The sequence below is a fragment of the Euphorbia lathyris genome, chromosome 3 (genome assembly GCF_963576675.1).
Source record: "Euphorbia lathyris chromosome 3, ddEupLath1.1, whole genome shotgun sequence".
Classification (NCBI taxonomy): Eukaryota; Viridiplantae; Streptophyta; class Magnoliopsida; order Malpighiales; family Euphorbiaceae; genus Euphorbia; species Euphorbia lathyris.
This window is the reverse complement of record NC_088912.1, coordinates 33,564,261-33,636,349: the sequence shown is the minus strand read 5'-3', so window position 1 is coordinate 33,636,349 and position 72,089 is coordinate 33,564,261. Positions and strand designations below refer to the sequence as shown.

Below are 72,089 nucleotides of genomic sequence, written 5' to 3'. Positions count from 1 at the left end.
GTCTTCTATCGAGACAGAAAACTGATCTCACAAGCTTCATATATACAGATATCTGGACAGTTACATGGATCCAATGAAAAGAAGTTCATTAGGATTGGGGACCCGACTTGAGATAACAGGATGGCTAGATTCATCATTGTCACCTGTTCATCTCATTGGTATTAATAGGTATAAGTAATTCTCAGACTCAAAGGAATGTTAATTAGTGATTCTGGATTACGGAATGTGATGCTTTGATCCTGTTGTAACACGATCCATAACAGAGATGACTCTGGGGTGTGAACGGCAGACGTTGGGTATCACAGGAAGTAATTACAGGATAATTATACATTGGATTGAGCATTTGTCACTCCCGATGAATGAGAGATACGTCCAAGGATCGCTTGTGGAAGAATCGACTCTAAATCCTTGCAAGGTGATAGCTTAAGACTTTAAATACAGATTTCACTTAACCTATCTAATTGGAGTTGACTCGGCCTGTACAAGTAAAACGAACGTCTCGCTATATGTGACTTGACATTATCCATAGTCATAAGATTCAGTTCAAGGATGTAGTTGATAAATGATCGAATTATACTGTAACTAATATGAAAAGGTCAACGACAGAATCAACCTGTCTTCTTATAGCTCTGGGGGAATGTTTCGGATTTGCTAATCACATTTCGCGCACTCATTCCGTTATGCAAAGATTAAATATAATTCTGTGAAAATTAATTTAATAGTTTCATACGGCTAGAAGCAATAAGAACCTAATGGGTCACACATAAGACTTGGAGCCCAAAAGAGAAACAGATGTTAATTAATTAATGGAAGCCCAACTGAGTCCACTAAGGCCCAATATATAAGGGGGCGATTTTCATGTAAGAAATTACATGAATAATTATTTTGATTCTTAAACAATTCTAATTAGATTATAATTGTGAATTAAATTAATTAAAGGATAAATAAGTTAGGAGTTTTAATTAGATTAAATTGCTCCTATTATTATCCTGGTTACTATTATTATCTTTATATTTAAGATATAATTATAGATAATAAATAAGAATTATATTCCGAATTAAATTCTTATTCAGTAACCTAATTCTATCTAACTAGGGTTTAGATACAAGAGAATATAAATACCCCCCTACATGTGATTTTCGAAACACACACAAGTGCAACCGAGAGAGAGAATTTTGACCCCCCTGACCGAGGACGAAATAATCCACCGCTTCCTACCGATTCAATTGATTTCATCTCTTTCTCTTTATTCTTGATCTTGTGTTGATTTATTAGAGACAATCTATTCTTGATTGTTTTAATACGGTTGATATCTAACTTGATTTGGGTTGTGTTTTGTCTTGTGCTCGGGAACTCGGAGTAAGAGTTGTGGGCACTTCGATTGCAATGGTAGATAGAACTTCATAAATGTATTTCCTTCTATCCCTCTTTATATGAAATAACGATTAACGGATCTTGGGTTAATGGAAATAGGTTAAAATTTTTATATTTCCGCTGCCATATGTTAGCCTTATTTTTCTATCACCTGGAGGAGTCTATACTAAATGCACCTTCAAGTGGAGGGAGGCTTGCTATTGGTACATATAACTATAATTTAGGGGGCTGACACTTTTCGTTTGATCGAGCTTAAGAGGCTTCGGGGAGAAATATAAAGTAAGGACATGATTTTATTGAAGAGCATTGCTCGTTGTTTTATGGTTTTTATTCTTTTGACTTTACCTTTTAGGGCGAGCACTATTAGCGAATGGATTTTCCCTTACCATTATAAGATTGGTCACAACACTGCCAACTGTCCAGCTTAGAGATCATCTTATTAATGCTTTATTGACACTATGGTGTAATTAGACCTTGATGAGATGGCCCGAAGTCTGAAGGCAAGACATGGATGATGTTACCATAGTATGGACATTTTGTTTTAACTTCACATAGGGAGTAATTTTACGTAGCATCCTTGTGGGACATCTTGTTATAGATGCTTTTTGTGCAGGGGTGTTTATGATCTGAGCTTGGTTTTTGATATGTAAATGAGATGTTTATTTAATTTGTATCTATTCTTTTGTTTAGCATACTTTATACAATGTTGTTAATGTGTGCATGCTAAGTGTTGTTCCCATCCGTGGGGGAAGTTTTTTGAATAATGGGTGCTCGCATCTGCGAGGATATGTCTTTAGTGCCAATATCATTTGAGAAATGGGCTTCTATGTTGGGTTCTCACTTCTGCGAGGACAATACTTTGGTGCCAATTTCATTCTAGGAGTGGGCTTCTAGGAGTGGGTTATGGTTTCTATGTTGACACTTCTTTAGTCCCAATCTCATTTGAGAAGCGAGCTTCTAGGATCGGTATTCGCTTCTCCGAGGACACACCTGTAGTACCAATCTCATTTGAGAAGTGGGCTTCTAGGGTGGATGCTTGATTTTGTGAGGACACGCATGTGGTTCCAATCTCATTCAAGAAGTGGGCTTCTAGGGATGGGTGAACGTTTTTGTTTGTTAACATCTTACGTTACCATATATTAGGTAGGATTTTTCATCCATGTTAGTTAGCATGCATTCTCCTATTGATAACACTTGTGTGACCATGTATGGTCCCTCTTAATTTTTTTAGATTTTCCCTTCCCTAGGTATGAATGGGAAGTGATGGCATCTCGAAGGACCATATCGTTAACATGGAACTATTTAGCACGTACATGCATGTCGTAATGCTGAGCCATTCTCTACTTAAATGTTGCCATCAGAGCTTCAAGTTCATTTGGGCTTAGATCTTTATTTTAGAGGATCTGTAACACTAGATATCCATATCAATACATTTTTCTATATGTTTTCCCACATAATAAAAAATAACTTTGAAAAATTCAAATCTCTGTATTATGGAAAATTATAAATCGGTTCTGGATTCCTATATCAAATGGAAGACTTTTCATACATATTTTGATATATGTATTATGACCTAACATGTCATAGAAAATCCCACTACTACAAGGTCACAAAAGGCTCATCGATCGAGACACCAGAGAAAATGAAAAGAAAAAAAGAATGTGATATGACTCACAAAATATGGGATACAATGCATAGTCCCAAAAAAAATATATAGTTTTAACAATTTTTTGTTGGTATAAGATGAAAATTTGTTTAACATTTTTGGGAAGTGTAGATATACATCTAACGTGAAAAAAGTAACATTTCCTATTTGGAGCAAATTTGGGTCTAAATTACAATACATGGAATAATTTTATGCCTAGATAACAGAGCCTGTAAGCGAGACTCCTATCTAGACCTAGAGGCCGAGGCAGGAGTCCCAGCATACCCTCGGCTTTTTGGAACCACCCCTTCTAGGGATGGTTTTTCCGTACCCACCCCTCCATTGCATCTGCGGGGTGCTTATTGCATCCTAGCAGATGAAAGGATGTGCATCCTTTTATTTAGTCTAGACTAAAATGACAACATTTTTCCTCGGATAAGAGATTTTTTTAAAGTCCGGTTTATATTGGTTGGATTTATTTTTTGCACTTCAAAACATTTAAAAGTTAACTTTGCTACTGCTTAGGCCAAAATTTATCCACATTAGGAACTTTTGAAATCTATATATAATATAAAACAGTAACGATGGAGTTGAGGTGTCATTTTCTTATTTTTTACTAATAAAAAATATAATATAATATATCAATTTTAATTATATTATTATATTTATATATAAAAGGATTATTTAAAGTAAATGTAAAAATAAAATAATAAAATTTAATTTAGATAACACATTTATGTCATTAATTTCAATTATTAAATTATAATTTTTTAAATATTTATATGCTAAGATAAATCCATGCACACGGATAAAAAAACTAGTTTATTTTATATAATTTTATATGTTAGAGGTAATATCTGAACTTTTCTAAAAATGTTAGATACAAAATTTGATTTTATCAGCTTCTGCTTGCAACCTTGAGCATATATATAATAACACTTAACAAGCCTATAATTTTTTAATTTTTTTTAAACATCAAATCTAGAACCAGTGGTGGATCCAGGATTTTATATGGGGGGCTAACTTTAACCTTGCTACTGGTGGCAGAGTTAGATTTATAGAGATGGAAGAAAATTTCTAAACTCCAATCCGTTAGGGCTGAGTAAAATTTTTTTAGCCTCAAACATCCTAAATTTTTGCCGTTTCGGTGTGTTGAATAATAAAAAATTAAAAGTGATCGACCTAAAAGAAGTAGATATATTTAATATTTTATAAATCCAACACTAATTTCTTAACAATTATACAACTTTTATCTTTTTATTTTTAATTACAAATTTCTTATAATTTTTATAGAGTATAATTTAATTTAAAAATTAAGTTTTTTTAGTTTCAAAAGTGTAAAAATTTATTTAGAAAAAAAAACAGTACACAAAAGTTAAGAAGATATAAAGAGTGATTAATAAAAATAACAAAGTTATTTAGAAAAAAAAAAATTCAAATAAATAAATAAATAAATGCTTTATGGATAAGAGGTTTAAGGAATTTAAACTCAAGACCTCTTTTAATGAAAGATGTCTCTTTACCAACCCAGCTATCTTGAAATATTGAAATTATACTATAAAAACGCCAACATAAACTAAAATTAGGGGGAGGGGGTATTAAGTATCGAACCAATATTAGTCAAGGGTGAAGCCGGGAGCCGGAGTCCCCGAGCCCTCAGCTGGATCCGCCTCTGCCTAGAACTTACAAGTATGAAATAATTTGGGTAAATTACACCCATGGCCACTGAACTTTACCCATTTAACATTATGGCCATCGAACTTCAATTCTTAACAGTATGACCATTGAACTTTACATTTTTTAACACATGTGGCCACTCAACGCTTCAAAACAACTATTGACGGCCTAAAAATAAAAAAATCCGAAGTGTTAATGATATTCTAAAGAACTTTAATTCTTGAAAATTTTCGTTTTAAAGTCATTTATGTGTTGTTTGGTTAGGAGAGAGAAAACTCTAAAAAATGTGATTTTGGAAAATAAAAAATGTGGTTTCATGGTAAATATCGTTCTGAACAACTTTAATTATTGAATATTTTCATTTTGAGGTCGTTAACGGTCATTTTGAGAAGTTAGTTAAAATTGAGTAGCCACCAGTGTTAAAAAGTGTAAAGTTTAGTGGTCATACTGTTAAGAATTGAAGTTTAGTGATCACAATGTTAAAATAGGTAAAGTTCAGTGGTCATGGGTGTAATTTATCCGAAATAATTCGTATACATGATATTTTTTTTTTTTTGATAAAATTCGTATACATGATACTAATTATAAAAGGAGTACATGAAAGAAAAAAAAATGCAAAAATTCTTTCATAAAAACAATGTTAAATTTCAATAACGTTGTATTAGAGCATCTCCAACAGCCTTTTAAATTGACTCTTAAGTTAAAATTTGAGGAGGGAGAATAAAAAATCAGCTCCAACAGCCTCTTAGTGGCTCCTCAAATCACTAAGAGCCTCTTCATGCTCTCTATTAACAGAGAGCCCCTCTCCACCTCTTAGTGCCTCCTAACTTTATTTTTTATTAATAATTTATTATTGATATGTCTCTCTCCTCACACTATTGGTAATGTACCAATAAATAATAATCTTAATAATAAAATAATAAATAAGGAGTGAATATAAGGAGCATTGTTGAAGATAGATATATCTTAACCACTCTTAAATCACTAAGAGTCAATTGTTTATATTATTTTTAGAGAGTTCACGAAGAGTCTCTTGGAGATACTCTTAGCTAGAATTTAATTTGATTAAGTAGGGAGTTGGAAATTATATATTGTTGTGCTAATTAATCCTTCACATCGAAGGAAGCTGAATAATTATCAAATTAAAGTATATATTATATGGCTTCTACTTTTAGGAAAAGCACCATTTGCGCCCCTTAAGAGAAAGTTTATGATCAACTTTAACCATAAATCATTATTTATTTAATTATATTTCTAATCAATTTGTAATTCGTACCACATGTGACACTAAAAGCCAAAATCGAATCCATACAATGCTCCATAGTTTTTTCACATGCTTAAAATATCCTTTTAGGGACTTTAAATAGGAACAAATTATACTACACTTTTAAAATAATACATCCTTTCAATCAAATTGTATACTTTTATTTTTAACATTAAATGAGCCACTATACATCTCTTTTTTTAATTAATCTTTACTAAATTTTCTCCGAAGGAAAAAAAAGTCAAAAATATCTAAAATAATCATTAAAGTATTGGTAGGAACTGATTCAGAATTTATCGATAGAGGTGTTGAACTTCGGTAATCTAAAAGTTTTCAATTTATATTTTTAGATACTTTACTAAAAAAAATTAAAGGTTTATACACATTTTTCATGAATTTTTTTTGGCAACTAGTGGATGTTTATTAGACCTCGTCATGGACCGATGAGTCCGCCTACCCGGTCCAAGCCCAGGTCCATTTAGCCGGGTCTGGACACATAAAATTAGTGTCAGGCCCAGTCCGACCCAAGCCCGAATAAGCCAGTCTAAAAAAATGGGCGGTCTTGGGCTATATAAATACCCATCGGGTCCGGCCCGGCCCGTAAAATTAGTGTCAGGCCCGGCCCGACCCAAACCCGAATAAGCCCGTCTAGAAAATGGACGGTCTTGGGCTATATAAATACCCGTCGGGTCCGGCCCGACCCGTTGTCTATATATACATTTATAAATTTAATATTTATTTAAATGCCTCATATATATAATCTCTAACTCTATCTTTTTTTTTTTTATTGTTATGTTGTAATTTTATTTTGAATTTAACTATTAGTTTATTATAATTTTCTAAGATTTATTACTATTATGTTTATAATTTTTTATTAAAAAAAGTGAGTATTTTATTTTAATTGAATTTTTTTAATATAGATATGGGTTTGGGCGGGCGGGCTTGGGATTCCTTTTTTAGGCCCGAGCCCGAGCCTGACTCTAATTAGTGTGGGCTTGGGCTGGGCTTGGGCTTATCAGGTTTTATCACAAGCCCGACAAGCCCGGCCCGGCCCATGCCGAGATCTAATGCTTATCCACCTACCCTCTTTGGATCTGTTCCGGAGTATGGGATATTAACCGTTGGTGATTAATAACTCTAGTGTTAATAAAATCATTATGGTCGGGTTTGGCGAGAAGTCCAAGCGGAAAATTAACTTGACGAGTTAATTATAAGTCAAACTTGACATGTCAAATACCACATCAGATCTTGCTTATAATTTATGCCACATGTGGCAAGATAGAGAAAAATAAATATTGTTAGTTGCGGAACTTGAATACTCATGAAGTCATAGCAGTTGGATGACTAGGTGATGGATTTTATCTGCTTGACAAACAAAAATTTTCTCCAGTTATTATTCAAAGAATTTAAGTTTGTTGTTTTTTTAAAGTAGACAGTATAAAAGTATCACAAATATGTGGCATTACATATTAGGACATGCACCGTTTGTCAGGGACGGCTTCAGGGGAGGCTGCCTAGGCGGCGGCCTAGGGCCTCCGACTTACGGGGCCTCCGATCGGAATTTTTAAAATTTCATAATTATTAAAAAAAGTTATGGTTAAAAGGTATATAGATTTAGATATATAACAAGAAATAGTGCTAGCTTAAATGCTAAAGACATAGTGGATATGTTTATAAGGGTGAGAGTTCAATTCCTTGGATTAGCATTTTTTTGTTTACATTTTCTCTTATTTTTTCTTTTTTTGTTTGACAACACAAATGTATAAATTATTACTTTGTTATTATAGTTATTTTAAAATTTTTTATTTTTTTATAAATTACAAGATGAAATTCACTTATGAATTACCATTTGTAATTTGGTATAAAATGTTATTTAGACTCTGATTTATTTAAAATTTTAATATTTGACCATTAATTTATTATTTGGTCACATTTGGACCATAAACTATTCAAATTGATGAAATTCTACTTAATTATGATGAAGTCTTGATAAAATTGTTTCCTTGTAATATGTGGTGATATTTTGACATATGAGCTTGACATGTCGTACGTTTTAAAGTTGATTTACCCAAATAATTAATGAGATTAAAACAAGAAAACACATCTCTAAACTAAATTTTATCAAGTCTAGTTATCAAAATATCATTATATGTCAATAATTCTATTAAGTTTTCACCCAAATTGGATTGAAATTTCACCAATTGGGATAGTTTAGTGGCCAAATGATAAAATTTTAGATATATCAAGCGCCAAATGATAAGATTCCTTGGATCAATCGATGTCCAAATAGTGATTTAAGCATGTAATTCATAATAAATACGCGACTCAACCAATTTTTATTCTCGAAGATAAATTCTTCTCTTTCTTTCCATAGAATATTACGATTAGGTTCGAGTTCAGCCGTTCAAGATTAATTTCCAGAAATTAATACTTTGTCGTATGCTTGCTTCTCGCATGACTGGTGAGAAGAAACTTGATTTTAAATATATAAAAGAAAACTCGATTTTACATATACAAAAGCAAGAAGAATAATAATTTCTTAGCTTTATGTTATTATTATATGACTTGAATTGTAGTTAATAATATATTGGTTTTACTATTTAATATTTACAGTTTCTAAAATAATATTAGATTTAGATAGGAAAAACAGTGCGCAATGCGCCTAGGGCCTCCAAAATGCTGGAGACGGCCCTGCCGTTTGATGTTCTGAATCATGTACCTAATATAAACTTATTAGGTTCATTGTGTAAATGTGACATATCTCTTTGGAAAACAATACATATTCACGTTTGACATAAGTGATATAAAAACTACAAAAGCGTTGAATTGTTACATGTTGACATATGAGGTCCATATAATGTTGTTTATTTGAGTTAGATATTTCTTTTTTTAACTATAGTAGTTGATTTCACTCGAGTTACTTGGGTGTTCTTGTGAAAATTGAAGATTCAAGTTGTGCATGCTTTAGAAGTATTTCTAAATATGATAGAAACACAGTTTACTATCAAGATCAAAATACTCAGAACATATAATATAATAGAACTGAGTTTCTTAGTCGTAGTTTTGAGCATCTGTTATAGAAAAAAAAGGCATAATACATAAGAGAACTTGTGTTTATACTCCACAACATAATGGAGTTGCAAAAAGAAAATACAATCACACACCTCTTGAATAGAACCAAGTCCTTGTTGTTCCAAGCAGGTTTACGTACATAAATTTGGGGTGAAATTATTCAAATGGAAGAACAGATTATTAATGTTTTTCTTAGAAGATTATTTCAATGGAGAAGTTCTTATGACAGGTTGTAACACCACGTTATGAGAATTTCAGGATCTTTGGTTGTAAAAGTTTTTTTTTTTTTTGTGATTGGTTGTAAAAGTTTTTACACTAATGCATTACCATCCAAAGTCAAATTTGATGCAAGGGCTTTTCTTCAAATATTTCTAGGTTTTTCACCAAGATAGATTGGTTACAAGATTTATGACTCTACCACTCAGAAACTAGTGGCCTCAAGGGATGTTGAGTTTCATGAAACTATTTTTCCTTATAAGTTGACATTACATTTTAACTTTTTAGAACCAGTTTTTGTAGATGGTGATTCTCATTCGCAAATACCTTCCAGTTCTGCACAACTATTACGCAACATATCCACTACAGGTCAACCACTTACAATGGAGACAGCCTCCCCTAAAGGAATGTCTATATGGGGTCACCACTCTTATCTTATTATTTAGAAGATCACCAGACAAGGAAGAAGGCCAACTTGGTTGCAAGATTTCATTTCTTGTTGCCAATGTGTCTCCTCACCCTTACCTCCAACAGTTGGGTTTTCTGCTCAGCACAACACATTTCTTGCTAACATCATATAGCTTAAATAACATGTTCATTACCATCAAACCAAGAATGATGACAACGGGGTGAAAGTAATGCAGCTTGCGTTACAAGATTTAGAAGCCATCAATACTTGGTAACTTATTCCTATGCTTGTAGATACAATTCCACTAGCTATAAGGTGGATTTTCGTATCATGTACAAATCAACATGAGAGATTGACATACATAAGGCATGCTTAGTTGCCAATGGATTATGCACACCATTTGTTCCCACACATTCTCAATTTGCTGATATCTTCACCAAACCTTCAAGTCAGCAAATCATGTTACATGTTCTTCATAAGATATGACTCTTTGAATTGCAATCTGTTCCAGATTAACAAGTGTTGCAGAAGAATGAAGAAATGCATTATCATGCATTGATATATTTGAGCTCATTCTATTGGTAGCTAGAGCCAATTCTGTTAACAACAGAATTTATGTTATTCCTTCACTCTCCCTTTTACATACTCTCCATGGACCAAATATTATAGTTTAGCATTGTATATAATCGATTTTTGGTATCTTTGTAATTCATTCTGAAATAATGAAAGTATATCTTCTTCATTTGTTTCTCGGAAAATATACAAAATTAGCCCAATGAAGAGGTCCATTTATATTTTTAGACTCATTTAAACATACAATACCAAACTAGACTCTTCCAATATATTTTTTCAAAAATACCCTTACAAACCCTTCATCTTCTTCAACCCATCTAAGAACAATGAAGAAAACAGAAACCGGAACTAATAGAATTGAAACTCGATTTCCATGTTTAAATCTGAGAACAACAAATAAAACATAAACTAATAGAATCGAAACTCGATTTTCATATAATCTGAACGAAGAAGACGATGTGAAGAATTGTAATACACTAATTGGGAATACATATAGATACTTATAGATACACTAAGAAAAGTTGCATAATTTTGAATGTTTAGAATAAATTTAATGGTTCGCAAATTATCATTTTGCTTCAAATTTTATGATTTGTGAAGCTATGTTGAGTTATCGTTTTATGATTTTGGTTCGTACTTTACGAAATGGAAACCCAATATAGCCTCTAATTTCATAAAATGAGAACCAAAATGGTTTGCATTTTATGATTTTGGTTCGCATTCATAAAATGAGAAGCTATAGTGGGTTCTCATTTTATGATTTGCGAAGCTATATCACATGTAAATTACATTCACATTTGGTGATTTGTGAACCTAAATGTTAATTTGGGAACCAACAATCATGGTGGATGCTTCTTCAATAATCATTGGTGATTTTCCAATAATCATGGTGATTAACACTTGTAATGTTCATATTTCTATTGCCATAGACACGAATACATCTTATTGGTAATTAACTCTTGTAATGTTCATATTTCTATTGCTAGAAGGATTTGCTGAAGCGACATTAACACTTGTAATGTTCAACGATTTGCTCCATTAACACTTATAATGTTCATATTTCTATTAAAATTGAGGAGGAGCAAATTAGTTATTTGGTATTGAACAGGAAGCTGAAGAGTCAAAACTCTTGTAGAATTCAAGGTTTTAGAAAGTTGGGGAGATAAGAAGTTGAAGAGTCTATGGGTATTTTAGGTATATGGGTTGAAAATATCTAGTTTGATAGCATGTGTCGAAATAAGTTTAGAAATATAAATAAGCCTCACCAAATACCTAGTTTTGTAAATTGTCTAGTTTACCCCATTCTACAACCCAAATTATAGTTTAATGCGTACTAAAATGTGATATTTAAGAATTTAAACTCCAATGACTACATTTTTAACATTATATATATTAAATAAATTATACCCTAGCCAAGAAATCCTCTTCTGTATCTAGATTTTTGAGTTTCTTTCTGGTTTTTAGTCGAAAGATAAATCCATTCTTTACTTTGTTTTGCATTTTCTTTATTGAATATTTTTTTATTGATCTACTATGGTAGATTTAGTAGTTTCTTATTTATTTGCAGTTTTTAGTTTTTTGTTCTTTCTCCCTTTATGAGTGGTTGTGGTATGTCTCTATATATGAGTGTTATCACTTTATGAAAAAATAGAAGAGTTTTGTCTATCATTACATAGATCTGGCTCATTAAAGATCATGAAGTCATTCATGGAGAAAAAGACAATGAATTCGATTCCGATTGGAGTGTATTTCTCACCGTTGTACCAAAAATAGTTTCAAGCAAAGTTTACGCTCTATCACGATCTATGATATTGAAGATGTAGATTCAAGTTTCTCTGATGTACTTCTAGATTATAAATTTTTAATTATTTATATCGAGACGTATAATTTTTCCTATGCAACAATATATTTCTTCTAAACAATTTATACCATAACATGCTCAACCAATAATATATATATATAATTAAATAAATTATACCTAGTCAAGAAACTCTCCTATTCTTTAAACTTGGAAATTAAACATTACATATCTCATGTAGTTTGTATAAACTAATACCATTTACAACATAAGATTCAAGACGAGTTACTATCATTTATGTGTTAAAAAATTCTACATTGATGTAGATCTGTAAATTAGAATTTTGGATTTAGAAAGTATCTAACAGGATATGAGTCAATTTTGGGTGTGCTAATTCAGCACCCTATCAACATTTCTTGGAGATAAGGGCACCGGGACCACCACAACCTCAAATTTTATGGAGACAGTGGGTCGAAACTATCCTTGGTCATGGTGGTTTCGGCGGCCGGAGAGGCCCGGACCCCGAGTCCCTCATTGTATCTGCCCCTGCTACAACCTTCGTATTACCAGTCATGCTTCATTTATGTCGAGATTAATCAGGAGAGAAAACAATTCATCCACGAACTAAGAACGACTATATTTAAGAGACATGGAGAGATAAGGTGGCACATATGTTAAAGAGAAGCAGTTTTTCGTCGTTCTTAAGTTTAAAGAGCTGGTGAGATACTTGCAAAATAAGATCAGATAAGACGATGAGACAACCACTGACTTATTATATAAACCAGTAGCAGTGTCCCTCATATAAGGAGAAAAATCAAAACAAAAACCAAATTCTGATTTAAAACTAAAATGACCAACATATATCGTTTCCATCCTAACTTCTTAATACGGAGTCCGATTAAGGTGATTCAAAAACCCCTGAAAACGTGAGACAAGATGACAAGATGTGACAAGTTCTATTAGGCCAAAATCAAACAATATGAATAAGTAAAAGAAAGATGTCAAAACCTAGCTAGACATATAGGTTTATGAAGCCTTCATATTGTCATCAAAATGTAAAAACGTCAAAGCTTCTAGATCTTTAAATATTGGATAAGAAATTTGAACCTACATATCAGTAGTTAATAATGATGACCAATTCAATAGGCCATGTTATGATAAAGATGTTGGCTTAGTCTTATTATTACAAACAGTAGAAAACGACAATATTAATGGCTCCACCACATAATAATATAAACTTTCTTGGACTAGCCCCACCAATATTACCATGATTTTATTTACAATAATTACGTACATGTAAAGATTTAATTATTATTTTTTAAATTAATGTACATTTTGCATCAATTATGATTTAATAACTTTAAATTTAATAATTTTGAATCATTAATTCTGCCTATATTAATAATTTGAGCTGAGGTTAGAAGTTTTATGTGTATTTATTTAATTTTTTTTATTAGAATTGAAAAAAAAATTACTAATAGTTATATGGGAAAAATAAAAAATAGCTAACATACATCTATTATCAACAATAGTCAAAAAGTCATTATCTCTCATTTTCCAACTCAAACATTGCAGCTCTAACCCATTTTTCTCTTCACAACCATCTTTTCTATCTCAAATCAAACGAAATCAAACCGGTAAAAGACAATCAAAAGTAGAAATTCATCATCTCCACAAATTCGTGAACAAAGTGATCCATTTTTTACGAAAAACAAACTAGAACAACATCTTGTTTGAGTTCAGCAAAGGAGGACCGCAACGCAAGTATATGGTTGATTTCTAACCTATATATACATTTGTTGCCAAAGTAGTCACTAATAGATTAAAACCAATGATGGATGGTTTGAAATAGGAAGAATTACTAAACTAGCTCCTTTTAAGGGGTTAGTTTACATTTCTAGCTCCTTTCAAAAAAAAATTCCAAAACTAAAATATTTCAACAAATTCTTTCATCTTTGCCCTCATTATTCCTAAACAGAACTTCATCTCTCTAAAGTATCAAACGTTGCGATAGAAAGAGGAGGAAGAACGAGAAGCGACGGCGGCACACTCAAAGAGGTCGAGAAGTGAAAGGCGGCGATAGGAAGAGGAGGAGAAGCGAACGACGAGGAAAAAGAAAGAGAAGCGAATGGCGGCGATAGGAAGAGGAGGAGAAGAAGGCGAACGACGAACGGAAGAGGAGGAAGAAGGCGACCCTTTTTCCGGCAATCTCGTCCCAATATATATTGTTTCTCTTCCTTTTTCATATTTTTCCTGGTCGTACGAACCCCAAAAACAGTGGCATTGTTATCTGAAAATGCACTTTGGTTGGAATTTCAGTTTTAGATTTTTCCTCGACAGTGTCGATATCTGTAGATATTTGTCGATATCTATAGATATCTGTAGATTGACATGAGAAAAGCCTGTAACAGGTTAGAGTTGAGCTTTGTGTAAGCTATTCTTGGTTGTTTTGGGTCCTATGATAAATGGCTCAATTTATAATTCATTGCATGTCACATATGTGGGAGTCAAGAGCTTGGACTAATTATTTGTTTTCGGAGCGCACGTCAATAAGACCCATTGTCACCTTATTTATATTATGCGTGGAAGGGCTAAGCGCTTTGATTAGGGAAAAAAAACAAAATCAAAATATATGGCATAGTTGTGGAATGCAAGAGAGGCTCGTTCGATTAGTCATTTATTTTTCTCTGTTATGCTTTTTAGAGCTTCTGTTTCAGAATGTGAGATTGGTCAAGAAGTGATACAAGAATACGAAACAGCTTTAGATCATAGTGGTGAATATACAATGAAAAGTGAGTGTAGAACTCTTTGTGTAGCTAAGGGATATTACTTAGTTTGTGGATTAGTTTAGGAATTGTTTTGTCCAAACTTAATTCACAAAAGGCTATTACTTAGTGAGGAGGCTATTACTTAGTGAGGAGTTGGCTGAATTTTCTTTTCAGCTAGGACTAGCATTAGGGAGGCGCTTAATTGGATAAAAAAAAAAAAGGCTAGATAGGGTAATGGTGAATTCTGATATTGCTACAGTGGCAGATCATTTTAATCAAGGGTATTGTTAAATACCGCCCTAATTTTCTTCCCGACCCCTCGTCACAACGCCACGATCTATGGGGATAGTATCAGCACTAGGACGATGCATAGAAGCATCCCCGTCCATGTCTATATCAGCCGCCTCATCCCGTCCCTCAGCACGCTCCGCCTGTGCAGCATGTGCCCTCCGGGCGTCCGCCATGAACCGCTGCTCCTCCTCCCGGTCCCGCCGAGCAGATGCAGTAACAGGACGTGAAGACGTGCGTCTAGGGTCAGCTCCCTCCTGATCCTGTAATATTATTTATTTATAAGGTATATTCAATTTAACATAATTTTTTTTTCTATACGTTCGGGTCTGCCTACGCCCGGTCCGTGCAATTTTTTTAAAAAAAAATTCAAAATTTGCCCCTTTTTGGCCTGGGCGGGTGGTTTACACCACCTGCCCTATGGTCCAAACGGGTGCGGCGCACCAATCGGCCTTAGGGCCGACCAGTGCGCCGCAAACGTTTGGCCCTTAGGCCAAACGGGTGGCGCATGCGCTACACCATAAGGTGGAGCGCATGCGTTGTACGCGTTCCACCTTAAGTGGAACGCGTACGACGAGCGACCCACCCCATGGTGGAGCGCATGCGCCGCGCGTTCCACCTTACGATGGAGCGCGTGCGCCGTGCGATCCACCATAGGGTGGATCGCTCGACACGCTCCATCTCCACCTACGGTGGAACGCATAGTTCATGCGTTCCACCGTAGGTGGAGATGGAGCGTGTCGCCCGCCTAGGCCAAATTCTGGGATTTTAATCCCGAATTTCGGCCCGATTACTCACGATTTTGATAATTTTTTTTATGGAAATACTTACCGTAATACCCATGTATCCTTTGCCGATGCCTCCTCTTCGTGCCATCTCGTTTTTGGTCGGTTTTTTTTAGAATGGAAAATAAGTTGAGAGGATTTGGAATTTTCAAAACTTATATTTGAAATAATGAGAAGGGTAAAAAGATCAATACAGGGCGGTGAACCAGAATTTTAGTGCGGTATATAGTCGCCCACTTTAATCAATCCTCATTGAAGATTTTGCTCTACTTACGGACTGATTCTGGAAGATAGTAAAGTTTTATTGCGTTCTTTTACTACCGTTGCTGTTAAATTTATTTATCATTCTACGAATAAAGTAGCTCATATTCTAACCCGAGTTGCTTATTCTTTATCAGAGTGAGACCCTTTTTTTTATTATTAAAAATTAGTATGATTATTCTCTTTAATAAATTATCTTTCAAAAAAACAAAATAATAATTTAGCAAGTTTTCCTATAATTTTCAAAAATTGGAGTCACATCTAGGGGTGGGCACGGTTCGGTTAACCGATCCAGTAAGTAAAATAATTAACCGAACCGTTATCTTCGGTTTTTTAACCATGTAAACTGAAACCGGTCCACATAAATCGGTTAACCGTATAACCGGTTAACCATTAATTTCGGTTAGGTTTTTCAGTTAACGGTTTTTAACCAATTCACACTAGTTAACCAAAAATCAACGGTTAACCATAATTTATAGACTAATAAAATTGAAGTAACATAAACTAATTAGTAGACTAATAAAATTGAAGTAACATAAACAACTAATAAAGTTGAAGCAACATAAACTTGAGTACAGCCATAAGATGCATTTCTAAAACTATATATATATACAGAAAAATAAACTATTTATATACAGTACAGTAGCAAACAAACAGTTTATGCAAAGCAAACAAACAAACAAACAAACAGTACAATAATGAGCAGAAATAACTTAATCAACCACCAACAGTGAGAGATCGGAACGACGGTGCGAGATCGGAAGAGAGACGGCGGGCGGTGTGATGTGAGAGAGGAGGAGAGGAAGAGAGACGGCGAGATCCGAAGAGAGACGGCAGCCGATGTGAGAGAGGAGGAGAGGAAGAGAGACGGCGAGATCGGAAAGATAAACGGTGGGAGGGCGGTGTGAGAGAGGAGGAGAGGAAGAGATGCGGCGGGCAGCTGTTCTTTTGTTTACCAAACGAAAACGATGGTGGGTGGGTGAGAGTGAAGAATAGGAGAAATAGGGTTTGATAATTAGCTGTTTCTTTCCTTTACTTTCTTTAATTGTATAATATACTCTCCTTTTTAATCAATTGTATAATATACTGAGTATTTTTTTTGTTTTGTTTTTTTGAATCAATACTGAGTACTCTTATGTTATATATAAATAATATATGTTTTTGAATCATTAATAATACATGTTTTTTTTTTGTTAGAAAATCTTAATAATATTATGTTATATAACATATATTTTTTAAATTTATATTTATTAAACGGTTCGGTTAACCGTTAACCGCGGTTTTTCAACATGCGAAACCGAAACCGAAACCAGTGACCATTAATTTTTTTAACCATTAAGAAAACCACCGGTTCGGTTAACTGTTTTTTCCGGTTCGGTTTATCGGTTTCCGGTTCGGTTACCGGTTTGATCGGTTTTTTTGTCCACCCCTATCCACAAAATTGTCATCGCCACAATATAATTTAAAGTGATAGTCTTTACTTCCATGAAAGTAGTAATTATAATAGTCTATTATGCTCATCGCTATATTTTGAATATATTTTTCTTTATCATTCATGTGAATCGGTTAAATTTTCCTTGTTGCTCTTGGAGCATATATTGAGAATATTACCAAGTAAAAAGCAAAGGTAAAAGGAGATTCAACTTTCAATGTAGATATATACACTCTAGTCTCGTTGAATTATAGTTAACGTTAAGGTATAAATTCATCTTTTTTCTGGGAAATATTCAGTTCTGGGGTGAAGGGACATGGAGTAACCCTCAGATTCCGGAGAAAATAAAATAAAATAAAAATTACTGAAGGACATTCTATTCAGAATTTGTAACGGATTTGGATTTGACATCAGTTACGCAATCTCAGATTGAGTTATCCGCTGTGGACTGTAATTTTTAATATATTTTCATCCAATGACCCCAACTACTTATTTCTAACTCCGCCAGTGATTCAATTATTCTTTGAAGCTTCAACCATCAGCTTGTAGAGTGCAAATCCACCTTGATGGCACCCGGGCATTTTGGATAACATATTTTCTACTTCCATCTGATATACGTAAAAGAATCGGTGAGTAATGGTTCGTATACATTTGATCAGCATAGAAATTTAAAATATTGACTATGAATCGAAAATCTTCTCATATATAAGCATGTCACCGTTAAATAGATCTACTTTTGAAGGTCATTTAAACAATAAACAGTCTTACTGTTAGGTTATACTCATTAATATTTCCAAAATGCAGCATAGGAAAATTAATCAATATAACAATGCTGCTTTCTCTTGTCATTGCCAACCTCAATCTAATATGTAGAATGTGACCGGCCTCAGTGCCCTACACAATTGCTGCACCTCATGCCAGTAATAGTATCAATGTTTGATTTGTTCTATACTTAAATTCTCGATGCAGATGCTACAGAGTTGGTTCTTATCCTAGATAGACTAGGAGTGTATTAGGAGCATCCGTCAACAAAAGAATCACCGTAAGATGCTCATCTCATGGCTATTGTGGATCCAAGATAACAATACAAAGGTTTGAGTTGTTTAGTCTTTTATTTCGTCTACTACTGTACTATCAAGAGGATTAGCTGCTAAAGGTATCTATCCAGCAATAGATCCTTTAGATTCAAATGTTAACTGTGCAACTAACTCATCAACATTACAGTTACAATATCATTGACTTTATACTCGCAAATATCTCAATCATTTTTTACACCTAACTTAACTGGATAAGTTGGTTGAATATGTGTGAATAGCTGTCAATAGCATAGCTATCAATAGCTCAATTATAGGAATTCAATTTATTTGCTTTCCAAGTTTAGCTATATACTCTTTTATAATAGGGTAATTAATTTATTAGTCCCTATATTTTGACAAAACACATTGTTTAGTCCCTATATTTTCAAAAACACACGGTAAGGTCCCTAACGTTTTTCTCGGTGAACTGTTTAATCCCTGCCGTTAGACTCTCATGAAGATTATGTTAATCAATTTTGATTTGCGTTATTCTTTTCCTTTATTTTCCTTTCCTTTAAACTCTAATGCATCTGAAATTAACTTTGAATGTTCTTATTCTTGATTTTCTTCTTAATCGTTCAAATTCGTAAGAATTGGATATGTTCTTTTTCTTGTTCTCCATACAAATAGCTTCTTCTTCTAAATTGGATTTCATCTTCTAAAGTTTGAAGGTAAATAGTAAAGGGTAATTTAGTTATTTTTGAAGTCATAAACGGTAAAAAATCTAACAAACAGACCGAAGGACTAAACAGTTCACTGAGAAAAAGGTTAGGGACCTTACCATGTGTTTTTGAAAATACAGGGACTAAACAGTGTGTTTTGTCAAAATATAGGGACTAATAAATTAATTACCCTTTATAATATGTGTTGTTTGTTTCTAATAGATTATCATTTAGTTCCCGCTAATAATAGCTTCATGCTTCAAATTTGGCTGAGTTAGGCCTTTGGTTGGGAAACTGAACTTTCTTACCGTAACTAGACCTGATATAGCCTATTTTGTCATTGTTGTTAGCCTCACATGACTGCATTTGAAGAGATCTTATGTTACTTAAAAGGAACTATTGGATGATGAATACTGTACAGAAATCACTGAGATCGAATGTGTCTCCGATGCAGACTAGGCAGGATCCAAGGATGATAGGGAGATCTACAACTGGCTACTGTGTTTTCGTTGGAAGAATTTTAGTTTCTTGAAAGAGAAAAAAGCAACATGTATCTCGCTCCAGTGCAGAATCCGAATATCGAGCAATGTCTCAATCAATTTGTGAGATTACGTGGATTCGTCATCTCTTGTCCGAACTTAGATTCAAGATCACTACTCCACCAAAGTTATGGTGTGCTAATCAAATAGCTATTCATATTGCTTCCAACCCTTTGTGCCATGAATGCACCAAGCATATTAAAGTAAATTGTCATTTTGTTTATGAGAAGCCAGAAGAGAACATCATTTACTACCGATGAGCAACTTGAAGATATCCTTAAATGGAGTTCGGATAAACTATATTTGTAACAAGTTGGCCATGATAAATATCTACGCTCTATCTTAAGGGGTAGTGTTACAATTATAATGTGAATATGTGTGAATAGTTGTCAATAGCATAGTTGTGAATAGCTTAACCCATAGCAATTAGATTTGTTTTCTTTTCTAGTTTAGCTATACTCTTGTATAAATACTTGCGTTGTTTTCTAAAAACAGAGCAAATTGTTCAAGATAAATGAATATAGGGCAGCAGTAGGAAGTTATAAAATTTGGACTAACCATTGTAACTGTATAAAGTTGGGTTGATTCATAGTCATCTTGAGCATTACAATACAACTGTTGAATTTCTTCTGACTGAAGGCAGCATTTGATGAAGAAAAAGGCAGCAGGCCGAACATTCAACAACCGACAGGATACACCTATAAAGGTCGGATTACACTGCAAAAGTGTCAACAACTCAACATTATTACACACCTAGTAACCTGTTATGCACGGAAACAGAAATGACGAAATTTCTAAGAAACATAAGAAACCAAAACGTGTAAATATAGGTGCATATTTATAAATATAAAAATATAAACAAACACATAAAGTTGATAAAATTTATTCTATAATAGTTACTCCACATTAGAACCTCTTCCTTCAACATTTTCATCTTCATTAAAAAAGTACCTCCAACTCCAGTATATATTCAAATTGAGGTTAGCAACCTCAAGAATACCTACATCATCCATACTTCCAAATTCATGTCCACCAATATCCCAAATTTTTGTCTTCCCATCATTATATTTAAGGTTGCTCCTTGATAACAAAGTTGATCATAACAATCTAAAAATCTTTTATCAAGGAGCAACCTTAAATATAATGACGAGAGACAAAAATGTGGGATATTGGTGGAGATGAATTTGGAAATATGAATGATAAATGTATTCTTGAGGTTGCTAATGTGTTAGAGTTGGAGTTTTTAATGAAGATGGAAATGAAAATGTCGAAAGAAAAGGTTCTAACATGGAGTAACTATCATAGAATAAATTTTACCAACTTATTTAAGATTATTTGAATTATAATTATGAAACTTATGAATTATGCATTTTCATTGTTTTATTTTACCCATAATTACTTTTATGTGTTTATTATTATTATTTTTATGTTCATTATATTTTTTAATATTTATAAATATTTCCCTATATTTTTTATATTTAAACGTTTCCATTTCCTATGTTTTTTAGAAATTTCGTTTCCCTGTTTTCGTTTCTGAGATCCCAATACACCCAATGCCTTGTTAAGCCAGATATATAATATAGGGTAATTAATTTATTAGTCCCTATATTTTGACAAAACACATTGTTTAGTCCCTATATTTTCAAAAACACACGGTAAAGTCCGTAACGTTTTTCTCGATGAACTGTTTAGTCCCTAACGTTTTTTCCATGAACTGTTTAGTCCCTAACGTTTTTTTCGGTGAACTGTTTAGTCCATGCCGTTAGACTCTCATGAAGATTCTGTTAGTCAATTTGGATTTGCGTTCTTCTTTTCCTTTATTTTCCTTTCCTTTAAACTCTAATGCATCTGAAATCAACTTTGAGTGTTCTTCTTCTTGATTTTCTTCTTAATCCTTCAAATTCTTAAGCATTGGGTCTGTTCATTTTCTTGTTCTCTATACAAATAGTTTCTTCTTCTAAATTGGATTTCCTCTTCTGAAGTTTGAAGGTAAATATTAAAAGGTAATTTAGTCATTCCCGAAGTCATAAACGGTAAAAAATCTAACAAATAGACAGAAGGACTAAACATTTCACTGAGAAAAAGGTTAGGGACCTTACCATGTGTTTTTGAAAATACAGGGACTAAACAGTGTGTTTTATCAAAATATAGGGACTAATAAATTAATTACCCTATAATATAAATGGAAATAGGAAAAACATAAAATCTGCAACACTACTTGAAACCCTTGTTAGAAGAAGCCATGCTGATGACATAAAAGTAGACATTTTCAATTTATAAAATAAATGCAGCTTACTAGAGATGTTGCAGGTACTCCAATTTCTTCAACGACTTCACGAATAATACTGTCAAACATCTCTTGCGAGACCTTCTTGTTAATAATGTCAGAGTCCACAGTGTGGTCAGTGCTCTGATGAGATGTTATTCCAACTTCTTCAGGCTGTATTAGAGCAATTCAATTGCACCATTAAGTCAAGATAACCCATGTTAATTAATTGTAAGCAAAAAAATGATAGAAGCACAAAAGCTTGACCAGATCACATAAAATAGATTAGCTATTAGTCTTTATTTACAATAACCTTGGTTATCCAGATAATATAAAAGAATATTCAGTGAATGAATGAGATGCTCCTTGAAACAATAATATCCGAGAGAAAAGACACATCAACAAATTAATAACCTCAACAAATGATCACATTTCATATTCGTTACTGATAGAAACCGAATTGAAGTAATTATACTGATATATTGAAATATAAAGAGAAAACAAGATGAGCAAATGATAAAGATGGATAGAGTCAAGACTCTAACCCCACAGGAGAAACCCTCCCTCTGCTAAAGCAGCCACAAAACTATCAAAACACTATCTGCCCGGCTTCCTAAACTCTTTCCTCCTAAATACTAATGACTTATACCTAAAATGCCCTTTCCCCCTATACAGCTCACCCCTTCTAGAACATTCCAGCCACCAGTGGCGGATCCAGGATTTGAGGGAGGGGGCAAAACTCTATGTAAAAAAATTTTAGACAAAAATATACTTTAGTACATAATTGCTATTCGATACAAAATGTCTTAAAAAAAAACTTCTATTGCTAAGTAGATCGACGATTACGAGGTGGCAATTGACATCTATGATCTGTCATAGCTTGAAAACGATTCAGCATATCTTCATTATCAATGTTGATGAAGATATCCTTCGAGCTAAATACTACCAAACAGTCATTCAGCCAATCATCTGACATTTGATTTCTCAAATCGGTCTTTACAATATTCATTGCTGAAAATACTCTTTCAACATAAGCTGTTGCAACTGGTAAAAGCAATGCCAATTCAATTAGGCGATACACCAATGGAAAAGTTTGAGCTTTTCCAGTTGAAATCATCTTCTTTGAAAGACATCCTAAATCTTCAATAGAAGCAAAGTTTATATCTCTTTTAACATCATAAATATTCATTTCAAGCTAATTCGTAATCATCAGAACCTCAGTCCATGAGAAATCTTCCGTATATATTTCAGCTAGATGAACTAGCTTATCACCATTAAAGTTAGAAAAAGAATCTCCAGGATCAAGACATGCCATAGAAAGAAGCAAGTCTGTTGTCAATTCTGGGAAACGATCATGCATCTCAAGTACCTAGTATTTCAAAAGATAAAGCATTAAAATCAACAAAACAAAAATCTAAACAAAGTTATTTAAAATGAAAAGAAACACTTAATTAATTACCTCATGATAAACTTCATACCGATAATGTTGAAAGTAAGTAACAACATTTTCATCCGAGTACGTGCTGGAACTATATCATTCATATTAACAACATTGATAGAATGAGTCACACAAAAAGACTCAACTTCTAACAAAAATGTCTCCCATCTTTTATCCCGCAAGTCTAGCAATTGAGTCTTCACATTCTTAATCAAATGCATGGCTTGAACAATATTTTGATCTCTTTTTTGCAACAAATTAGACAAATCATTTGTGTATGCCAATATTTGTTTCATCAAATGCAAAATAAATACAAAGTCATAGCTCTCCATCGTCATCGTCAAGGTCCTAGCAAAGCCACTATCATCGCCATCCTCATAGACATTAAAAAGCACGTCTTTTACTGAGGGACACATTGAATATAAGCGTAGTAATGTTGTGTGATGTGATCCCCATCTAGTGTCACCTGGCCTAGCTAATCCAGTTTCTTGATTTTTTCCCCTACTACTAGTAATTTCTCCACTCTCAAGGCGTTCAACTATTCGATCATGTTGAAGTTGTCTAAGATTGTCGGCTCGTTTACAAGATGCTCCACTCGTGTTCATGATCATAGTAACTAGAGTAAAGAAATCACCAACAATTTTGTTTGATCCTTTGGCGACTGCAATAATCACCAATTGAAGCTGATGAGCAAAACAATGAACATAGAATGCATGAGGATTTTCTCTTAAAATCAAGGTTTTCAACCCTTTAAACTTTCCTCCCATATTTGAAGCGCCATCATATTCTTGACCTCTCAATCTAGGCCAGGTGACACTAGATGGGGATCACATCACACAACATTACTACGCTTATATTCAATGTGGCCCTCAGTAAAAGACGTGCTTTTTAATGTCTATGAGGATGACGATGATAGTGGCTTTGCTAGGACCTTGACGATGACGATGGAGAGCTATGACTTTGTATTTATTTTGCATTTGATGAAACAAATATTGGCATACACAAATGATTTGTCTAATTTGTTGCAAAAAAGAGATCAAAATATTGTTCAAGCCATGCATTTGATTAAGAATGTGAAGACTCAATTGCTAGACTTGCGGGATAAAAGATGGGAGACATTTTTGTTAGAAGTTGAGTCTTTTTGTGTGACTCATTCTATCAATGTTGTTAATATGAATGATATAGTTCCAGCACGTACTCGGATGAAGAGGGATGAAAATGTTGTTACTTACTTTCAACATTATCGGTATGAAGTTTATCATGAGGTAATTAATTAAGTGTTTCTTTTCATTTTAAATAACTTTCTTTACATTTTCGTTTTTTGTTGATTTTAATGCTTTATCTTTTGAAATACTAGGTACTTGATAAGATCGGACTTGAGATGCATGATCGTTTCCCATAATTAACAACAGACTTGCTTCTTTATGTGGCATGTCTTGATCCTAGAGATTCTTTTTCTAACTTTAATGATGATAAGTTAGTTCATCTAGCTGAAATATATACAGAAGATTTCTCATGGACTGAGGTTCTGATGATTAAGAATCAGCTTGAAATGTATATTTATGATGTTAAAAGAGATATAAACTTTGCTGCTATTGAAGATTTAGGATGTTTTTCAAAGAAGATGATTTCAACTGGAAAAGCTCAAACTTTTCCATTGGTGTATCGCCTAATTGAATTGACATTGCTTTTACCAGTTGCAACAGCTTCTGTTGAAAGAGTATTTTCAGCAATGAATATTGTATAGACCGATTTGAGAAATCGAATGTCAGATGATTGGCTGAATGATTGTTTGGTAGTATTTTGCTCAAAGGATATCTTCATCAACATTGATAATTAAGATATTTTGGATCGTTTTCAAGTTATGACAGATCGTAGATGTCAATTGCCACCTCGTAATCGTCGATCTACTTAGCATTAGAAGTTTATTTTTTTATTTTATGACATTTTGTATCGAATAGCAATTATGTACTAAAGTATATTTTTTTCAATTAATGTTATTTTGTCTAATTTTTTTTTATATAGAGTTTTGCCCTCCCTCCCTCAAATCCTGGATCCGTCACTGCCTATTAGAGAAAAACACATGACCAATGGTCCCCACAGGTACAACACCGTTGTTGTAGAGTGGTGAGAACGACAAAACTCTTCCACGGCGTAGTACTATATCCTGACATGCTTCAGCCAAGCAACCATCCGATGATGATTGATCCACGCAAACTGCGATTTCGAGCCAAAGAACCCTAACCTGGAAATCGCCGTGTTTCACCTGGTCTACTACGTGTCGAGTTTCTTCTTCGAAGTTCTCTACCCCATCTCTTTGCTGTTGTGAAGGGCACGTCCATTGTGGTAGGAGTTCTCTTGCAACCTCTTGTTGCTGATTGGTGAATGACAGAACAGCAATGGATGAACTATCCACATCAACAAAAGAAGCATTATCATGCTGCTTCATCCCGTCACCTACATCTTCCCCTTCCTTAGATTCTGAAGCCATAACTTCAACCACGGCACTTTCGACTTCTTCGTTCACCTGTATTTCTGAACTTCCAAATCTTTCCAAAAAGAGCACCTTAAATTCGGACCAGTTTAAAGAAGGACTGATTTCAGAAATGAGATTGAACCAGTATTTACCAGGAACCTCCAAAATTGCCGAACTACGGAGAGTAGTTGATTCTCCGGCGTTCGATTGAACTTGAAATATCTTTCAATGCGCTCTAACCATTCCCTTGGATCCTTACCAGAAAAACTAGGTGGTTCCATCAAATCTCTTAGCATCTATGTCATCTCCCTCAAAGTCTCAGTCATTTTCTAACAATTCCTCACAAATCTATCAGTAGCTTCTGTAATTTCCATGGCGCCACTCAAATACATCCGGCAGGTGGGACCAATGATAGAAACCGAATACAGAACTGAAGTAATTATACTGATATATTGAAATATAAAGAGAATACAAGATGAGCAAATGATAAAGATGGATAGAATCAAGACTCTAACCCCACAAGAGAAAACCCTCCCTCTGCTAAAGCAGCCACAAAACTATCAAAACACTATCTGTCGGGCTTCCTAAATTCTTTCCTCCTAAATACTAATGACTTATACCTAAAATGCCCTTTGCCCTAGACAGCTCATCCTTCTAGAACATTCCTGGCACTAAGCTAGACCATTCTCTATCAGTTACCTCTCTCTATCAGTTACCTCTGGGTGGCCTCCTGGGAAAACAAAGTGTCCTGGAAATTCACCAACATTATGACTTCTTTGCAACACAACAATTTTCTTGTCAGATGTCTCTACAATGGCTCCATTACCCAGTGGACTTGACATATGTTGACACTGTATAAAATCATCTGCAAAAAGAAAAAAGTATAATGCACAAAAGTTATGCCAGCTAAACTCAACAGACAGTTAGAAAAGAGAGATGATTGCAACAGGGAAACTTCATCAAATTCCTACTTTACAATCAGGTGGATTGGGCTACAATGTATAGCCGGAACACAACTATGAACATTAGGGTTTACATTTACAATATAACGAGGAGTTGGTAAGATGGAAAAAAAAATCATGAACTGGATGGCCAGGAAATATAACTCTGGTGAGAGGAGCATATCTTGAAGACAAGAAAACAGAAAACAAATCTGACAAAAGATGAGAACCTGTGCAAGCTACAATTTATGAATGTATGACACCTTATGAGCTGGTCATTCACGGATGCATCATATAGAAATGATGTAAGAGCGTAAAAAAACTTGCTTTGTTTGTCAAAAAGACAAAAGTGGTGATATCAAAATCTGCAGGTTTGCTACAACCATTGGGCAACCACTAAAAAGTTCCCTTGGAGCTCATCACAAACTGCCAAGAGTGGGGGGGAAGCAGAGCACTTGCATGGTTGTCATTGGGCAATTCTCCAAGTGTAGCAATTTCATTTGATGCCAAAGTACTACTCTGCCAAGCTAAGGCATTCTTCAAACATGTGGTCAAGACTGAGGTGACCTAAGATTATCGTTAACGACAATGATGAGTTGTTTCCTGGATATTTTCATTGAAGCTATTTTGTTTCTTGGGATCTAAATTGTACGTCAACTAATTATCATCCTCAAAACAAAGAGCATATGAAAAGATTTAAATCTTTATTAATGTCCCTCAGCCAAAAAAAGTTGTTTTAGTAGCAAACGATAGAAGAGCAGGAATCAGAAGTTGTATTTATTTCACTAAGGAGCAAAAGACAAACAAATAGATTGGACAGACACATTTGGAGAAGGATTTCTAATCAAATGAAAAATTGGTGTTGACAGAAAGTGGAGACCTCAACAGTTCCAAGTGGGAGACACAGAACACAGTAATAGTGATTTCCTCACGACAGAGATGAGTGCTTGATTTGTATTGAAGACATGTTCTGATTGTTGCCAAGATGGAGCCTATAACATACAAGATCAACAAATAAATTGGGCGCAAGTTACTCTACCTTCCAAATTAGCAACTTAAAACCATATGATCAAAATGTAGATAATGCGAGAGAACTAGGCCACAAGATCACTAACCACCAAAATAGTGGTAGCTAACTAAGAAGTTGAGAAAATCCTTACTGACGAATAGCATCATCATACAGGTGCAAAAACGAAGAATATAGTCAACTATAAGTGTCTAAGGCTATAAAGAGACATGTTGAGATAATATGAATTAAAAAAAATAAGCTTATATTCTTCAATATTTGATTCCTTATTTTATATGGATTCTGCTAATTGCTCATCCTTATTTTATACAGGTTGGGAAAAGAATAGAAATGATGCTGGTATCATCGTGGATAAGAATTTGAAGGATAATGTAGCAGCAGTTAAGACTTAAGAAAAATAGAAAATAGAACTATACAGAAAAAATTGATCTTTCATTCAGAGATTGCAAATCGCATCAGTGATTATTATGCTCAACAAGCACCAAAAACGGGAGAGGTATAAGAGGGAAAGGAGACATAATAATATAAGAGTTTACACAAATATCAGGTTACATATGAGTATGAAAACTATGATAAAGTGCAAACAAGGCAAAGAAAGTTGCAAGTGAAGCTAAAAGTATATCTTTAGAAGGCTTCTATAATAAATTGGGAACTAAAGAAAGAGAAAAATAGATCTACCAATTAAAAGGGGGAAAAGTCGAACTCTAAATCAAATCAAATGTACAAAGGATAGTGATGGTATGGTCTTAATGAATGATATTGATATCAAGGAGATATGAAGAAGTTATATTGATCAGCTCCTTAGTGAAATCATTCAAGTAGTTCTAGAGATCTACAAGTCACAATTGAGGAAACAAATGTAAAGTACATCAGGAAAATCCTAGCTGTTGAGATGAATTAGAGCATCTCCAAGAACCTCTTAGTCCACTCTCTAAAAATAGTATAAATAATTGACTCTTAGTGATTTAAAAGTGACTAATACATATAATCTCCAACGATACTCCTCATATTCACTCTTTATTTATTATTTATCATTAAAAATATTAATTATTATTATATTTATCAATAGTGAGAGGATAGAAACTCCTCAGTAATAAATTATTAATAAAAAATAAAATAAGGAGACACTAAGAGTGGAGAGAGGCTCTCTACCAATAGACAGGATGGAGAGGCGTGATTTGAGGAGTCACTAAGAGGCTGTTGGAGCTGAGTTTTAATTCTTCTCCCTCCTCAAATTTTAACTTAAAGTCAAACTAAAAAAGCTGTTGGAGATACTCTTAGGGATTACAATTTGGCTTGGTGTATGTGTCAGATTTATGTCGTGTTGAGACAAAGTTGACACAACTGAACGCAACAATATTAAGGAATGACACAATTAGGGTTTTACTTATTAATCATGTATCACAAAAAAAAAAAAAATTGTTTGTGGTTTGCTCTATTTGCAAATAGAGGTCTGTAATTTAAAAGTTTACAAATAGAGGTACGTGATATGTTTTTTTTACAAAACAAAGTATTTGAAATTACATTGTTAAGTTCTAATAACAATCAAGAGCATTTTTAAATTTTTAAAATTACATTTATATATTGACAAAATCAAATTGCAACGGTGTAAAATGAACTTAAAGATCAATTTATGTCAAATTAGTAAAAAACATACAATGTCCACCATATGATTTATTGTTTCGATTTACAGAGTTGTTCTTTGGGAGATTATGTTTTATTGATGTGTACGAATAATTTTTTTTCAAGATAAAAATATTTTTGGTTGTAATCAGAACCTAACTGTTTAATTGTAATACTTTGTTTTGTAAATAAAACATAACGCATACCTCCGTTTGCAAATTGTGCAAACCACGAACATTTTTGTTTCGTAATTCTCCCTAAAAATAAACACAACTTAATTCTAAATATTAATGAACACGGTAACATCATTTCTAACACAAATATTTTTTAACATTCCAAATACTAACACAAATAAATAAAATGTATTATTATCATTTACATTGGACTATGTTAAATTACAACTAAATTTATATAATATTTTGTTGTGGGATGCTACATAGTATATAGATATCACCACTGACGAATACAGAACTGCTCGGTTAGGGAGGGGCAATTTGACACCAAGCGGAAAAGTTCCAAAAAATAATCAACAATATAAAAAGTAGTAGCTACCAATAAAAGATAGTTAAAAAAATACACCGATAATTAGTTCCTACTAATAGAAGGTAACAAACTACTAATAACTTTAGAACTACCAATAAGTAGCAAAAATATCCTTCGAGATATCACATTTTGAAAATTGGTTCACGTTCAATATTCATGAAAATTCTTTTCTCAATGTAACACATCAAACAATTTCCAAGCAAACCATCTCTAATTTGGTTGTGCAGATTGGTCTTGATAATGTTCATTGCAGAAAAACATTTACAACTGTAGTTGTAGCAACAGGTAAGACCAATGCTAACTAGATACACCAAACAATAAGTGATGTGATATTTATTGCAAGCTCACTATATGCTTAATTTTCACCACTTCAATCATACGGATATCATTTCCTAAATTTTGATACTTTATTTGTAGAACTTGTGATAATTCATTCCGAAAAGATTCAACATCAGTTTTGTAACAAACGCAAATTCAAATGTCACCAAGCACATTCTCAGCACTGCCTCGACTTTTCTGATCATAGTCATCCAGATATATATTTCTAAGCACTTCTTCTATTGAATCCCACATGTAAAAAAGACGGACTAACGTTTTATAATGGGAACCCCAATGTGTATCACCAGAGAGAGCTAAATTAATTTCTTGATTCTTTCCCTTTCCTGTAGATATTTCATGGTTCTGTATTTTGTTTACTACTTTCTCATGATGTAGTTTCAAAAGAGAATCCTTCCTTTTACACGAAGCTCCAACAATATTCACAATCATAGGAATGTAATCAAAACATGTACTCACCGATCAGCTTTGTGATGCGGCAGCCACAACAACTAATTGAAGTTGATGAACAAAACAATGAATATAAAATGTATTCTTATTTTCATTTAAAATAAGTGTTTTTAGACCATGAAGCTCACCACGCATATTAGAATCCTCATCATAACCTTGACCATTTAACCTCGATAGTGATAATCAATTCTTCACAAAGAAATCATCAATAGCTTGTTTTAAACAAGCTTAAGTTGTTTCACTAATATGTACTACCACAATAAACTTTTCGGTCACCTCTCCAAGATTATTCACATTTCTCAAAACCACAACCATTTGCTTTTACCGAACAATCTCGGGTCTTATCAATCAAAAGAGAAGAATTTATCCCCAATCTCATTGAGAATAACGTTTCTCGTCTCAGTTGCATGAGCTTCTATAATTTCCTTTTGAATTGTGAGAGAAGTCAATTGATTATTTCCTACAGCATTTAAATCCACTAACTTCCTTACCTTTTCACTAGTGTCACTAGTATATTTGAGAAGTCCAAAAAAATGACCTCGACGTGTTGTTAACTGAGTACAAATGCTGTTAACCAACCTCTATTTCCAAACATTTGATGATAACACATAATCGACATTCTCCCTTTAAATTTGATATTGTAACCACTTTTGTTTAGCATAAAAGTGTGTACTGTTCTGACCTCCTCCATGACCAATAAAATTTTCAAAAGCTTTTTTCCAATTAGTATAACCTGTCTGTGTGAGAGAGGTATCCCCAGATTTTTTACATGTTACGAATCTTGAAGATGATGAAATATTTTTCTACATTAGTAGCTAATAAAAATCTGATTGAGTCATCCTCTTCCAATATTAATTTGAGACCTATTGAGCAAGAAAATGATAAAAGAGCCCCTATTGAATTTGAAGTTACCGATGATGATATAATTGGTGATCCGGGATTGCGTAAATCAATTGATACTTACCATAGTGACATTCGAGATACATTAAGGAGACGGTATATGGCTAAAGGACCTTTGTCAACCATTCGAGCACAATTTTCCATCAACTCTCATTGGTGGGCATAATAAGAAGTTTCAAAGTAAATGGTTTGAAAAATATAAATGGTTAGAATGTAGAGTATCGAAGGATGTTGGATATTGTTTACGTTGATATTTGTTTGCCAGTGGTAAAAAATATGGGGGTAGTGCCTTTACACAGACCGGTTGTACTAATTGGAAAAAAGCTTTAGAAAATTTTATTGCACATGATGGAGGTCAGAACAGTACATACGGTTATGCTAAACAAAAGTGATTGCAATATCAAAATCAAAAGGAGAATGTCGATTATGTGTTATAATCAAAATGTTCGGAAATAGAGGTTGATTATCGTACTCGGTTAACAGAAGTTGTACGTGGCATTCGACATCCTTTTGAGAAAGAATTGACTTTTCGAGGACATGATCAGTCTGCAAACTCAATACATCGAGGTCATTGTCTTGGACTTCTCAAATATACTAGTGATTTTAGTGAAGAGGCAAGGAAGGTAGTGGATTTAAATGCTCCAGGAAATAATCAATTGACTTTACCCTCAATTCAAAAGGAAATTATAGAAGCCCGTGCAGCTGAGACGAGAAAAGTTATTCTCAATGAGATTGGGGATAAATTCTTCTCTTTTGATTGATAAGACCCGAGATTGTTTAGTAAAAGCAAATAGTTGTGGTTTTGAGAAATGTGAATAATCTTGGAGAAGTGATCGAAAGGTTTATTGTGGTACTATGAAGCACCGATACTTCCCGGAGGTCACCGTACGCGTATCCGATACTCCGGGTGCGGGGATTCGCCGGGGATTCGGCGGGATACGTACGGGATTCGCCTGGGAAGTATCCCCTTTTTTCTTTTTCTTTTTAAATGAGGGGATACGTGGGGACACGCCGGGGATACTTCGGGGACACGTCGGGGATACTTCGGGGATACTTTAGGGGTTTTTTTAAAAAAACTTAGAAAGTATAAGTTTTTTTTTATAAACAAAACTCAGTAAATGGAAGGATTAAAATGAAATAATCCAAGATACTTGTATATACAGGGTTATCGCGATTGAATTGAACCCTAAACTAAATTGAAAATCTCTCCTGTCGATTGAACCCTAATCGTATCGAGTTCTTCTGTTCAGTCGATCCCATATATATTATTAATTATATATAAAATTTTCCGTATCCCCGCCGTACCCGTATCTCATATTTTTTAGACATGCCGTTTGCCGTACCCGTAAGCGTACCCGCACCCGTATGCGTACCCGTATCGGTGCTTCATAGTTGTGGTAGTACATATTAGTGAAACAACTGAAGCTTGTTTAAAACAAGTTATTGATGATTTCTTTGTGAAGAATGGATTATCACTATTGAGGCTAAATGGTCAAGGTTATGATGGAGATTCTAATATGCGTGGTGGGCTTCATGGCCTAAAAACACTTATTTTAAATGAAAATAAGCATACATTTTATATTCATTGTTTTGCTCATCAACTTCAATTAGTTGTTGTGGCTACCACATCACAAAGTTGATCGGTGAGTACATGTTTTGATTACATTCCTATGATTGTGAATATTGTTGGAGCTTCGTGTAAAAGGAAGGATTCTCTTTTGAAACTACATCATGAGAAAGTAGTAAACAAAATACATAACCATAAAATATCTACAGGAAAGGGAAAGAATCAAGAAATTAATTTAGCTCTCAGAATCAAGAAATTAATTTAGCTCTCTCTGGTGATACACATTGGGGTTCCCATTATAAAACGTTAGTCCGTCTTTTTTACATGTGGGATTCAATAGAAGAAGTGCTTAGAAATATACATCTGGATGACTATGATCAGAAAAGTCGAGGCAGTGCTGAGAATGTGCTTGGTGACATTTGAATTTGCGTTTGTTACAAAACTGATGTTGAATCTTTTCGGAATGACAAATGAATTATCACAAGTTCTACAAATAAAGTATCAAAATTTAGGAAATGATATTCGTATGATTGAAGTGGTGAAAATTAAGCATATAGTGAAAATGGTTGGGATAATTTGTTAAAAGAAGTCACTGATTTTTTTGTAATGCACAAGAATACACGTAACTCCGCCTGTGAGGGTCACTTGGTGGCCTTTACAGCCGGTCCCAAGCCCGGACAAAGGAGGAGGGTTGCGGTAGGTTTGTGGCGGCCAGCGTAAAACTTAGTCACATCTTATGACATGAACCATAATATAAATACCGTTGGGGCGTTCCCTACTCAGCGACGCGCTGCACTTCCTAGACCCGGGTGTAGTGATAAATGTGCAAGGGTTGCTAGGTCGTCGCCCCGAAGCGGCGCGCCACCCCAGGACCCGGGGGTGGTGTCAAATATGCAAGGGTTGCGGGTAAATAAGCTAGTCCACGGTAATGGTAGGGGTAGGGGTAAGGGTAGTAGGTTACGCTTTGGGACATGGAACATAGGTTCTTTGACAGGAAGATTAGCTGAAATTGTAGATGTTATGAAGAGGAGAATAAATATATTATGCCTACAAGAAACCAAGTGGGTTGGAGCTAAGGCTAGAGAGATAGCTCCTTGGGGTTATAAGCTTTGGTACTCAGGAAAGGATAAGGGTAGAAATGGAGTAGGTATTCTTATTGATAGGGAGTATATTGATGAGGTAGTAGCGGTGTCTAGGAAGAGCGATAGAATTATGAGTGTTAAGCTAGTGATAGGGGATGAGGTTGTGAATGTCATTAGTGCATATGCGCCACAAATAGGATTAGATGTGTCTATAAGACAAGCTTTTTGGGATGACTTAGAGGAAGTGGTGCAACAGGTTCCTAGGGATGAAAAAATGGTACTAGGGGGTGATCTCAATGGACACGTGGGTTCTAGGCGAGATGGGTTTGAGAGTGGATGAGATGACCAAAAAAGATATTTGGACTTGCAATATGGATTCAGATATAAATTCGATATGGAATAAGATGGAGCATAGTATAAGGGAAGTAGCGAAGGAAGTTCTAGGGGAATCTAAAGGTAGCATGCCACCGGGTAAGGACACATCTTGGTGGACAGAAGAAGTACGACAAGCAGTAAAGAGTAAGAGAGAATCCTATAAACTATCGGGGAAATGTAGGAGTGACGAGAACTACGAAAAATACAAAGAGGCTAAAAGGGAAGTAAAGAAGGTCATACGAGATGCTAGAGCAAAGGTGAATCGGGATCTGTATACAAGATTGGATACGAAAGAAGGGGAAAGAGACATATATAGAATTGCTCGGATGAGAGATAGGAAGACGCGAGATCTCGGAAAAGTTAAATGTGTGAAGGATGTGGACCAGAAAGTCCTAGTTGGAGATAAGGATATCAAGGAACGATGGAGGTCCTATTTTGATGACTTATTTAATGGAGATCGCCAACAAGATGTTGGAGATATAAGTATCCATCACGATATGATAAATCATGAATGCCTGCGGAGAATTCAAAAGGGTGAAGTCAAAATGGCATTAAGAGATGAAGTTGAAGAAAGCAGTAGGACCTGATGGCATCCCTATTGAGATTTGGAGATGTTTGGGAGAAAGAGGAATCGAATGGTTGACGACGTTCTTCAACAAAATTTGGAGAAACAATAAGATGCCATCAGAATGGAGGAAAAGTACCTTAATCCCTTTGTATAAGAACAAAGGCGATGTCCAAGATTGTGCCAACTATCGGGGAATCAAATTAATGAGTCACACTATGAAACTTTGGGAGCGAGTGATTGAACAAAGGCTAAGGAGGACGGTGAAGATCTCGGAAAACCAGTTTGGCTTTATGCCGGGAAGATCAACTATGGAAGCCATCCATCTAATGAGACAATTAATGGAGCACTATCGAAATAAGAAGAAAGACTTGCATATGGTTTTCATTGACTTGGAGAAAGCATATGATAAGGTACCAAGGGAAGTACTTTGGTGGGCCTTGATAAGGAAAGGCATTTCGCGGAAATATATTGACATCATAAAGGACATGTATGAGGGAGTATGCACGAGTGTACGTACTAGTGTTGGGAAGACTGAAGAGTTTCCTATTACGATTGGAGTGCATCAAGGTTCCGCACTAAGCCCATTTCTTTTTGCCATCGTTATGGATGAACTAACAAGTTCACTTCAAGATGGTATACCATGGTGCATGCTGTTTGCAGATGATATTGCGTTGGTTGAGGAGACGAAAGAAGGAGTGGAGATGAAGTTGGAACTATGGAGGCAAACTCTAGAATCTAGAGGCTTTAAGTTGAGTCGAAGTAAGATAGAATATTTGGAGTGTAAGTTTAGCGGCCGTAGGAGTAGGGAGGCAGGGACAATCATCCTAGATGGGAGAGTTGTTCAGGCCTCGGATTGCTTCCGGTATTTAGGATCTATTATCCAAACGGATGGAGAAGTAGATGAAGATGTTGCTCATAGGATTAAAGCTGGTTGGTCGAAGTGGAAGAGTGCTACGGGTTTCCTTTGTGATCCCGGCATGCCTAATAGATTGAAGGGAAAATTCTACCGGACGGCAATTAGACCAGCATTGTTATATGGTACGGAGTGTTGGGCAGTGAAACACTGTCACATCCATAAGATGTCGGTGGCGGAGATGCGTATGTTGAGATGGATGTGTGGTCACACGAGAAAGGACCGTGTGCGTAATGAAATAATTAGGACAAAAGTAGGGGTCACATCTATTGAGAATAAAATGAGAGAAAACCGACTAAGGTGGTTTGGCCATGTGAGACGTAGAGCGCTTGATGCGCCGGTTAGGAGAACCGAAGAGTGGCAAAGGGATGTAGTGGTGAGGGGTAGGGGAAGACCTAAGCAAACTTGGAGGAGGGTGATCGAGAGTGATATGAGTTTATTAGGAATTGAGGAAAATATGGTAGTGGATAGGACGGAGTGGAGGGAGCGAATCTGTGTCGCTGACACGACTTGATTTTCACGGTTTTATATGATGGTTCATGTTAGCCGACCCCGAATCATTTCGGGACTAAGGCTTTGTTGTTGTTGTTGTTGTTGCACAAGAATACACGTATATAATAAGAATGATGTTATTCAATGTCGTGCAAGATGTCTTATTGATGAAGTACGATCGACGTCTTATTGATGTAGTACAGACTAATGAGAAAAGATAAGGTTTATCTTCAGTAATTCAAAAATGGAAAAAGATTATGGAACCGCAACAGCAGAGGAATATGACATCTGATGCGTATGAAGAATACAATGAGAAGGCAACCTCAGGTTGTCTCTTATACTGAGGGGACATGGTTAGTTCATAAAGAGAAGTTCGTTGTTGCATGGACGAAGAATGTCCTACAATTTGGCAACAGAACTACCTGTGGAGTAGAGAGTGAACACACCCGATTAAAGCAATTGCTTAATTCTTGCACTGGAACCCTAGATACAGTATGGACGGAGGTTCACAAGGAAATTGAGTCTCAATTAACTATGATTAGGTATACATTTATTACCAAAAAAAAAAATCCTCATATAATTATTTTTTCAGTTATTAGTGTATATTTTGACTCTTATTATTTATTGGCATAAATCATACGTAGCCCCCTGAACTTGTCACTTTTGGTCATTTTGCCCCATGGACTTACAGGACGATCCATTTGCCCCTTTAACTATTTAAAAGTGGTATTAGCAACCCCTGTTTTTATTATAACGTAAACAATTATGACATATTCTCATTGCAAGCACCAAAGTCATAATAACAAGGATTGTGCACTACTAAAACAAGCTGCAAATGAGTTTAGTATAGACAATACACAAATTTTCTCGTACAAATTGCATATAGGGTCGTGCACTACTAAAACAAGCTGCAAATGAGGTTACATATATGCAAGATGGTTCTAATTCTTCCATGAGCACTTGTACTAATGTTGGAACTTCATTTTGTTTCCGTTATAATGAAAATAGAGGGTTGTTAATACCACTTTTAAATAGTTGATGAGGCAAATAGGTCGTCATGTAAGTTCAGGAGGTAAAATGACCAAAATTGACAAGTTTAGGGGGCTGTGTATGGTTTAGGCCTTATTTATTTCATCAGGCATCATCTTGAGAAGTCAAGACATCGTAGAGGAGTCTTTTACTCCGGATTTCCATCCAACTACCAGATGTGTAAAGTGTCCCACTACTGTATGAAGTTGCTTAATGATGAGCACGATAGCATGAAAGGTTTGAGTTTGGAAGTGTATGAACGTGGTGGTTTGTTGAGAACCACTCATCAGCTTCTTTGTGCATGCGAGATTAGAGCAGCAATAGATTCGGCTACCCCGATCATTATTTACAGTATCCACATATTTTGGAAGACACTTGTCATTGGTCATGTTGACGCTACTAACAACATCGGACATGATGATAGATCAGAGGATCACCGGTACTTTCACTCTAGTTGAGGAGGTTGATAAAAGCTGACAAAACCTTTATGCGCAACATATCTCTTAAAATCAACTTCACCCGGACCAAGCAAATTACTGTGAATCGGATGTGAAAACCAAATGTCTGCCGAGTGTATGGGAGTATCGTGATAGGGGTCGTGGACGTGCTCAGTCATTCAGTTCATCTCAGAGTCATGGATGTAGCTCTTCATCACCCGTCCAGAATGCTAATACAACTGGTAATATGTCGTTCACAATTTTTTTGGAAGCGGAACTAAGTCCACTCATCTCTCGATATCCCTCTGGATAAACAACCAATGTATGGTTGTGCATACCCTTAATTCCTTCTGAAACCAGGATCCTCCAACCGGTATGGCCTAGCAATTGTACGACTTTAAGCTATAATTTACAATTGCATGCTTTAGTCTTACTTTTCCTTCTTAAAGCCTCATCCAAAGTATTCAAAACTCCTCTATATCGTTCACTACGAGAACATCTCAAAAGCTTCTGTTTTCTTCTGTGTTTGTGCAAAGCAATAATCAGCTCGAAACCATGTTGAATTGCAACGTTTTTTGCCCACTCAATAGCTTCAGAACTTGTCTGAAAAATTATGTCCGTAATGAAACGGCTACTGTAATAGATCCCGTCACCAATCCAATCTTCTAATGGCATCTGAAAATAAATGAAAATCATAATAATTGTTAAAAATGTACTTCAAACGCGTTTTATAGTCAAATAATGGAAAAAAGGGTCGTAAATACCACTTGGCCAGTGGACAGGCGGTCACAAAACGCGAAATCACGGGAAAATTTTGTGAGGCCAGGCGGTTTATAGCTAGGAAACGATAATGTAAACAGATATGAAACGAGGAAATACTAAGGAAGAAGAGTTTCGGCGCAACATAGTTGAAAGGTGAACTACGAAAGTTGTATTCCAAGTATGAAGTAACAGAAAAGTACAAACACTCGAGAAAGGACCTACATATAGTTGTAACTCACCTTGAGAAAGCTTACATGAAGTACCAAAGAGAGGTTCTTTTGTAGGACAGGAGAAGAAGATCATTCTTGTCAACATGTATAATGGAATATGAATCAGTGTTAACCTAAGACACTGACACGAATACTCATATAGGTATGGAAGACATTTTTAAAAAATATGAGATACATGTGCAGTTAGGGCACACCAAATTTTATATAAATATATATTACATTAGTAATGAAACTTTAAAAGACTCTGAGTTGAAACTTGAAATCGGAAGAAAGAGTGATGAACGTGTCAGGATTAGAATTTCTGACTCTAGAGATTAGAGAAGAAATAGGGTTTAAGGAAGCAGAAGAATAGAAAATAAGGTAGAACAGAGAATTAGGGAAGAAGAAGAGAGAAAGAAGGAAGGAAGATAAACTTCATTGATAATTTTCTGATAATGCCGTACATAACAAAAGGATGACTCTATATAGGAATAACCACTGCTGATGTGGCAGCAGTTACAAATCCCTACAGCTGGAATAGTACAGCTTTTACAGCTGTAAAACCATTCTAAAATAACAACTATTTGAGCAATCAAACACTAATTAACAAGATAATTAACAACCTAAATAATACCTAAAGTACTCCCCTTAATTACTCTAATAATCGTGACAATACCCCCTCCTTAAGAACATTCTTGTCCCCAAGAATGTAGAAAGTTTGGAGACCAGTCCTTCCAAGTGACATCGAGGATTCGACACACCAACAAAGGCAGGATTTCCATAACAACCATGATGATTTGTTATAAATCTTCTTCCCATAGGAGAGCCATATAATGATCTCTGAGATGAGAAAGAGCCCAAAACAAGTAGTATGAAACACAAGCAAAGGAACGTGTTTGTCTCCATTGGTCGTTATGCATCTCTTGCACGTTTTACTACAGCTTGAAGAGCCAGACTTCCCTGCCAAAATCTTTGCCCCTTGACAACAGACGCTAGCAACAATACGAGGAAGATCATCTTCTTGACTCAGAATTGGCATGTCACTGCAACATGAATTTGCTAAAGACAGAAATCCAGCTGCATGTTTAAAAAGTCTAGCTTCTTGCACCTGTTTTAACATTTGTTCCTTGATAGCAAGCTTTCCCCTTTCCTCTTGGCTTACACTTATACCACTATCTTCTTGTCTCCGAATTTCTGCAACCCTCGTAATAAATTCTCCAAAATATGATGGGAGAGATGTAAAAACTACATAGAACAAGTTGGAGATGTCTTTCACGTCTCCTAACTTTAAGAGAAGAGGACCCTCATCCACTAAATACTTTGCAACACTAGCCCAACTCTCATGTCCGCAGCTCATGGTATTAAGCACCCCGGCTCAACGTGAGGTCTTGATATAAGCATAAGTCCTCTGTGTTGCATAGTTGTCTCATCAACTTTATGCATAGCTTGCCAAAAAAGTTGTACAAGAACACAATGTGGAGGGTACTTGAACCGTGCAACATTCAAAGTCAATGTCATGTCTCTTCCAGCATGGTAACCACTAATAGGTGAAAAATGACTCAATCCTGTTTGTTTTAATGTCCCTCCGTGATAAAATGACAACAAATGACAGTCATCAGATGTAGAACATTTAAGGACATGTTGACAGAAGTCATCAATAGTGCTCTGATCTGTTGGGAATGCTCCAGCACAGTGAGTTAAACAAACAAGCTTCCCAATGGTGATACCTAAGTAAGTCCTATCCATTGAAGAACCATTAAGTGCAACGAGCAAGGCAACGATATAATCAAGACTCCATATGTATTGGAGATACAACGGATCAGCAAAAGGTTCCCGAAGAGCATTTCCAACACTCCTCATTGTCATGTCAAAAACCCAATAAGGAAGCATTGCATCATTCCATCGTCTACGCAGCTCAACTTTTAGGAGTGCACAACCTCCACTACCTTCACCATAATCAACGCCCAAAAGGGTATATGCAAGCACACCACCACTAATCACTTGATTCTCAAAGTGCATGGCCAGCTCTCTACATTTTTTAGAAAGCTCAGCTCCTAATCTTGCATTTATGATCTTGGAAGTCAAACCAACAAAATAAGGGTCTTTATCCCCTATCTCCATTAGTGCTTGATGTATTTCCCTGTGAAAAAAAACTTCAATAAAGATATAGTGTTGAAGTATGAACCATGGAATCACTAAGATGCTAACGGCTCCTGAGACCTCATCCATTAGCTTCACCAATGGAATTGCTCCGCCCTTTAAGCCATTCTTGTCCCCAAGAATGTAACAGTTAACTGGGATGTCACATAATCCAGACTTGGAATGTAAAATTGATTGTGCATAGATGCATGAAGAATCCATATGTGAACTCTTCTGAGATGGGTCCAAGTTGGTCTTCCTTTTGATGTCCTTAGGATCCCTTGTATTGATAGACCCAGTAAGAGGTAGGGTCCCTTCGTTGCAACTGCTGCATTTGTAGCTGTTGTTGCGGCTCTCTTGTCTTAATTTGTTGGGGCTGAAACTCATACCTCCCAATCACAATAGCACCCTTTACACGGGATGGAATAGCTTGATTTCTTTTGCGATACTTCTCTGTTGGCAGACGTCGATTTTTTTCATGAATAACACCATTTATTGCTGAATTCATGCCAGAAACAGTTGAGGAATATGTAGTCATTGGATTTCTAAGGATTTGGTTAGGTTTCAGATTGTTTGGGGTGTTTTGGGTCCAAGGTGAAGTGATGATTGGTGATATGAAACTGGGGTGAGGTTCTAGGTTGTTTGGGGTCTTTTGGGTTGAGGTTTTGTGGTAGGAATGGTTAGTTTGGGGCCATTGCTTTGGAACAAGGGGAGATATGAATGTAGGATTGGGCTTAGGAGTCTCACTCACATCCTTGAGATGAATGTTCTGAAACGTAGCAGGCTTATAGAAATCTATGGTTTGATATAATCTTGATTCATATCGGTTTTTAGGTTTCCACTGGTTAATGAAATAAGAGTCAGTAAGATTGTCAAACTGACCTTGATTTGCATCTATAGTAGTGTGCTCCACCATTTTCTTTGTTTTATCTTGCAAATAGGAACCTGCCAACTCCAAATTCCTCTCAGGAATTTCATCAAACAGTTGGGGTGCATCTGTTTTATCTTGCAAATAGGAATCTGCCACCTCCAATTTCCTCTCAGGAATTTCATCAAACAGTTGGGGTGCAACTGAAGAAGGATCTGTAACTCTTCGAAATTCTCGAATCGATTGAACCAAGTTTGATAATGATTTGCAGACTTGTTCATCTTTCTCTTGTTGCTTCTTGCGAAGCAGTTCCCATTGTTCATCAAACCGTTGTTGCCGCTCGTGAAACTCCAAGCGGTAACGTTCTATTTGATGTTCAAAGTCTTCCATGGGCGGAGGAAAGCTTTCTCTGATGCCAATGTCAGGATTAGAATTTCTGACTCTAGAGATTAGAGAAGAAATAGGGTTTAAGGAAGCAGAAGAATAGAAAATAAGGTAGAACAGAGAATTAGGGAAGAAGAAGAGAGAAAGAAGGAAGGAAGATAAACTTCATTGATAATTTTCTGATAATGCCGTACATAACAAAAGGATGACTCTATATAGGAATAACCACTGCTGATGTGGCAGCAGTTACAAATCCCTACAGCTGGAATAGTACAGCTTTTACAGCTGTAAAACCATTCTAAAATAACAACTATTTGAGCAATCAAACACTAATTAACAAGATAATTAACAACCTAAATAATACCTAAAGTACTCCCCTTAATTACTCTAATAATCGTGACAGAACGGTAATGATATTATCGATCTAATGTGCTTGGTAAGGAGTTTTTAACATGTGAAACTAAAATTGTCAATCAAAGGGGCTGATTTGATCAAGGGGTAAGCAAGAGTTTTCCTATCTAAATTGGAAGACGGTAGTTAAGGCTTTAACTTTTAGTTTCTTTTTTTCACATAGTAAAAGGGTTGGTAGTTGCTAAGTTAATTTAGGGTTTTATTTTATTTCTTTCACATATCAACCCTATATTTTACATAATTCACTCAGAATCCGTGTCCACAAAGTGCACCCGAAGTGTCCCATATTCTTTTTTCCAAAAACAAAAAGAAGGGGACACTTATTTGGCATGTCCTGCGCGTGTCCATGTCCTCGAAGTGTCCGACACTCGTACGTCAATCACTTAGAATTACCGATGCTTCATACGTGTTAACCGCAAGTGAGGAATCAAGAAAGTCTCTATAACCATTAGATTACATAAAGGATTTCCTTTGAGTCCTTACCTTTTTACCATAGTAAAAAATGAGTTTACCAAGCACATACTAGATATGGTACCTTGCTGCATGCTATTCACAAATGATATATTCCTATAGGTGAGACTAAGGAGAAATTGAATAGGAAACTGGAATTCCGGTGAGGTACCACAGAAGAGAAAGGTTAAAGTTGAGTAGAACAGATACTATACATATAAAGTTTAAATTGAGAACTACTAAGCTTAGTATAGATGCTCATTCTCAAAAAAAAAAAAAAAAAATGCTTAATATAGATGCTCAACAACTCAAGTACGTACTTAGGAGATATTGAAGAGGATATTAGTCATAAGATTAAAGTAGAATGGTTGAAATGGAGAGAGCATTACTGAGTGTTAGGAGACAAAAAAAAAATGTCAAAAGAACTAAAAGGAAAATTTTATGGAACAACTATTCGATTAGTAATGCTTCATGGAAGTGAATGTCAGAAGTAAGAAGAAAAAATATTAACAAAATGAGAGTAGCAATGGCGACGATTGCTGAGATGGATATGTAGGTACACATGGATGGATAAGATGAAGAATGAGAGTGTATGTGAGGTAATTTGGACGTGTTCAATGCCGGCCTACGAATGCTCACGTGTTGTAAATGTGAGAAATCAAAGTTCAATTTAGCCACGAAGGGTAGAGGAAGAGAAAGATTAATAGGATGTTGAAAATGAAAAGATTATTTTAGATCTCAAGTAAACAAGAATGAATGGAAAAGAAAATTCCATATACGGAAAACACCAATTAGTTGGAAATAAGGCTTGAATATTCTTGTTCTTATTGTAAGAATCCTGACCAACTAAGTGTCTATGGCCCTTGAGGCCTTGCATCAACTGATGGCTTGTGTGACTTGTAAATTTCGTGAGTCAATCCTTGGTTAGCTTGCTTGAACGTGCCCCACGTAACCAAATAATCCTATATGTCGGTCCCATGACATTTGGTATTATCTTAAATAGATATTCATCAAACCATAAATGTACAAATTTCAACTAGCAGTTTTCATCATGATCCTCTACGAATCCACTAACAAAAATATCTCCAAAAAAATCCTTCATGTACTCTGGTCATTTCAGAAAACAAAAACCTAAAATTCTGAACATGGAAGACACATATGTTTAGCATGGTTATAGAAGCAAAAATGAAGTATGAGATAATAGAGAGACAAGCAAACAAATAAAAAATTTGCTTATGATATTAACATGTGGAATATGTCAAAAATACCTTCTGATGGAGCAATAAACTTTTCCCACATAGGATTTAGGTTTGTCCCCACAAAAGTCCTGGATAAAAGATAAAATCTTCTTCAATCCTTTATTTCACAGGCACACTAGATTAATTTAGAAGAAAACAGAGAAGAAGCTTCAAATCAAACAGAGTGAATGGAAATATTGATAATGACATCCACTGTTGACGTTAATATATGAAAATATTCTACCTATTAAAATTGATAAAATGATGCAAAAATCTAGCTAAAATTATGGTGAATCAAAGACTTCTTTAACAATCTTGCATTTAGCATCCTCTTACTATGTAACCGTGAAGCATAATATGTAGTGACCTTCATAGGCATACAGTTCAATTTCGAATTGTAAAAATGCAAGGCAGAGGTCAGAATATCCAGCAATAATTAAGAAGTAACTTGAGCGAGACAAAGTAAAAGATATTGAAAACATTTAACTAGTTCTAATCTCATTCAATCTATATTCAATTTAGTTTTCTCAAAAAAGCCAGTATTTACAAATTCCTTAGATGACACCAACGAACAGGCATCATCATTAATGAGAGAAAAGGAGAGACCTATAATCCGTCAAACCAAGCTGAAGGCATACATGACAATCTTGGTTAGCTCCAACTCCACCAGGCAAATTATACCCTCCATACTGTCAAATTATTGGACAAGACAACTGATAAGCAATTTCAATTCATAAGAAAAATGTGCATAATTGTTTGGAGGATAAGCTTTTGGACATCAAAAGATAAAATATTAATTCACTCACGTCTCTTGCATCAAATGCCTCAACTGAATAGGTAGATTTACTTGTGTAGAAGCACTCTAGTGATTAAATGCTCAATATCATCAATTTTTAATCTCTGTACAATCTTAACCATTGAGGACAATGCAGACCTTTTAAAGATCTGTGGGACTAGTATAATGAAGATTATACCACATGCACCTAATTTGAGTACGCGCATTGATAGCGGCAATCATGTTACATGAAAACTAAGACTAGGCATTGCAATCTGAAAGTTTCTTTGCTCTAGCAAAATGAAAATAACTGCACAGATTAAATGAAGTACTTGCACAGATTTAATGCTCATATTCTTGGCCAAATGAAGTAATTGCAAAGCGGGTCATAACGTAAATAAGAAAGAAAAAAAAATCAAACAAACGAACAAAAAGAAGAAACACAAAATCTCCAACCTTAAGAATTTTAGGATTGAAGGTAGTCCAATATGTACTTTGTCAAAATAAATATTTGAAACAAAATTGAAAGCCAACGAGGTCAACATACCCGGAACTTTCTTCCATTGTACAATGATGTATTCTTCCGAGCTCTTTGTTCCCAAATCTACTTCAATATTTATGAAACCAAAAGAGCACCAAACCATTGTTAATTACAGACTGAAAACGCACGATTCTAATACTCACTTCACTTGATGTTAAACCCAGAAAATTGAACCTAATCAACATAATAAACTACTTTAACAGGGCCATGGCGTCAATTTTCAAAATTCCATTTCTTTAAAATCTAATAACTAAAAGGGAAAAAAAAGGCAATTGAAATGCAAATGATATCAAATTGTGCTAATTGTATTGAAATTAGAAATATATATTAAAGCAGCGCTAATTCAATAACGATTTAGTATCCAGCGGAGATAATTTACTCACCGTGGAAATTGCGTTTTCTAATTCAATGTCAGAATGCGGAATTCTATCGTATGATCGATCAAAAACAACGGATACCTTAATTCCACAATAAAGAATGCAAATCAGAATAATCAACAGCATACTGTGTGCATACGAATGAGTTTGTGATGGAAGGAGGCAAAAGGTGAACCTGAGAAGGTGAGAGAGCAGCTGGGCAGGAGAGAAGGAGCTTGTAATCAGCTTTGCCCATTGAAGTAGGAAACGCAGACCAAGTTTTTGGTGAAAGTGCTCAATAGCAGCAGTCTTATGTTGGCATCAGATTTTTGGCCAAATGCCTAACGGGATGAAACAGACTAGCACCGTTTGAAAGTTCCTCCTCCCATCGGTGATAATGATATGTATTTAGGTACACTTAGCAATGGCAACAGAGCAGGGAGCTGCACGTCATTCCCCCGATTCGAGGGTGAATTAAATTGTCATTACTGTCAGGGCTAACACTGCAAAATAAATAGTGACAAAATCAAAACAAGAGCATGATTGTTAACCATTATAAAAGGGATAAAGTAGGTCTGTCCTTCAAGTGACAATTTAGACTTAACTGCATCAATATAGCTTAAATATTTAAAAAATATCAATTTAGACCTCAATAATGGAAAGTAACATGTCATATATATTATTCCGTTAATTGATAGAACTTAACGGATTAATATGTGTCATGTTCCGTTAACAATACCTAAATTGGTACTCCCTACTAGTACATGTGTTTTTTAATTTACACAATGCTTATTTTCCACTAGTGATATGAGAGAGAATTTTTTAGTTAACCAATATATTTATTAATTTATGTGAAATATGCTAGAATGACTTATATAAGGGAATGAAGGGAGTATCATTTTTTAAACGTTAAGCCTATATTGGTGCTATTTTGTACGTGTAGCCTAATAATTTATACCGTTAGCATGTTCATGCATTGCAAACTTATTTTGGGATGTATTTGCGTGATTTAATGTGTTAGAAATCCTCTTATTGCAACAGCGTAATAGTTTCGCAGTCATTTGAATTTCCTTCAATGTTGCTTCCACTGCAGAAGGTTTTCATGACTGTGAAAGCAATTAAATGGAGGAATACCTTCGCAGTCTCATACACTGCGAAGACAATTGTTTTCACAGTTTTATCATCTGTTTCGCAGTTACTTCAACTGCGAGGTATTTTATTTTCTTTTTCCTTTACACTAAATGCCAATTTTTTTTATAATGCGAAGGTTTCAACCAATGATTCTTCTAAGAATGATTCCAATAAGAGAAAGAAAAGGGTACCCTTGATGATAGTGTGAAAGGCATAAAAGAATTCAAGCATCCCTTTAGTTTTTCATGCATTTAGACAAACTGTTTGTAACTGTATTAACATTTGACATGTTTGTAACCAGTGAGAATGTTAATCATTCAGATTTTGTGGAGCGAATATACTATTAAATTTAGCTCTTCATTCTGATTTGAACGATGATATTTACTTCAACATGAGTTCATATGAACATGCAATTCCACAATATCCATGCTAAAAAAATTTACAATATTCAGAAAGCAGCCCTTGAACGACAAACGTTTACAATATTCAGAAAGCATACACAAGCATAGCAACAACGCAATGAATTTATCCAAGCGGAAAGAAGCAAATATAAATAGAGGAAGAAAATTCTTTTTTTAAAAAGAGAGGAAGAAAGTAGAAATTAAATATTTCCATACGAAAATTGGTATGTACATGTATATAAGTTAGTAAGTTAAGAGTGTGTAATATAACAATTCGAAGCCCTCTCCCTCCCTCGGTCGCCCAATTTCCTTAACATTAACAATCCGAAGCTCCATCCTAACTAAGAGAGAGATATTTTTGTTGTCCTTATCTGCTAAAGTCCTAACATTAACAATCTAAAGCCTCTATTTCCTTCTATGCATCACTGTGGTGGTGGTGGCCGCGGTGGCGGCCAATCAAACCCGAATTGATTGCTATAGCTTTGAGCAAAGCAATCAAAGTTAGCGTAAAATGCTTGGGCATTAGCACGATCTTGTGCTTGATTATCGAGTAGTTGTTGGAGCATGAGTGTATTTCGATTTGCCGCCTCGTCGTTCCGTTGGGCCATCTCGTAGCTTTGTTGTGCCAAGTCATAGCCCCTTTGTATCAATTGACGGGACTCCGCATTGTGGGCCTCAATCGTGTCGAGGTGAGCCAAAATTTGGAGGAAGCCCGGATGTTGGTTGAAATCTGCCTCTTGGTACATGCCTTGGGGTGCTCCCCCAACACTACCTCCGGCGGCCTCCTCCTCTCTATGCTCCTCACCGTTTTCCTCGTGTTGTGGTTCGGGTGCTTGGCTAGATGAACCCGCTTCTCCCAATTTCAACCCCTTTAGCAATGATGCACCAATGGGTTTCGGGCTGAGAGATGCCAAACCTACAAAAGAAACATTTGGCAACAATTTTTCCGCAAAAATAGTTACCCAATGGCCTGAACCAAGTCCCGACCTCTTCTTTTTATTCATTGCTTTCATTGATTCCTCCACAATGAACACAATATCACACTCAATGTCGTTTTCGCTACAAAAGAGGGCGTGGAGTTCCCTCTCGTTCACCTTATTTGTCTCGGCCTTGCCACAAAACATATAAGCAACAAATTTGTACAAAAGGTAAAGGATTGGATCCCGAATCATACTAGACCTCAAATTAGAGAGGTTGAAGTTGTCACTCCCGGTGATTTGTTTCCAAAACTGCTCCGGTGTATGACCCGGGGGCCATTTGCATTCCCCATTCGTCTTTTGACATTTTAATGTGTCCTTCACCCATTTGGAGTCTTTGGAGAAAGGTCTCCCCGCCAATCTAAAGTGTAACCACCGTTCATTATCTTCATCCGTACCCGTTAAGGATGTGTAAAATTCTTCTACAAGTGATGGGTAGACCAGGGTACGGGCATTGGCCATGTCTTTCCAACCGAGACTCTCAAGTTTCGCCATGAATGGAACCAACAAATCTTTTTCAATTAAGAACTCCTTGTCAAAGTAGCAAAAAGGTTGGCATGGGGAACGTGAAACGTCTTCGAACCGCTTCGCCTCGTCTTCGTTGAGGATAGCAAATGGCGCTCCCACCTTCCTAGAGATGGCAGTGGCACGCAAAGTTTGTGGTTGGACGTTTGATTCGGCTTGCTCTCGTGCTAAGCGTGTCGCTTCCTTTCGGTCGGTTTTCTTGGTCGGAACCTTGGCACTCTTTCCTTCCCTTTCCATATTCTATCACGATAATTGTTAAACAAAAGAAAAAAAAAAAAGTTAGAAGGATATTGGTAACAGTTAAAATGGTGTAGAGTGTGAGACATGTGGATGTTAATGGTGTTAAATATGAAAAGTTTGAATGAAGAAGAAAGTGTAATTAATTTTATTTATTGGGTAGGTTTATGGAAAAGTGAAAAGGATGTATGCAGAAGTTGAGAGCTTGTGTATGGAAGTGAAAACGATGTATGAAGAAGTGAAGAGTTTGTGCGGGGGAGGGGGAGTGGAAAAGATTGTGTTAGAAAATTAAAAAGGTGATTTGAAAGGATTGATCTCTAGAAATGGGGTAAATTACATATGTGGTGTATAACCTTTATCCGTAATCACACTTTGGTGTATACAACCTTTTAGTGACCACCCACTAAAGTGTACAACAGGTAAAAATGACGGTCAATGCTCAGTCAGCGCGCCACCTCAGCTTTGACCGGTCAAAAAATAAAAAAAAAATTCAACCACTTAATATAAAATTACTTCTATACCCCTATCTCTCCATATCTTCATCTTCTTCCCTCTATTTCTTTCTCTCTCTAACCTCTCTCTCTCTTTGAATTCTCTCTCCATAAAATCAATACCATCAAATCTTTGTAGGAAACTTCAAATTTCTTTCTCTCTCTAACCTCTCTCTCCATAATATAGCTTTCCTAAGTCAGTTCGAGAGTGCATGAGTGAATAAGAATAAAACTTTACTGATGTTAAAGTAAATTTGGACCTTTATCCCTATTTTTAATCAATCCGATCTACGTTTGGATGATTCAACATTTAATTTTTCTTGTGTAGAAGGAAGATTTTCTTTTAGATACTGAGATGAAGGATGTTAGGTTGTTCGATGCAGACTGAGCTGAGGTTGATTTAACGCATGGGATAGGAAACAAACCTTTTCTCCCAATTTTTAAGAAAAACGATGTACAGTAGTAGCTGTAATTAATGTTCCAATAATGACAAGTTATAGAATTTTAATAGACATGTCAAATGTAAATATTCTTTTTAGAGAGAGAGAAGAGTTAGAGAGAGAAATGGAGTGGGTTCTATTTTTTTCAATTTGGAAGGGATGAGGGTATTTTAATAATTCCATATTAGGGATGTGAATTTTTGACTTTTAAAGTGGTCAAAATGCTGATGTAGCAACGTTGACTTGCGTTGACCGGTCATTTTTACCGGCTGTACACTTTAGTGGGAGGTCACTAGAAGGTTGTATAGTTTAGTGTAACAAAATTTTGGTTGTACACCAAAGTGTGATTATGGGTAAAGGTTGTACACCACGTATGTAATTTACCCGTAAAAATGGTGAGAAATTGAATTCAATGTATTTATACCGAAATAAAGAACTATTCCACACCGCGTGTAACTCTATTAGTTGAGGCAAATATTGAAACCATAAATCCAAATAAAACAAACGGAATAGATCACATCAAATTAAAAAAAAACATCAGCGGGGTGTTTTGAATTGGTGGTTCATGATTGTTTTGGTTTGGTCTCATTATCGGGCGGTCTACCAATTAATTCTACAATTCAGCTATACATGCATAATTATTGGCGATTCTTTATTCTTTACCTATTATTCGTGATTGTGGATTCCATACTTGGTTGCATCTGATGTAGAAACATCTGACTCAGTTTCTACGATACAATTGATTAAAGGTAATCTTGCTTTAACAAACTAGTTAGGGATAATTATTGAAGACATTTTAGAGGTTCCATGTGTTTTTCTCTCAATTGAATTCATACAGAGATGTCAAGCAAATATAGTAGCACATGATTAGCTGTTTGAATGCCCTCACTTTCTCATTTGGCATATCGAAGATTTCCCTGTTTATATTTCAGCTTGTATTCAAAATGATATTATTTTTTCTGCTTTATAATACAAGGTTTGGTGTTATAAAAAAAATTAAGAAAAGGAACTAAATCAAGATAAAATGAAGACCCCTTTAATTGATTAGTTTAAGCTTTAAACAAAAAAAAATAAATCAGTCATAAAACAAAAATAGATCTAAATGAAAATCAAGGACATGTATATAGAGTTAGAAGAAAACGAACCACTGCGACGGAGCTGGCGGAAGGCAATGACGACGAGTCGGTGGCAGGTGAGCGGACGACGACGAAGACGGCGGCTGACAGGCAGATCGGCGACGGACCGGTGGTTCGAGGGACGACGCGACACTGCTAAGTCCGACGGCGGTTTAAAGGGGTCGGCACAAGGTAGTCTCAGCTTTGAATCCTTCTCTTACAGAAGAGAAAGAAAAACTGGGGGTACTAGGCAGGGTTTTAGTTTAGGTTAGGGAGAAAAGTTATCTTTCTTTTTTTTTTTTTTTTGAAACTCATCTATATCATGGGTTTGGACTTTTCATTAATTCGGGCCAAATTTTTAGGGTTTTGCTATTCGTCGCACCCTTTTCGTTTATTGTCGCACCCTTTTGGACAATATCGCCCTTCTCATTTTTCATTGGAAAATCTCAAATTCTCTCTAGCTCGTGGCTTCTCGTGGCTAGTCGCTGATTTCAGGAAAAATGGATTCCAAAACTCCGGAGAAGGACGATTTCGAAGACGAGGTAAGCAACTAATCCTAAAACAATTGAAATTAAACGAATTGAAATAAAAAACGAAATATTTTTTTTGTTGAATTTTGCGAAAACGGGTGGTGTACCCGTTTTTTCCTAGAAAAAACGGTTGTCAGAACCGTTTTTTCTAGGGAAAAACGGGTCCAGAACCCGTTTTCCCCCTAGGGAAAACGGGTCCGACACTCGTTTTCCCTAGGGGAAAACTTGTGGCCTACCCGTTTTCCTCTAGGGAAAACGGGTCTGGTTTTATCCCAGGTGAAACCTGGGTCCGGACCCGTTTTCCCTTGGGGAAAACGGGCAGGCCACTCGTTTTCCTCTAGGGAAAACGAGTGAGGAACCCGTTTTCCCTAGAGGAAAACGGGTTCTGGACCCGTTTTCCCTAGAGAAAAACGGGTCCACCACCCGTTTTCCCTAGGGAAAAACGGGTGCACCACCCGTTTTTCTTTATCAAAAAACGGGTGGTATTAATTATATTTTTTTTATAAATAATATTATTAAAAATTATACTTAAATTATATAAATTATGAATTTAAAATATACTTTATAAAATTTTGAATTGTCAATCTCAGAATATATACGGAACAATATTTAATGTTTTGATACACTATAATTTATTAATTTGCATAGCTTAGTATGTAAATCATAATTATTATAAATGATACGTTAATAATTATCATTTACGTAAATTTATCTAGTTTTCATTCATAAATTATAATTTTCAATTGTCAATTTCAGAATATATACGGGACAATATTTAATGTTTTGATACACTATAATTTATTAATTTGCATAGCTTAGTATGTAAATCATAATTATTATAAATGATACGTTAATAATTATCATTTACGTAAATTTATCTAGTTTTCATTCATAAATTATAATATAGCATTTAATGAATTTATATCCGCAATGTATATATTTATTGAAGTGCTAACAATGTTTAAGATTATTATAAATTAGAAATAGTATGTTAACGGGTTTTGTATCATAACAACTGATTTTTAGAATGTTAATATTAATTGTATTTCACTTGGAATTTACGTGCTTTGTACGTGTTAAAATATTTACAGCTAATATAATATGCATTTAATTTCAGGTGCCATTAGAAAATGAATATGGCGACGGGATTGATTACAGTGTCCATTTCCAAACGGATACTATGTTTCCTACAAGCTCTGACGCTATTGTATAGGCTAAAAGCATTGCAATTGCGAATGGATTCGAGCTAGTAATTTCATCCTTCAAACATGGCGGAAAGCAGAAGCTCTTGAAATGTTCACGAGGTCAACGTTATAGAGGAGTTATGCAAATTGCTGAAGATTGTTTAAAAAGGAGAACTAAAACAAAAGCGTGTAGATGCAGATTTCAGATTAAAGCCATACAATACTCAGACGGTTCTGGTTGGAGAATATCGGCTAAGTCTGGGCTAACAGGTATGCACAATCATGGAATGATTGTTTATCCAGAGGGACACAGACAAACAAGCGGACTCAGCCCCGCCTCAAAAAAAATTGTTCGTGATATGAGTTCGGCTCAAGCAAAGCCGTGTGCTATATTGGCATCAATACAGGAAAAGAATCCAGGGGACCATCCAACAATTAAACATGTATACCATTACAGGGAAAGATTGAGGAAGGAAGGGTTTCAGGGCAGAGACGTGGCTAGTCAATTCTTTCATCTAGCATATGAAAATGGGTACGTTCATTCGACATTATCTGATCCCAATTCTGGTGTGTTGACGCATTTGTTTATGGCACATCCAGAATCAGTATCATTATTTCGGACGTATTACTGGTACGTTGGCATTGATTCAACCTATAAAACTAACAAGTATAAAATGCCATTTGTTGAGATGGTTGGGATGAGTCCATGTAACACCAACTTTAAGATAGCTTATGCGATTATTAAGGATGAGACTGAGTTCAGCTATCATTGGGTCTTGAAGAATCTGAGGTCTTTGATTGGGGTTGATGTTAACCCGACTGCTATCGTGACTGATCGGGAGTTGGGGCTGATGAGTCCGATCAGAGAGGTTTTCCCACAAACAGCACACTTGCTGTGTACGTGGCATATTAATAATGATGTAGAAGATAAAGTTTACAGATTACTAAATAAAAATAAGCAATATGCCAGTTCATTCAAGAACGGAAAATGGAGAAAGATAATGCAATCCCAAACTATAGATGAATATGAGAAGAATGTGAGATTGATGACGGATACGATGTCGAGGCTATACCCACGTGTTGTCTCCTACGTCCAGGATATGTGGCTAGTGCACAAGGAGAAGTTCGTGGTTGCATGGACGAAGAATGTACTACATTTTGGAAACACAACATCTTGTAGGGTGGAGAGTGAACATGCAGGTTTGAAGCAATGGCTAAATTCATCTACTAGCGCCCTCGACACGATCTGGATGAAAGTGCACAAGGAAATTGAATCGCAAGTGACTAATATCAAGTATAGTACAATCAATTTGTAAAATGTTTTTATTTATTTTGCATTCACTAGTACATCTTTTACTGATAGTATGTTTTATTTCTTATCAGGTTCGGTATTGAGCAGTCAAGAGAGCGTTCAAGCATCGTGTTTTCAAGATATCCGATGAACTACCTGTCGTGCAGAGTATCCTACCACTGTTTGCAGCTGATTAGTGATGAGTACGGACGTATGTGTGGTTTGAGTGATGAAGTGAACGAGCGTTGCGGTTGTATGGTGAGAACATCCCATCAAATCCCATGTGCATGTGAGATTAGGAAATGTATGGATTCTGGTGACGCGATCAGTGTTGACAGTGTCCACGTCTTCTGGAAGACACTTGTATACGGATGTGGTAATTCTGATGCCAACGTCGAATCAGACCATTTGACAGAGGAACGATGATACTTTCACTCACTAGTTGCTGAAGTTGGAAAATGCGATCCGAGCTTTATGCGGAACATTTCTATCATCATTCACAATCAACTACACCCAGAGCAAGCCAAATACAGTGAACCGGAGGTCAAAATAAACGTTCGAGGACGACCTAAGAGTAGTTCATCAACGAAAAGGATGCCGAGTGCCTGGGAGTATCGTGACAGGGGTCGTGGACGTGCTCGGTCTTCAAGTTCATCTTGGAGTCATGGGAGAAGCACATCATCATCCCTATATAATGCTGGAACCACTGGTATGTTTCATACACTTACTTATCTTTACTGTAATTATTTATGCAATTATATGTTTGATAATGTTGTAATATATAATAACAACAATGCAGATGGCAGTCAAGCTGGTATTAGTGATTATGCACATTCAGATAAAATACCCGGAATAATTAAACCATATGTGGAATCATATCTAGATGTTATGGCTGATGGAAATTGTGGCTTCCGTGTTGTTTCGTCGTTTGTTTTTGGAACTGAACACAGTTGGCGAGTAGTTAGACATTGCCTAAGAAATGAACTGATTGCTAATCGTGATTTGTACAGTCCTTTATGCATTGACGGGGTTGATAGTGCAATCAATCGAATTAGGTGGGATGGTTCTAATTGTACAGAAGCACATTGGATGCATGTTTGGGATGACTTGTACATTATTGCAACGTTATATAATGCTGCTGTCTTTTACTTCGGGTACGGGATTGGGCAAAGCTTAATGGAGTGTTGTACCGTTTTACCGTTGTATGCACCCCCTACTGCTAGGCGACCAGATCAGGAGATTGTTATAGCACATTTAGGGACTCACTTCAAACACTTTATCCGCTTAGATTTGACGTCTGGTTTTCCGGCACCCTCTATACTACAATACTGGTTTACGTATCGTCTGCGTAGTGTAGAAGGTTGGGAAAACTTGTATACTGAATGGAGAGCATGAAGGAAATTAAGGCTAAGGTATAGCAGCGGAAATATAAAATTTTTAGCCTATTTCCTTTTAACCATAGGATCCGTTAATCGTTATTTCATATAAAGAGGGATAAGAAGGAATACCTTTCGATGAACAATCTACCGTTGTTAAAGAAGCGCCCACAATTCTTCTCCGAGATTCCAACCACAAAGTATAACACGGTGAGGTTAAGATGAAATCAACCCTTATGAGATGCAACCAAAATAGATTGCCTCTAATTAACCAACACAAGATCAAAGAGAAAAGGAGATGAATGAGACTAATCAATTGACGGAAGCTTTATGAATTCTTGTCCACGAACTAGGGGATGCGAATTCACTCTCTCTCTTTTAATGTAGGTTTCGAAAATCACATAAAGGGGAGTTAGGAGGCTTAGTCGAAATTCTCATAAGGAGGGGGTATATATAGTCGCTTGTATCTAAACCCTAGTTAGATAGGAATAGGTTACTTAATAGGAATTCCATTCGGAATAGGATTCCTAATTATTATCTTATAATATATCAAATACATTTAGGATAATAATAAATAACCTAATTGGATAATAATAGGAGTATATTAGTCTAATTAAAACTCCTAACTTAATTATCTCTTAATTAATTTAATTCACAAACCTAATCAAATTAGGATTAATGGAATTAAAATAATTCCTTATTTCTATATATAAATTTCGGCCCCCTCCATTTAAACGGGCCTTACTGGGCTCAATTGGGCTTCCATCTCTCTTTTGGTTCCAAGTCTTATGTGTGATCCATTAGGTTCTTACTACTTCTGGCCGTATGCAACTATTAAATTAATTTCTTCAAGAATTATATTTAATCCTTGCATAACGGAATGATGTACTGAGTATGTTATTGGCAAGTCTGTAATCATTCCCCCAGAGTCCGTTAAGAAGACAGGTTGATTCTATCGTTAACCCTTCCGTATTAGTTACAGTATAATTCGATCCTTTATCAACTATATCCTTGAACTGAATCTTATGACTATGGGTGATGTCAAGTCACATATAGCGAGACGTTCGTTTTACTTGTACAGGCCGAGTCAACTCAAATAGATAGGTTAAGTGAAATCTGTATTTCTACTCTTAAGCTATCACCTTGCAAGGATTTAGAGTCGAGTCTTCCACAAGCAATCCTTGGATATATCTCCCATTAATCGGGAGTGATAAATGCTCAATCCAATGTATAACTACCCTGACATTACCTCCTGTGACACCCAACCTTTGCAGTTCACACCCCAGAGTCATCTCTGTTAAGGATCGTGGGACCACAGGATCAAAGTCTCACATTCAGTAATTCAGGATGACCAATTAACATTCCTTTGAGTCTGAGGATTACTTATACCTATTAATACCAATGAGATGAACAGGTGACAAGGATGAATCTACCCATCCTGTTATCTCAAATCGGATCCCCAATCCTAATGAACGTCGTTTCATCGGATCTATGTAACTGTCCAGATATCTATATATATAAAGCTTGTGAGATCAGCTTTCTGTCGGACAGAAGACATTGTTACATACAAGTCTCAACAGTGATATATCAATCCTAAACATATCACTTGACTTGGGGTGGTTTTAAGTTTATTAGTTTATTATAAAGTTTTGTCTCACTTCATGCTTGTATGAACACTTTATAATCACTTTAAACAAACTTACGAATTTCCTTTTATTAGACTTTATTTAGTGCTTAAAAGGGATTGCCTTTATATAGTTTATAAAACATATATCTCATTAAAACAAATGATATAAAGAATAATTCATTTACATTAAGTTTGTATCCTGCAACAATTGACTATAGGACACTAAACCCCAACATACTCCCACTTGGACTAAAGCCAATTGTTTCTAAAACTTATTCCAGTAGAAGTTAAATGACGATCATGTACTTTCTGGGTTAAAGGCTTTGTCAACGGATCTGCAACGTTGTCCTCTGTAGGTACTCTTTCTATTCTCACAGCTCCTCTAGCCACAATCTCTCTAATGATGTGGTATCGCTTTAGGTAGTGCTTGGATGCATTATGAGACCGTGGTTCCTTTGCTTGCGCAATGGCTCCATTGTTATCACAGTACAGAGTAATGGGATTGACAATGTCAGGCACCACACCTAGTTCTGTAATGAACTTTCTAATCCAAACTGCTTCCTTTGCTGCTTCCGCATCAGCGATGTACTCTGACTCGGTCGTAGAGAAAGCTACGCTTCCCTTCTTGGAACTTTTCCAACTGACCGCGCCCCCATTCAAGATAAACAGGTATCCTGACTGGGATTTAAAATCATTCTCATCTGTGAGATGACTAGCGTCTGAAAATCCTTCAATTTTTAGATCTCCTTCTCCGTACACTAGGAACATATCTTTAGTCCTTCTCAAGTACTTAAGAATGTTCTTGACGGCAATCCAATGCTCGTCTCCCGGATTCCCTTGGTAACGACTCGTTACAGATAACGCGAACGCACGTCAGGTCTAGTGCATAGCATAACATACATAATCGAACCGATCGCGCTGGCGTACGGGACTACAGCCATGCGTCGTTTGTCATCATCAGTTTTAGGACATTGATGATTGTTTAACTTTACTCCATGTACCATGGGTAAGTTACCTCGTTTCGATTCAAGCATGCTAAACCGATTTAGCACCTTTTCAATGTATGTAGCCTGTGAAAGACCAAGCATTCTACGCGATCTATCCCTGTAGATCTTTATACCAAGTATATAGGCTGCTTCACCAAGGTCTTTCATTGAGAAGTTACCGGATAACCATACTTTCACCGATTGTAATAGAGCAATGTCATTTCCCATTAACAGTATATCGTCCACATATAGTATGAGAAATGCTATAGAGCTCCCACTTGCTTTCTTGTAAATGCAAGCTTCTTCACAATTTTGTTCGAAACCAAATTGTTTTATGGTTTCGTCAAAACGCTTGTTCCAGCTTCTAGATGCTTGCTTGAGTCCATAAATGGATCTCTGAAGTTTGCAAACTTTATTTGCATCCTTTGATATGAAACCTTCAGGCTGCATCATGTATACATCCTCAAGCAGATTTCCATTTAGGAAAGTTGTTTTCACATCCATTTGCCAAATCTCATAATCAAAATGAGCGGCAATTGCAAGCATGATTTTGATTGATTTGGACATAGCAACAGGAGAGAAGGTTTCGTCATAATCAACACCTTGTTTCTGACGATATCCTTTCGCTACCAACCTAGCCTTGTAGGTGCTAACCTTTCCATCCATGTCAGTCTTCTTTTTTAAGATCCACCTGCACCCAATGGGAATTATCCCTTCGGGTGGATCAACCAAAGTCCACACTTGGTTAGTATACATGGAATCCATTTCAGAATTCATGGCTTCAAGCCATGCTTTAGAATCTGGACTAGTAAGAGCCTCTTCGTAGTTTTCGGGTTCGTCGTCTAATACGGGAACCTCGTTATCATCTCCCACTAGAAAACCATATCTAACTGGGAGTTCACGAACTCTTCGTGATCTACGAATAGGTGCCACTGTTGTCTCATCTAATGGGACTTCTTCGGGTACCTCAACCGCTTCTGTTGTTTCAGTCGGCGTTTCTTCCTCTTGAACTTCGTCGAGTTCAATCACGCTTCCCTTTTGTGTTTCTTCGAGAAACTCTTTCTCTAAGAAGGTTGCGTGTCTAGATACTATTACTTTCTGATCATCTGGATGATAGAAGTAATACCCCATGGTTTCTTTGGGATATCCAATGAAGAAACATTTATCAGATTTAGAATCTAATTTGTCGGACGCTATGTGTTTGACATATGCTGAACAACCCCATACTCTCATAAATGAGAACACAGGTTTCCTACCAATGAACAATTCATATGGTGTGGAACTAGCGGATTTAGTTAGTACTCGGTTTAGGGTGAAGAGGGCAGTTTCTAAGGCATAGCCCCAGAACGACTTTGGAAGTAAGGCCATGCTCATCATGGATCGTACCATATCTAATAGGGTACGGTTTCTCCTCTCGGATACACCATTGTGTTGTGGTGTATAGGGAGGTGTCCATTGTGAGCATATCCCACATTCAGTTAGATAATTCAGAAAATCATCTGAAAGATATTCGCCACCTCGATCGTATCGAAGCGTCTTTATTTTCTTTCCTAATTGATTTTCCACTTCATTCTTGAAGTTTTTGAACTTGTCAAAAGCTTCTGATTTGTGCCTCATCAATTAGATGTAACCATATCGAGTATGGTCATCTATGAAGCTTATGAAGTATCTGAATCCTCCTCTTGCTTGGACTAACATAGGACCGCATACATCTGAATGAATGAGTCCTAGAGTGTCTGATACACGCTCACCTTTATTGCTAAAGGGTGTCTTTATCATTTTACCTTTTAAACATGATTCGCATGTTTCCAATGATTCGGAATCGATTGGATCTATAAGCCCATCTGAATGTAGCTTTAGCATGCGTCTCTTGTTTATATGGCCTAAACGACAATGCCACAAGTAAGTTGAATTATCTATCTTATGTCTTTTGGTATCAATTGCAAAAATAGGAGTTTTATCATCTAACACATAAATCCCATTTTGTGATATTCCTGAAAAATAAAAGATCGAATCTTTATAAAAATTGCAACTATTGTTCTTTATTGAAATATGAAAACCGTCGTCAACAAGATGGCTAATAGAAATAATGTTTCAAGACATCTCAGGAACGTATAAACAATTCCTTAATTCTATTACAAGCCCAGAGGGCAAAAGTAAAACATAATCTCCAATTGCGAGGGCGGCAACTCTTGCTCCATTTCCCACTCGCAAGTTTATGCTTCCTTTCTTAAGTTCCTTAGTCTGTTTTAGCTCCTGCATATTTGTACAAATATGAGATCCACATCCGGTATCAAGTACCCAAGATTCAGACAATGAAACTGTATTTATTTCAATATAAAACATACCAGAAGCTGAAGCACCGTTATTTTCCTTCTCGTGGAAGGTTAGGTACTCCATGCAATCCCTCTTCCAATGCCCTAAGTCACCACAATAGTAGCACTTTCCTTTGGGCTTCTTTGGTTCCTTTCCCTTTGTCTCGGTGAGCACAGCCCCCTTGCATTTATCAAGATGGTTTGGATCAGGAGCGACCCCTTTCCTTTTTCTCGATCCTTCAATAGCAAGGGCCAACATTTCCTCGTTTTCTTTTATAATGGGCTCGACTGACTCGAGCATATATGCAAGCTCTACAAGAGAGGTTTGCAAGCCACTCATCTGATAGTTCATGATGAACTGTGAGTAGCTCTCAGGGAGGGACTGTAGAAGTAAGTTTTCACTTAGTTCATGGTCCATCGCATCTCCAATACTAGAAAACTTGGTTATGAGGCTGATCATCTTGGCACAATGTACCATCACAGATGTGCCCTCCTGCATCTTGCTTTTATATAACTCTTTGGTTATTTCGAAGCGCTCGCACCGAGTTTCTATCACAAATAGCTCTTTAAGGTGCTTGACCATGGAGGAGGCATCCATATCTGAATGTAGTTGCCTTTTAACCTCCGGTGTCAATGATGCAAGTATGATGTCCCCTACTTGATCGTCATCAGCTTTATGCTTCAAGTAAGCATAAACCTCTTGGTAGGGAGCATCATCCATTGGGTAAGGGGGTATCGGTGTATCAAGTACATACCCTTTCCTTTCGAACTTCAAAACAATTTTGAGGTTACGAAACCAGTCGGTGAAGTTTGAACCATTCAATTTGTTATCGGTAAGGATGTAACGCAGATTGGTGTTAGTCATGATTTTAAGAGCGTGTGTTTAAACAAAACCTGAGAGTGAGAAAGAGTAAACGTATGTCATTCATTTGCTTTAAAGTATAACAATCTAAAATTATAGGCCTTTTAATTTATTTCAGATTGCTCCCACTATTTTGCCAAATTAATAACCCTCCATATTAATTCGAAGAATTTCACAAATCCTTTAGTGAGCTAGGATCCTAACTCCTGAGATTGCGCCTTAACTTTAGCCAACAAGCTAGTCCCATTCGTTAGGTAGATTCATGCAATCAATCACATCTCGAATGTGATTCCTAGGTTATTGGGTTACTAACCACATTAGTAACTAATATGTCATTCATATTAATCCCAACCATCTTGCCCATTAGTTTATGACAACATGAGTTTGCTCATCCAATTATCATAATCTAATTTAAGCACTACCCCATATTCATGAAAGAACGATTTTCGATAATCCAGGTGTTACCATAAGACCCCGAGCTTGACTTTAGCCAACAACCCAAAGGCCCCCAGTACTGCCGGTTGAATTATAATATTAGGGAGGGGCAACCGATTTTAATAACTTGCTTATTTACTTAACTTTTTAATGAGGGATTTTTATTTAAGTCTCATAATCTAACTTAGTCTTGATTTGCTTTAGCATACATCAGACACACATACATACATACATTGGTGTTATGGACATATCATCTAAATTATTCCGTCGAGCCAGAGACGGAATAAAAAGGCCAAACCTAAGGAAATACTAACTATTACATATTTCTCTTTAGGTCCTCCGTCTTCTCCATGGCGCCTTGAAATTACATATTAATTTCTATACTACTATAAGAAAACTTCAACTGAATTGAAGGGAATTAGATGAGAGGAGAAATTACAATAGATAGTAGAAAGGCAGGACGCGCATGCCCTATTTCAAAAAATACCAAAAGACTAAAAGAGGGTCCAAATATGTCCATAACTCCAAACATGCAAAGACTCAATTAAATAAATTTAATTGGTTGATTACATAACCGTCTTATGTAATATTTAGGTTAATCACATTAACTCGTCAAATTAACTTTCATCCAATTTTACATCTTATCGTTTCGTATCTTTATATTAACCCTTAGATTAATATAACCATATAAAACGTCGATTATGCATGTCCCAATTATTTTGATTTCAATTCATTTAACGCTTTGATTTACAACTTGGTAAAAACAAACTTTTAAACGAATTTTTCATTCGATAATCAAAACAGAAAACTATTGATTTTCGAAACATATATATATATATATAAATTATTTACAAGGCGATTTTAACAATTAAAATCAAGTGGGATTCGGGCTTGGGCCCGAAACTGGGCTGCTGCCGTTTGGCAGCAGCCCCGCGGTTGCGCACGCGGCTGCTGCCGCGAGGCAGCAGCCGCGCGACAGCGGCTGGTCGCGCCGTGAGGCGCGACCCGAGCCGCTGTCGTATTTTTTTTATAATATATATATATATATATATATATATATCAGTTTTTAAAACGGTTTTAGAAACGTTTTTCAGAAATAGGAAAAACTACAATAGATTTCTGTTTTATCTTTTAGAATTAATAAAACTAATTTTATTAACCTAACTATAAAACAAATAGATTTTGTTATAATGATTATCAACCGAAATAATTAGGAACATACGCATAATCAATTTTAATTAACAATTAACTAAAATTTATTTATCTTTAGAATTAATTAACCAAACAATTTGTTAATTAATCCTAACCATAAATATTTATTCAATCCTATTGAAAAACTTCTAAATTTTCATATATGAAATAACGGATTTAACGATGGCTCTGATACCACTGAAGGAAATTAAGGCTAAGGTATAGCAGCGGAAATATAAAATTTTTAGCCTATTTCCTTTTAACCATAGGATCCGTTAATCGTTATTTCATATAAAGAGGGATAAGAAGGAATACCTTTCGATGAACAATCTACCGTTGTTAAAGAAGCGCCTACAATTCTTCTCCGAGATTCCAACCGCAAAGTATAACACAGTGAGGTTAAGATGAAATCAACCCTTATGAGATGCAACCAAAATAGATTGCCTCTAATTAACCAACACAAGATCAAAGAGAAAAGGAGATGAATGAGACTAATCAATTGACGGAAGCTTTATGAATTCTTGTCCACGAACTAGGGGATGCGAATTCACTCTCTCTCTTTTAATGTAGGTTTCGAAAATCACATAAAGGGGAGTTAGGAGGCTTAGTCGAAATTCTCATAAGGAGGGGGTATATATAGTCGCTTGTATCTAAACCCTAGTTAGATAGGAATAGGTTACTTAATAGGAATTCCATTCGGAATAGGATTCCTAATTATTATCTTATAATATATCAAATACATTTAGGATAATAATAAATAACCTAATTGGATAATAATAGGAGTATATTAGTCTAATTAAAACTCCTAACTTAATTATCTCTTAATTAATTTAATTCACAAACCTAATCAAATTAGGATTAATGGAATTAAAATAATTCCTTATTTCTATATATAAATTTCGGCCCCCTCCATTTAAACGGGCCTTACTGGGCTCAATTGGGCTTCCATCTATTAATCACATCCATCTCTCTTTTGGTTCCAAGTCTTATGTGTGATCCATTAGGTTCTTACTACTTCTGGCCGTATGCAACTATTAAATTAATTTCTTCAAGAATTATATTTAATCCTTGCATAACGGAATGATGTACTGAGTATGTTATTGGTAAGTCTGTAATCATTCCCCCAGAGTCCGTTAAGAAGACAGGTTGATTCTGTCGTTAACCCTTCCGTATTAGTTACAGTATAATTCGATCCTTTATCAACTATATCCTTGAACTGAATCTTATGACTATGGGTGATGTCAAGTCATACATAGCGAGACGTTCGTTTTACTTGTATAGGCCGAGTCAACTCAAATAGATAGGTTAAGTGAAATCTGTATTTCTACTCTTAAGCTATCACCTTGCAAGGATTTAGAGTCGAGTCTTCCACAAGCGATCCTTGGATATACCTCCCATTAATCGGGAGTGATAAATGCTCAATCCAATGTATAACTACCCTGACATTACCTCCTGTGACACCCAACCTTTGCAGTTCACACCCCAGAGTCATCTCTGTTAAGGATCGTGGGACCACAGGATCAAAGTCTCACATTCAGTAATTCAGGATGACCAATTAACATTCCTCTGAGTCTGAGGATTACTTATACCTATTAATACCAATGAGATGAACAGGTGACAAGGATGAATCTACCCATCCTGTTATCTCAAATCGGATCCCTAATCCTAATGAACGACGTTTCATCGGATCTATGTAACTGTCCAGATATCTATATATATGAAGCTTGTGAGATCAGCTTTCTGTCGGACAGAAGACATTGTTACATACAAGTCTCAACAGTGATATATCAATCCTAAACCTATCACTTGACTTGGGGTGGTTTTAAGTTTATTAGTTTATTATAAAGTTTTGTCTCACTTCATGCTTGTATTAACACTTTATAATCACTTTAAACAAACTTACGAATTTCCTTTTATTAGACTTTATTTAGTGCTTAAAAGGGATTGCCTTTATATACTTTATAAAACATATATCTCATTAAAACAAATGATATAAAGAACAATTCATTTACATTAAGTTTGTATCCTGCAACATTTACTATAGGACACTAAACCCCAACAGAGCACATTAGGATATGTTGGTTAACCTTATGGGAAGTTAGTGATTTTTTGGGACGTTGTTATTATTGATTTGTAACATTAACATATGTATAGTGATATCACAAAACAGTAACATGACTGAAATGATATTATGATCTTACATGTGAAGGAAGTCTAGACATTGCGTGGCTATAACTGAGATATCACAATGACATCCCAGTTACAGTACAAGATGGCTATATCTGTGATCTCACAGTCATATCTCAGTTAAAGTCATGCAATGTGTATACTTCCTTCACCTTTAAGATCATATTATCGTTTCAGTCATGTTACCGTTTAGTGAAATCACTAAACGGTAACATGATTGAAATGATACTGGGATCTCAAATGTGAAGAGGTTTATACATTGTATAGCTTTAATTGAGGTATCAATATGATATCCAGTTACAGTCATCCAATAGGTAAACCTCTTTCATATTTGAGATCCTACTATCATTTAAACCATGTTTCCGTTTAGTGAGATCGCTGAATAGTAACATGATTGAAACGCTATTAGGATCTCATACGTGGAGGAGGTTTACACATCGGATGTCTTTAGCTGTTATATCATACTGATATCTGTGTATAGGCGTAGATGGCCACAGATGAGATATCAACATGATATCTTAATTAAAGCCATCCAATGCGTAGACTTCCTTCACGTTTGAGATCCTATTAACGTTTCCATCATGTTACAGTTTATCGATATCACTAATTTATTGATGTACAGTTTCCCATTTGTTACAACTCAGTTAGATGATACATGTTGTATGTCTTCAGTTCAGAAATGAGATGATGTTACTGTTACAGGTTGAATGATATGAATTTAGAAATGTTACTGTTACATGTTGAATGGTATCAATTTTGAAATGTTACTGTTACAGGTTGAATGGTATCAATTTTGAAATGTTACTGTTAGAGGTTGAATGATATCAATTTTGAAAAATGTTACTGTTACAGGTTGAATGATATGAATTTAGAAATGTTACTGTTACAGGTTGAATGATGTCAATTTTGAAATGTTACTGTTACAGGTTGAATGATGTCAATTTTGAAAAATATTACTGTTACAGGTTGAATGATATGAATTTAGAAATGTTACTGTTACAGGTTGAATGGTATCAATTTATAAAAAATTTACTGTTACAATTTAGAAATATGTTACTGTTACAGTTTGAATGGTATCAATTTATAAAAATGTTACTGTTACAATTTAGAAATATGTTACTGTTACAGGTTGAATGGTATCAATTTTGAAATGTTACTGTTAGAGGTTGAATGGTATCAATTTTGAAATGTTACTATTACAGGTTGAATGATGTCAATTTTGAAAAATGTTACTGTTACAGGTTGAATGATATGAATTTAGAAATGTTACTGTTACAGGTTGAATGGTATCAATTTATAAAAATGTTACTGTTACAGGTTGAATGATATCAATTTTGAAATGTTACTATTAGAGGTTGAATGGTATCAATTTTGAAATGTTACTGTTACAGGTTGAATGATATCAATTTTGAAAAATGTTACTGTTACAGGTTGAATGGTATCAATTTATAAAAATGTTACTGTTACATTTTAGAAATATGTTACTATTACAGGTTGAATGATATCAATTTAGAAAAATGTTACTGTTACAGTTTAGAAAAATGTTACTGTTACAATTTAGAAAAATGTTACTGTTACAGGTTAAATGATGATACCATGTTGCATGATATAAGTTTAGAAACATTATTTAAAACATCCTACATTAAAGAAGTGCATATTCTAGTTTAACATAACAATAAAACTAATGCTAGTAACATCCTACATAACACGAAATGTATTAAACAACCTCAGCTAAAATAAGAAATAAAATACAGTACGATCACAAATCATTTGGCCGCATTCCAGGCACTCATTATAACGGCAAGTTCATCCGCATGCATATCCGCATCATCCTCGCTGTATCCTCGCAACGTGTCTAAGATACGGTAACACTGGGTAGCTAGACGACTCACCCACTGAGAAAAAAAAACAATAACAATAATGTTAAGGTATTTTTTATTTCTTAAATAGTATGAATAAAAGCATTAGCACTAACCAGCTCACTATTCGTACGCATCTCAACAATCGGTGGGAGTGAACGGGTGTCGTGAATGAGACGAGGATGTGAATGGCGGAGATACCACACCAAGTACTCATCATCACATGCCGAAGGAGTCCGAGTGGGCTCCAAACGAGATACGTTTAGCATGGAACCAAGAGGAAATGTTGACCATGTGTCTAATGCAATCACATCAGGCACCTCAACCTTATACCTAGCACTATTCCAGGGACGAAAGGCCTTCGACGGCCTGAAAATCGGCTGAGGAAGTCTCTGCTGATACCCTAGCTGGCGAACGCATCTACCGGGCATGTAAGGCTCAATCACATCCCGATATCGTATCCATCCGGAGTACAAGGTCCTCGGATTGCGAGCTATGGCCGAACGACCGTACGGGAGCCACATCACCCGCGTACATATACAAATATATTAGCGAGTACCAAAAATCGAAATATATTTTAATTGCATAATAGTTAGTAATAAATTTCAAATTGTACCTCATCAGCAGTCAACCTATCAAGCCGGCGTCGAAATGCTATCACTCGTTCCTCTGTCTTATCCATAACATAAGATGGCCACATGGAAGCCCTAAGTACGTCGGGGTCATCTGGTAATCCCTCCCTATGAGGCCTAAAGCACGGGAAGTACTCGTAAATCCATGCCTGAAGAAGAGTCAGACAACCCGTCATCTGGCTGCAGTCTCCTCTACTAGCAATACCTAAGTACCGATATAAGTATGCTAGTGCAGCCGAGCCCCATAAGTATCCACTCACCGTATCTGCCCCATCCTACACCTCCAGTAAACACGCGGGCCGGATCCGGTTACCACTCTTATCTACAAACAACGTGGATCCCAACATAAGCCACATCTAACCAATCGCCTCAGTCTCTGGAACCCGTCCGACACTACAAAAATAGACGATGGAACTAGCACGTATACCACTAGACTGGTAATGACTAATCAGCAACTCATCGCCAGACACCCCGAACAAATCGCAAACATCCTCCTGAAGCTCATCCGTACCCAAGTCAGCAGTCACCATATCCCCCTGCACTGGGATACGCAAAATCTGCCACACATCATGCAGCATAATGGTCATCTCACAAAAAGGCATGTGAAATGATGTCGTGTCCGGCTGCCAACGCTCTGCAAAAGCAGATATCAGAGCCGCGTCAATGTGAGGGTACATGATAGATGGTAGATGTGCCAATGCAGTTGCTTGTAGTAGCGCCTTTGTCTCCTCAGAAGTTGAATTGAACCATTTCACCAGCGTACTGCAGTACCCTGATCTCGTTTGACACCTGAGGACGCTCCTCTCCTGCCCTCTCCAGATACCAACTGCTACATGTCCCAGGAAACTGGGAATCACAGAACCATCAACAGGACCCCCGGGGACCTCTTCCTTAACTACCCAATCGTCATCACGAGCATCCCTCGAGCGCTTGGATGTACCCGCTGAAATTATATTAAACGTATTACATTTTAACTTTTGAAATGTTAATAAAAAGTAGGTATATAGAAATAATAAAGCATAATAAATAATACAAATTATTTACCGGATGACGACGACGACCCAACAGCAATAAAACGTCCGTCCTGACCCCTCGTGACATACACAGAGGGGGTCATATGACCTTGTCGAGGAGGCACTGATACAGCTATGTCCATCGGATCATCAGCAACATCATGATGATGAACTCCAAAACTCTCAGCACTCTGCTGCTGAAATGCAGCACGCTCAGCATCTTCCTGCGCCCGTAATGCTTGCTCAATCGACCTCATAGGTATCCGAAGTCTCCGAATGGATGCAGTCACACCACGACTAGTTGGATGCCGAGGTCCAGACCCATCGTCAAAATCCCTGGAAGTCTGAAAAATAACCAGGAAATCAAATTAATTATACGTTTAAATAAATTGATATAATATTAAAACCTAAATGAAATCTGCGTTCCGGAAAATTAATACCTAAAATTAAACATCAAAAAATTAATCCTACGTTTAAATTAATTGATATTATCTTTTTTTTCTATCTCGGGTTCAATACGGTCGGTAAGTTATCTAAATGACGTTCCGGAAAATTAATACCTAAAATTCAACATCAAAAAATTAATTCTACGTTTAAATTAATTGATATTATCTTTTTTTCTATCTCGGGTTCAATACGGTCGGTAAGTTATCTAAAGGAAATCTATGTTCGGGATAATTAATACCTAAAATTAAACATCAAAAAATTAATTCTACGTTTAAATTAATTGATATTTTTTTTTTCTATCTCAGGTTCAATACGGTCGGTAAGTTATCTAAAGGAAATCTACGTTCCGGAAAAATAATACCTAAAATTAAACATCAAAAAATTAATTCTACGTTTAAATTAATTGATATTATCTTTTTTTTCTATCTCGGGTTCAATACGGTTGGTAAGTTATCTAAAGGAAATCTATGTTCGGGATAATTAATACCTAAAATTAAACATCAAAAAATTAATTCTACGTTTAAATTAATTGATAATTTTTTTTTCTATCTCGGGTTCAATACGGTCGGTAAGTTATCTAAAGGAAATCTACGTTCCGGAAAATTAATACCTAAAATTAAACATCAAAAAATTAATTATACGTTTAAATTAATTGATATTATCTTTTTTTTCTATCTCGGGTTCAATACGGTCGGTAAGTTATCTAAAGGAAATCTATGTTCGGGATAATTAATACCTAAAATTAAACATCAAAAAATTAATTCTACGTTTAAATTAATTGATATTATTTTTTTTTTCTATCTCAGGTTCAATACGGTCGATAAGTTATCTAAAGGAAATCTACGTTCCGGAAAATTAATACCTAAAATTAAACATCAAAAAATTAATTCTACGTTTAAATTAATTGATATTATTTTGTTTTTCTATCTCGGGTTCAATACGGTCGGTAAGTTATCTAAATAAAATCTACGTTCCGAAAAATTAATACCTAAAATTCAACATCAAAAAATTAATCCTACGTTTAAATTAATTGATATTATCTTTTTTTTTTCTATCTCGGGTTCAATACGGTCGGTAAGTTATCTAAATGACGTTCCGGAAAATTAATACCTAAAATTCAACATCAAAAAATTAATTCTACGTTTAAATTAATTGATATTATCTTTTTTTCTATCTCGGGTTCAATACGGTCGGTAAGTTATCTAAATGAAATCTACGTTCCGGAAAATTAATACCTAAAATTAAACATCAAAAAATTAATTCTACGTTTAAATTAATTGATATTATTTTTTTTCTATATATTAAAAAAAATAAAATAAGCCAAAACGGGTAGGCAACCCAGCCTAACAGGGTGGGCCACGAGATTCTCCTAGAGAGAAACTTGTGGGCCGCCCGTTTCTCTCTAGGAGAAACGGGCGGCGGACGAGATTCTCCCTAGGAGAATCTCGTGGCCCACCCGGTTAGGCCTAGGGCCGAACCGGGTTACCTGCCCGATTAGGCAATCTTCAACAAGTTCCGTCTCCGATCCGGAGACGGAACTCGTTCAAATCGAAATTCTTGAAAAAAAAGTCAAAAAACGGAACTAATCTGTTCATGTGCTTGTTGTTTTCCTTTTTTTTCTTTCGGAGGCATGATTTTGATTCGTGTTGTTCTTCGGGTTTTTGGAAATCCTTTGAGTTTTGAGAGAATTTGAGTTTTTGGTAATGAAAAATGAAAAGGGCATAAATGTCCAATAGGGTGCGACGATAAGTAAAATAGGGGCGACGTATAGTAGTCCACAATTTTTAATCTATTTTTTATAATTAATTAACAGTCCGTTTGGTATTCTATTAGGATAAAAGTTGAAATAAGGATAAAGATAAATGGTTGAGATAAGGATAAAAATATGATAGTCGAGAATTATTATTCAATATTTGGTATGTGGGATACGGATAGGGATAAAATAATACATTTTACTATTTTAACCTTATTTAAATTACATAACATTAATTTGAGGCATAAGATGGACTTTTCCATCCTATTAAAATCGTAGGAGCTTATCTCACCTTCTTATACCACCTCCTCTTTGGTATAGGATTTGAAGGATAAAAGGCTTATTTTCCATCTGTTTCACTTTTCTATCTCCCAAACAAATACAGGATAACTTATCTCGTGTTTTTCTTATCCCTATCTTACTTTCTATATCCCTTCTAACAAACACCTCGTAATTCTAATAAAAGATCATGGAGTTAACTTAATTCGATTTCAATAATATAATTTTAATTCTGTGCAAACTATTAATCCACACTTGTTTAATTCATTTCTTACAATGCCCTAGGCTAATTTTAAGCATTTTTATATACTTGTAGTCTTCAGCATTCTAATGTACATTGAAAAAATCAAGTTTGCATATATTATATTAT

At 35.7% G+C, this 72,089-nt stretch overlaps 1 protein-coding gene and 1 pseudogene across 3 annotated transcripts; both read right to left on the bottom strand.

The window, feature by feature from the left end:
* Positions 1-17,745: 17,745 nt before the first annotated feature.
* Positions 17,746-52,029, bottom strand: LOC136222155 (nudix hydrolase 9). 3 transcript variants are annotated; one of them, XM_066009663.1, is made up of 11 exons: positions 51,783-52,028; positions 49,147-49,709; positions 46,632-46,938; positions 46,463-46,537; positions 46,086-46,142; positions 45,370-45,452; positions 44,794-44,852; positions 26,736-26,884; positions 22,136-22,279; positions 20,398-20,556; positions 17,746-18,170 (listed from the first exon to the last, which is right to left on the bottom strand). In XM_066009663.1, the coding sequence occupies exons 3-11, from the start codon at positions 46,689-46,691 to the stop codon at positions 18,075-18,077; spliced, it is 882 nt and encodes a 293-aa protein (XP_065865735.1). In that variant the 5' UTR covers positions 46,692-46,938; positions 49,147-49,709; positions 51,783-52,028; the 3' UTR covers positions 17,746-18,074. The 3 variants fall into 3 exon arrangements, with proteins under 3 accessions (XP_065865735.1, XP_065865734.1, XP_065865733.1); XM_066009662.1 differs by lacking the exon at positions 49,147-49,709; XM_066009661.1 differs by lacking the exons at positions 17,746-18,170; positions 20,398-20,556; positions 22,136-22,279; ... (4 more) ...; positions 46,463-46,537; positions 46,632-46,938 and having other exon boundaries at positions 48,172-49,709; positions 51,783-52,029.
* On the bottom strand, positions 39,587-42,305 carry LOC136224025 (uncharacterized; annotated as a pseudogene).
* Positions 52,030-72,089: the final 20,060 nt, after the last annotated feature.

Bases quoted from the DNA above. Each gene is read 5' to 3' on its own strand.
- LOC136222155 (XM_066009661.1), bottom strand. From the start codon at position 49,706: ATGGAAAGGGAAGGAAAGAGTGCCAAGGTTCCGACCAAGAAAACCGAC.